The 72,089-nt window shown below is 40.6% G+C and overlaps 1 protein-coding gene across 1 annotated transcript; it reads left to right on the top strand.

Annotated features, from left to right (window-relative positions):
• Window positions 1-16,198: 16,198 nt before the first annotated feature.
• Window positions 16,199-70,474, top strand: LOC115793555 (gamma-aminobutyric acid receptor subunit pi). Its single transcript, XM_030748602.1, has 9 exons — window positions 16,199-16,259; window positions 54,219-54,331; window positions 57,256-57,323; window positions 59,459-59,676; window positions 60,759-60,841; window positions 67,539-67,676; window positions 67,767-67,919; window positions 69,409-69,599; window positions 69,810-70,474. The coding sequence occupies exons 1-9, from the start codon at window positions 16,207-16,209 to the stop codon at window positions 70,173-70,175; spliced, it is 1,383 nt and encodes a 460-aa protein (XP_030604462.1). The 5' UTR covers window positions 16,199-16,206; the 3' UTR covers window positions 70,176-70,474.
• The last annotated feature ends 1,615 nt before the right edge of the window (window positions 70,475-72,089 follow it).

Here is a 72,089-nt window from a genome sequence, read left to right as displayed (position 1 = left end):
TTAACCCATAAATACTTGAAATTTGGAAAAAACAAAACAAAACAAAAAAGTCACAAAACAACAAGAAAAGCACACTCGATGACAGTCACTCAACGTCACTCGACAGGTAAAGCCACATAACCAGTAAGCTTGTAGATTTTAGTAACACAGTGGAAACAAGCATCGGCACTGCAGCCAAGCTAACTCAGCTTGGTAAATTAACCAGTTTAATCCAAATAAATTAGCTTTCTTTTGGATTGTTGTCAAGTTTGGCTCTTCTGTTTTATTGAATCTAAGCGTAGCTTCCAGTTCTGAAAAGTGATGCCAAGAGAGAAGTGTATTACACCGGAATTCTTTTTAATAGCCAGCAGTGTTGACTGAACTTGCAATAAATAAATAAATAAGTAAACAACCTTCCAGTTGTATGCAAGTCTATGAGAAAACAGGTCTCACAGCTCTGTGACTTCAGCAAACACTTTGTTCATGAGTTTATGGCCTCTGTTCCAAGTTTCAAATCATATTGACTACAACATGAAGTTCATATTTGAACTTATGATCACTATTACAGTGATAAAGGAGGGCAAACCACGACTGTCCCTTTGTTTCACAATCAGATGTACCCCATGTTCCTGACTTCTGGTTCACAGTGACACCATGCCAACTGATTGATGGCATTACGGTGGTTATGTCCATCTGTTGCATACAGTCTAGGTTACAAATGCAGAAACATATTGTATTCATAAGATGTTTTCCAGTTAGCTTCCTGAGTAGACTTGCAGTGCTATCTAGGTGGTTTAAAAATACAGGGGCTTTTTCAGTGTTTGCCAAGACTGAGTAATAGAGATCAGAACAAGTCTGAAGTGTCTGATGTTTAGGTGCTGTCCATGGTACTGATCTAGTTATCCCAGTGTGGCTGTTGTAGTGACTTGTTTTGGCGTTATTAAGGCCTTGGACTGTTTGTTTAACAGTGAGGTGAAGGATAAGGTGTTTAACATACCTTAGCATTCTTAAAGAATAGGCCACACTGTTGGGTCACAGTTAATTCATATCAAGCCAAGTTAGTGGCATCCTTTATTAGACTATAAAAATAAGTCATTTTTGTAGTCTTTAAACACAAAGATTATTATGTTTGTGAATTATTCAATATGAATCCACTGTGGAGTTAAAAGTACCCCCCATACCCCGTCCACAACCACCACCACCAAAATAAATACATGAAAGTATCAGGTTGTCTATCAGAGAGCAGTCTCAATGGAGGTGGAAGCCAATAATACAACCATGGATGGAAGGGATTCACTGTTCTGCTTATGCTTCAGCTGAATGACTGTTTGACAACAGAGGGGCTTAACCCTCCAACGCTTTGATGGTGGTCTTTTTACTACTGCTATGGTAGTCTGCTCTACCATACACTAACTGAGCTCCAAATGTAATGGCGCACATGTGGACTAAAAACGGATCAGCTGCTGCCTGACTGACCGCCCCCGACTCCCCTTGGGGCGTTTTAGACGGAAGTGTTCCTGGGACACCCACGCACATCAAAGAGATGCAGCCGTGGGTGCTTTTCCAGTGCCCTCCATCAGAGGCCAATACCTTGGAACAAGGTCGTCCATCTTCACTAGCAGCCTGTCAGCCTTCCATCCTAAATTCTGAGAAGAGCCCATTTCCTTTGCCTGAAGCTGATAGAAACTGGAACGGCTGTACGTGCTGCTGAAGGGCTGACACTGTTATTGTCGCATGATTTCTTCAAAGTGCAATAATAGAAATAGAACAATGTCACAAATTGTGTGTGCAGTGAGCCAGAATGGATTCCAATATTTGACTATGATCTTTTTCAACGATCGATAAATGCCTGAAGTTAATCAGGTCTCATTTCTTAGCGCGCGCGCGCGGGGGGGGGCGCAAAACAAAACACGTTCAGTGTTGTAGTTGTGTCATGAAATATCGCCTCCCCCTTCATACACTAAATGAATGTTAAGAGCAGAGCAGACAGCATCATGACAGGTTTTCTCGGATTCATCTTGGGTAGCTTTGGAGACTCCAAATAAGTAGCGAGTCCATGGCGTGCGTCATTGCGCAGCGGCGCGTCCAGCCCATAGTTGTTAATGGGAATCCGCTGACAGAGCACTACCAGTTGTTTGTGCGGGCATATGTATGCGCGGATCAGCAGGTGTTGTCTTAAAAAAAATCTGGATGGAAGTCGCGTTTACAGCAACAACAGTGTGACGGGAAACTCGATCATTACGGACTCTTATTCCAAGGATGCGTTGACGTGTGTGCGATGCTCTCGGCCATCGGCAGGTGCAGGTAAAGTTCGAGTTCAGTCATTTGTGTGGGTGTGTTTTTGTTTAAAATGTTGGCACGTTTTTAAATGTTTGCTGCGCATACATTTTGGGTGACGTCTCTTGTTTTGTTTCGTGCGCTTTTCCTCACCAGCGCACCTTTGAATGGAGCGTGCCGTTCAAAGCAGGCTGGGCACCAAAGTGCGCTGACGATTTAAACTTTGATGTGCCGAGCGATCTCTTTACAGTCAGATATTATCTGAAACTATCGAGAAATTCCATCGATTCCACGCTCATCTCCAACCGTGTTACTTAATAGCCAAAATATATGGGCTGCCTGTATGTGTGTATATACACACGCGCCTCCGCGCGTGTGCGCGTCTGTCTCCTAAATTCTGATGCTTTAAATGAATTTTTCCTGTGTGCGCTGCTGCTGCACCAGTGCATAAAGGATTCTCTTCCTTGATGTGGATGAAGGTTGGGAGGTTAACAAGTTTTCGTTTAACCACAGAAGCCTAATTGTTGATTGATTTTTTTCCATCTTCCCCTCAGGGCTTTTTTTTTTTTTTTTTTTTTTTTTTTTTTTTTTTTTTTTTTATTAATAGAACAAACTGTGATCAAGCTCATAAAGCAAAGTGCCACCTTTAACTGCTGAACCTTTAACTAGTTGAAGGATGGCAGTTATCAAAGTGACAAGAAGGTGAAGATTCAGAAACAAATAATAGGGACCCCAGGTAATGTAGCTGTGTCCTTAAATGAAGCGGCTGAACTTATCAGCCACAGTGTGCATCCACATACTGTACCAGCTGTGCGTTACACAAATCTTATCGAAAGGGATGTCTAAATTGGCCACTCTTTACCCAGTAGCCTTGCATCAGATAAAAGCAGTTAAGCTGTCGAGTCAACAAAAAAATGCTCCCAGCAATGATACGATTCCACAGCGATAAAAACTGTAATTAAAATCATGCTAATGCTCCATGAAGCCTTATGGTGAGTTTCCCCAAGTCTGCTTCTAATTTCTCCAACTATATTTACCACAGTGATAATGCCTGTAATCAGAGGAACAAGCACAGATTGTAAGGCACACTTAATTGGTATTTTTTTTTTTGCTCACTCTTTGGGTATAAACTGCCAGCTGCCTTTTAGATTCAGCACTCACATTGACGGCCAGCCATCACAAGAAAGCAGGGAGGGGAAGTAGAGAGGAATGAGATTTACATAAATAGAGTTGTGTAGAGATAATGGAAAGGCTCTCTGTTATCATCAAGACTCCAGAGCAGTGAAGTGGTATTTTCATTCCTTCTCCAATGGACAACTTGGAAGATTTTTTTTTTAAACTGCCGTCTTAAACAGCAGTCTGGAGTGTTGGAGCTGATGTGCCTCATTGAGCACGTGACAGCAGGGTCTTTGTTTTCAGTTTTCTTTCTTCGTATTGATTTCCTCCCGTCTCTCTGTTTGCTTCTTTTACCTGCTTATTGACTTCTTTCTGTGGTCTAGCAAGCTAAATGAGGGCATTACTGGAACTGGCACACTGTGATTCATCTCAATCATTTGGAGTACATCTCTTATACCAGGTGCAGACCCGATGATCCCATTTATTCTTTTTCTCTCCCTTTTTTTTTGGCACTGAATTCAAAGCAACACTTTAGATTTTCCAGGTTCGTTTGTATGGCAGCTGCGTCACTCTCTGGTTCTTGTCTTATGGGACTTTGCTTTGTGTCACCATGTGTCATAAGTAATATCATTACTAATACTTTCATGGCACAAGTCACTCTGGTATTCTTGTGCTGTCACGTTGTCTCAATGCATCTTCAGATCAGCTGGTTTCCTTCAGGGTTTTCTTTGTCTACACTTGATAGAAACGTGGCTAAACAGCAGACGTGGGGTCTGGGCAGAATAAAAGCTCTCCAGCAGTCACACACAGCATGTTTCAGTGGACTGTGACAGAGTCCAATTCATTATTATTTGTCAGTATTTCTTCGATTTAATCCATAACTGTCTGTGCTCAAATTCAGCTGAAGCTTGTCTGAGAGTACCTGCATTTTGAAATATTATATTCCTAAAAACAGCCCATGCTTTAAATGAACTTTTAAATACTTCTTTTTCTACTGTAAAAAAAGAAGCACAAAAGAGACAGAGCTGCTGGAGGATGTTAGGATACACAAGTAACCAAACACAACTGAGAGTCTTTAATCTGATTTTAAGTTTAAAAAAAGCACAAAAATGTCTCATGCAGCCTACCATCAACGTTAAGGATTGAGTTACCTGCAAATGTACTTGATACAGTGTGGTACAGTAGCTTTCTTTCAAATTGTGTACTTAGATACGTACAATTGCTATTAGCAGTGCATATGTGCATTTGCTCTAGCAAGTACAGCTACATGAAGTGCCCTACAAGTACCAGGATGGTGTACTCACAATAGTCAAAAAATGAAGTGTGAAACACACCCTCAGTGTTTGTATTATTGGCCATGAAGTGGAGAGGGAGAGAACACCAAACATTTTTAGCCAGTAGAAGTAGGATGTGTCATTACTGGCTAGATGTTTTTCAGGCTTTGCAACTAAAATCCCAAATTAAATTCTGGCATTTCTGTATTTTAAATCTCGGGTGCCTCTTTTAGAGCACTACAAAATGCAGTAGCTAGTGCAAAAATCACAGACACATACTGCAATAAATGCACAACTCACCATGGTCGATTTGAGACAACACTTCCCTGGTGAAATTGATGTACTACACAAGTGAGTGTGTAGTCTATATAATGTACTGTACTCCTTACACTGCTAAAAAAAAAAAAATCTGAGTCTGAGTTTAATTTGAGTTTAATCTGAGTCTAACATCAAGTCAGTTAAACTTCTGGGATATTAATCTGGTCAGTTAAGCAGCAGAGGGGGTTTTAAATTCAGCTGCTTTGGTGTTAATGAAATTAACAACAGGTGCACTAGAGGGGCAACAATGAGACAACCCCCAATACAGGAAGGGTTTTACAGGTGGAGTTAACTGACATTTTTCACTAGTTTTGAATCTGGCTAAGGTCAGTGTCACTATTGGTAGCATGAGGCGATACCTGGACCCTACAGAGGTTGCACAGGTACATGCATTCTGAAATAATATATTTTTAAGAAAAGGAATAACAGGATGAGCACTGCCAGAGATACAAAATGACCTCCAGCAGCCACTGGTGTGAATACCTCTGAAGAAACAATCAGAATCAGACTTCATGAGGGTGGCCTGAGGACCCAACATCCTCTAGTGGGCCCTCTACTCACTGCCTGGCACCGTGGAGTCCGATTGTCATTTGCCATAGAATACCAGAATTGGCAGGTCCACCACCAGTGCCCTGTGCTTTTCCCAGATGAGAGCAGGTTCACAATGAGCACATGCAATAGACATGAAAGGGTCTGGAGAAGCCATGGAGAATGTTATGCTGCCTGTAACATTGTTCAGCATGATGGGTTGGTGGTGGATCTGGGGACGCACAGACCTCTATAGGCTGGACAACGGCACCCAGACTGCCATTAGGTGTTAGGATGAAATCTTTGGGGCAGTGGGTCCTGGGTTCCTCCTGGTGCACGACAATGCCCGGCCTCATGTGGTCAGGCAAGCCATTTCTGGAGGGTGAAAGAATTGATACCACTGACTGGTCCCCATGCTCGCCTGACCTAAATCCAGTGACATTATGTTTTGGTCCATCTGATGCCTCCAGGTTCCATCTCAGGCTATCCCAGAGCTCAGTGATGCCCTGGTCCGGATCTGGGAGGAGATCCTCCAAGATGCCATCCGTTGTCTCATGAGGAGCCCCGACGTTGTCAGGCATGCATATAACCACGTTGGGACAACACAAAATACTGAATACCATTTTGAATTGTTACAATGAAATTTGGGCAAAATAGACTGCTGTATCATTTTTTCACTTTGATTTTGAGGTGTCTTTGAATTCAGCCCTCTGTAGGTTCCATCAAACAGCATTCCTAGCACATTACCCAGTCCATGTAGATATCCAGCATGACTTTTCTTCCCATTGAGATCTGATGTGTTTTCAAAGTGTTCCTTTAATCTTTTTGAGCAGTGTACAGGAAAGTGTATTAATAAAAGTACGTACATATAGAACTCTATATGTATGTTTTTAGTGTACAGTACTAATTTAAGTATATACATACTGTACTGTTTCGTGTCACAGACCCGAGGAGCTCCATCATGCAGGGATTTTCTTTTGCATTTAATTTTGTCGTAGTGAATCCAGGCCCGGGGGTAGTAAAGACAATTTTTGTCAGAAGAAAGTATTTTGTATTTCATTTTATCTCAAATGTTCAGTTCTGGGAAGCAAGAATGAGGCAAGTTTATGAGTTTTTATAGTTAGATTTCAATATTTCCAAATCACTTTATATAGTTTTATGATGTGCTCATTGCTGGTTCTCTTTCTATAGTTTTTATGTTCTAAAACCACTTTTAGGAATACACACTTACTACACACTTTATTAGGTACATCTTGGTAGTACTGGGCTGGACCCCCTTTGGCCTTCAGAACTGCCCTAATTCTTTGCAGCAAAGATTCAACATGGTGCTGGACAAATTCCTTTGGTCCATATTGACATGATAGCATTGCATAATTGCTGAAAATCTGTCAGCTGCACATTCATAATGTGAATCTTCCATTGCACCACATCCCAAAGGTGCTCTATTGGATTGAGATGTGGTGACTGTGGAGGCCATTTGAGTGCAGTAAACTCATTGTCATGTTCAAGAAACCCGTTTGAGAGGTCTTGGCCTTTGTGACATGGTGCGTTGTCCTGCTGAAAGCAGCCATCAGAAGATGGGATGGACATGGTCAGCAACAGTACTCAGGTAGGGTGCATCATTTTAGCTCAGTTGGTACTAAGGGGCCCAAAGTGTGCCAAGAAAATATCTCCCACATCATTACACCAGCAGCAGCCTGGATTCATCCTGCCTGAACTGTTGATAGAAGGTAGGGTGGATCCGTGTGCTCATGTTGTTTATGCCAAATTCTGACCGTACCATCTGATTGTTGCAGCAGAACTCAAGACGCATCACACCATGCACTGTTTTTCTAATCTTCTATTGTTCAGTGTTGGAGAGATTGTGCAAACTGTAGCCTCAGTTTCCTGTTCTTGTGGTCTTCTGTCGCTATGCGGGTAAAGATGGTGTTACTCAGTCACTAACTGGAAACCAAATCCAGCCAAATTTATGAATGCTTAATTGCTTGTACCCATGTATATGATTTGTTTTAGGATGATAACACAATGAAGTTTACACCACGCACATTTTGACATATTTATAGTCAATATCAACTTCCATTTTTTACCGTTTACCCATCCCTTTCCGCTCTCCTTCATCATCCACATCACTGTTGTCACTGCTGTATTTGCAGGCGTGCACTTTTCTCCCCATAGTGTGTGTTTAAGCAGTAATGTTGTTGGCTCAGCCTAAAAATAATGCAGAGTGACGGGCACAAGAGACCTCTCTGGTATGATGAGAAGCAGAAGTCAGTCACAGCCTAAATCGAAGCTTCTAAACCTGCAGATGAAATGGGGGGAGGAGAAGCCTCTGCCTAGATAAAGTCTAGACTCCCTGATGTTTCTCTGAGACGTTGCCTTGGTCCATTTGAAATAGAGAGTGAGACAGAAAGAAAATGAAACTGAGAGAGTGTCTGTTAGGAGGTCAGAAGTCCCTTTTTATGTAATAAAAGATGTTAGTTAGATTATAGCAACCACCTCAAATAACCTACAGTGACAGCATCACTAAGACACTTTGATGACAGAAATGAAATGTTTTATTACTTTGTTCCATCACTCAGACATTAGCGATTCTTCTGTAGCTATTTTTGTTTCAGTGTGCTTGTGGAATCTCATTAAAAAAAATGAAGATCAAAAAAAAAATGGAGCTGGACTGAAGTCTGTGTGAGGAGGGAGCAGTGTTATTAGACTTTTGCTTCTAGAGTCTTAATGTAAGACCTTGACCTCTCATGTACATTGGATTCATTTTTGAGCACTGCTACATACATTTAACTTTAAACATTCTCTTTTTTGCATCTGCTCTTTTGTATTATCTTTACATCATTTTTCCAAGCGGTTGCTATAGAGATAATGCAAATGTCCCAAGTCTTTGATCTGGTGATAAATATCTTGAAATGTATATCATATTTATTGCATTTTTCCTCCTTTTTTTCCACTAGCAACACATACATAACCTGCATGCCACCATGTATTGAAATGAATAATGCACATTGCCTGGCTATAATCTTCTGTATCACTCCTGTGAACTTGTCCTCCATAAATTTAGTTTCTTTTCTTCTGGAAACATTGATATGAATGAACCCCAACTTGTTCTGGCATATGAAATTGCAAAGAAGGTGTTATCTGCTCAAGCTGACTCAAGATTTATTGACCACAGTATAGTACAGTATACATAGGCTCCATGATTTTTTAGGTGAATGAAATCAAGTTATTTTTTCAGAATATGCATACAACTTAACATAGGCCAGTGCTTTATTTTTACTGTGTATTTTGGTCCTTTTATAGGAAAAGTACGGTGGCCCTGAGAGGTCAAAAGCACTGCAACTTAAGAAACCACCCTAAAAATGCTGTTTTTTGAGTTTTCTTTTTTTTTTTTTTCCTTTTTTTGGTGAGCTTTTGTAGCATTTTTTTTTTCTATTTCCATTGTGTTTTATTCAACTTCCGTTGTGTTTTGTGCACTTTTGCTGTGTTTTTCTATTTTCTTGTGCTTTCTCAAGTTCTGGTGTGTTTGATCTCTCAGGGCCACCGTAGAAAAGGGTCTGAATTATCATAGCAAAAGGCACGGGGCTACGTTGTTCTACAAGCAAGTCTTGGCACTCAGCAGCCCACTAAACAGCTTTAAGAACCCTATCAGCAGCTCATCCCACCAGAGCACTGAACAGATACCGTGCCCATTAATGTTGTGGATACAGTGACGAGTGCATATGCGTGCCACCACACAGCTGAAATGTCATGAATGTACAGTGAACAACACTAGTGCAACAACAAGGGTGGGTCATATGTTTCCTGGTTTGACTCATGATTGAGTCTTTTGAGGCAGGTGGGGGGGCCACTGGCATCTTTGTGTCACAGTCCTGGGATTTGGACTCAGGGTTTTCTCTCATGGTCTCTGACTTCTTGTCTTTATTTAGTGTTCTGTTGACTCAGTGTTGTTTATTCTTGTTTGGCACTGTGTGGAGCATCTTGAGCTTCAGTTTTTTGTTTCATTTTCTGGTTATTTCTGTGTGACTTATATCGTCTATGTTTTAAAATAATTTGGTAAATACACTCAAGTACAGTAGTTAGCTGGGAGTCATTTTGAGCTGTCAGATGTGTGGCTGAGTGGCAGCAGAGAGACTGGTTTACCTTTTCTCAGTTCATAGAGATGCTTCTTAACATGGAGAACAGCCACCACTGAAGCCATTTTTATATGAGTCGGTAAAACAAGACAACTGTTGAGACTGCTCCCAGCGAGAGTCAGATAAACTAGTTTACTCTGCACCGAATTCAATAGGAGTGCTTTTTTTTTTTTTTTTTTTTCATAAAGCAGTCCTAACAAAGGCATGATGTAATTGAATCTTTATGAAAAGACACAGCAAGTTTTCCTCACGTCTGAAACTAGTTTTAAGTCTACACCAATTTGCCGTGGAAAGCCTGCTCATATTATAGTTTTGTTTTAGATAAACAAAGTTAACTTACAATTCACTGATGCAGTGCACTACCAATAAAATTAGTTATTTTAAATTGATTAAAAACAAATATGAATGTACTTTAATTAACTGGGAAAAAATACCTGTATAATTATTATTTTTTTTACAGTTTATCTAAAATTAATGATGTCCCAGTTAAGTGTTGAAGTGAGGAAGCAAACATAACAGTTAGAACTGAATTCTTAATAGAACTTAATAGAATGCAGCCTTTAATAACACACGTGCTTTCCCAGCTTTCACATCAGCCTCTAAAGCTAAATTCACTCGCTATCAACACTGAATTCATTATCAGTCATTTTGTTTCAGTATCTCACTTTGATTGAGACAGAACTGATTTGTTGCTTTGCTCAGCTCTTCACTAAGTTTTTAGATCATCAAGTACACTTCAATATACTAAGAATAAATCCTAAATTAAAACATTATTTTCACAGTTTTTTTTTTCTACAATGCATTTTCCCCCTCTCTTTTTTGTCATAAATCAAGCATGCATCATTTCTTTACAGTGGTCTGTTTTCACCCTTCTCCAAAAGCTCAAAGTCACTTTCTGTTCAGGTCAGCACAAACTAAAGGTGAGCCTTTGGTCAACAAGATCCACCAAGACGAAGTAAAACTGAAAAGGTTTACACACGTGAGCTTGTGGAAGGATTATTAACAGTTGCCTGCAGCTCCCTTTTGTCTCCCTTTGGGCCTCATTCAGCCCACTCTCGTGGTGTACAGTGTGGCTACTGTGCAGGTTTGCTGCTGCCTGGGGCTCTCGTCACCACACAGACTTCCAGTGGCTCCCACTGTAAGACAGGCTTTAATCATGTTAAATAACTGAGATTACAGTTTTGACCAATGCATAGGGATTAGGATCTTTTCTATCATCGAGCAGCCTTATTTGAACTTCTTCATCCTCTGAGTCTTTAAAAGTATATTTTTTAAACTATATTTAATAACTGCCTAGCAAATAAGCCCCTATAATTGTGAAAATCAAAATGAATAATTACATTAATAAATGCTGCTTAATGTTAACATGTAGTATACTACTTTTTCATTACTAGCTTCTGGCTTTAGCATGTAGTATTTACTTGATCTACAGGAAAGTGATGACAAGTTAAAACAACATTTATTTACACCGGATAGTGGCTTTTTCATACTTTTGTAACTTTGATACCTACTGCAATGTAGTGCAACAACAGAGTGAAGCAAAATGTAAAATTAGAACAAGCAACACTGGCATGATTCACTAAATCACAGCTTTGAAGGACATAAATGAGAATAACTGGAGGAAGAGGAGAATTTGGTATAGAGTAACAGCTTGGAGGCCACAAAGGTTGACATGCTATTGACTCATTCACTGTGCCTCAAATAAGTACCTTGAAGAGCAACAAAGGAGAGAAAAGCCTTTGAATTAGATGAATTGACTCAGTTCTGCCTGACTTATCTTCTTTTATTTGCTGCTGCCCTTTTCAAGTTGGCTCAAAATCAAATTGGAAACAGTTGGAGTCAGAGATGAAAGACAGGCATCACTTTGGGAAGCTGTTACCCATCATCCGACATTAGGGTGTCCTTCATCAGGATGGCGACTGAGCTAAGGCCAGTCAGGCCAGTCTGACAGACAAACAGGCTGAAGAACTGCGATAACTGTGCTTTAAAATGTCAGGCCAGGTCAACTCGAGGCACCAATAACTCATCATCTTGCCTCCTAAAATAATAAAGTAGCAACATCTTTAATACTTAAAGTGGTGGTCAAGAACCGGGCCTGCATGTTCACATGTTTTGATATGAGAGTTTGTCCTGTACTGTTGCTGTGAAATACAGCCTCTCTGAAAGTGTTGTGTTAGTCATTTACATTTGCCAAAAGATCAAAAAGTTATCCCCAGACAGTGACAGATGAATCCAAATGCACCTGGTAAGAAAATGAAAGAAAGGATTCTGCATTTTTATCATTTACTGTCTGACCCATCACCTCTACTCACTGAGTAAGTGGGAACCCAATGAAATCTCAAAGACATTTCGTGATATGAGTCAGGTTTGAAATTTGGACATTAATGATTTAATTAGAGTGTCGTGTCAATATGCTCAAATCCATTTTAGTGGAAGTCGTGATCCTCATATTGTTAGTTGATGGGCTGCTGTCATGTCACCATACCATACCATACCATACTGTAGTCAAACTTTTTACTGCAAAAAGCTATTCTGTAGTATCAGATTTACATCTTAAATCTTTTATGTAAGAATAGGATTATCCTTTGACTATTTATTAACAGTCCTCTTGTGTAGAGTTCACCACAAAGCACTTTCAAACAGGTATTCCTGATTACCTGAATAACTCTCCAGGTTGCTGTAAAGTAATGTACTGGCTGAACGGCTGCCAGGTGAGTGGATATGATTCAGTCCTTTTAATAGACTACCAAACTGCAGGTATCAAGTATCTCAATGTATTTTGAATTAACCTATGTTTTGTTTGCTAGTCTTCTATTATGCTGAAATTACTCTCCCACTAATTCCCTTAACTTCACTGCTCAGTAACTGCATTTAATTTGCAGCCCCGTTTATATATTGTTTGTTGCTGTATGTAACAGCACAAAATAAAGGCAGTAATACTGTGTTTGACTGCCTGTGCATCCCACATTTGATTACTGAGTCTGCTAAATGTGGGTGATAATGGTTTGTAATAATCTGAGGTTGCAGTATGTTGTATTTGTTGTTTTCAAATCAAAAAGTTATCCCCAGACAGTGATAGATAAGTCCAGCTACACCTGGTGAGAAAACAAAAACAAGTTATTGTGCAGTTTTATCTTTTACTGTCTGACCCATTACCTCAACTTTTTTATATCTTTTGTTTATTTTTGTGTGCAGTAGGACTTTAATAAACGGGAGTAAATGGCAGCAGAATCAGAAACAGAAAAACATTCATTCCTGCTGGTAATTAGTAGGGGATAGGTATAAAAAGGTTTTTAAAGTTCTTTTAAAAACAAGACATGTTATTTACGGTCTACCTGACTACAGATTGGCTTAGTGTCTAGAAATAGACCTTTAATGTACCTTTAAATTTGCATATAAAGGTACAGTCGGTTGTTTTTTGAGATTATTTAATAGAAAATAGAATGTAGTACTCATAAATATACATTGATTGGTGTGTAATTACATCTTCAACAAATTGATGCAGTCTCATGAACTTAGAATTAATCCATTAAAAATACACAGGATTCGTAGAAGCCACCATGTTTCCCCAACATCCTCGTTCCACCTAATTGGTTGTTATATATGTGGCTGGAGACCGGCCACATATATAGTACACCTTATAAGTTAGTTTTAATTTAATTAATAAAGATCACAAATAGCTCTTTCAATCTCTATATGACCAGGGGTGAAAGTAAGCCGGTACGGTATGGTACTGCATACCACTAAAAGATTCTGCGCCGGTACGCAGTACCTGGAAGAGGGGGAGCAGCTGTCTGCTGTAAGGCCGTCATTCAGAACCAGTCACGGCTGCACTTTGGGTCAAAATAGATCTGCTAGCAATAAGCAGTCTAAAACAAGACTTAATCAATTAATAAATAGCTTTTTTTTCTCATTTTAAATTCTGAACTGTTCGTGTTGGAGCCTCAATTCTCTAGATTCTCTCCGCTCGGAGCTCGAGGCTCTCGTCAACGGCCAGCCTTTAAAACGTTCACATTGCTTTTTGTTAAAACATTGCTTATGACCGGAGATTTAATTTATACTACACAAGAGCGCATTTACCTACAAAACACAGTGGTTGCAAAGGGAACTGAGGTTTGAGAAACTTTGGTGATTATTTCTTTACAGAAGTTTTGTATTGGTGGACAGAGCCAGAATGTGTGGAGGTGGTCATCAGTTGTGTTAAGTGTACAGTGTGTGCAAACATCTAGGTTCCTTAACAATTGAAAAAATATATTCCACATTGTCAAGTGCTTCTAATATATATATATATATATATATATATATATATATATATATATATATATATATATATATATATATATATATATATATATATATATATATATATATATATATATATATATATATATATATATATGTGGTTTTTGTCATAGTACCAGCAAGAATGTAAAACTACTTTCACCCCTGTATATTACTATTTAACATTTATACATGTATATTTTCATCATTTCTTTCTCATTATGTCTTTCTCCTCTTCCACTGTCCTAAAAATCACACTTTCCCTCTAATAAACAGTTTAATTACATTCTCACATTGTATGAGAGTTTAATCAATAAGTGTCCGAGTCCAGCAATGTTAGATCCACTTCAAAGAAAATTTCACTAATAATGGCTGACAGCAGATAACAGCGGCTAAGCACACTTAGCGACAGGAAGGTTCAGCATATCCTTAACAACTCACCTCAGTATCGCTGTCATTGGACAGAAGTGAGCTCCACTCACTCATCCACTTCTATCTGACTCCTTTCACAAAGTTTTGCAGCCTCCTCCGGTGTATACCCGGCTGAGGTAAACAGTGGACTGACAGCCTACACTCACTACAGATGAACGGCGGCCAGAGTTGCTTGTCCTACAGCGGCCCCCGTAGCTGTAGACTGCAGTCTGCAGTCTACTGACATCTAGTGGTGAGATTTTTACATACCGTACCTTTAAGATGCATGTTTTGTAGTTTATAGTTAGTGTATCGTACACTACAGCTTCAAAATGGTCATGTTATGACCCAGTCATTATTAAAAAATGACCTAGTGCAGATGCTGTCAGATTCTGTGTACTCCTCCTTAGCATCTTTCCTCAACATCTTTTTTGACTGTTCAACCACATCCTTTTTACTGATCCTTTCTCACTCTCAACTAGAATGATACTAAACATAGTTCTAAAAATGTTGAACAATGCCTTTAAAGTCATTTTTAAAGCAAAAAAAATGGTTCTGTTTTAATCATCACAATGGCAATCAAATCTCAGTTTCATTTCAGTGATTTAGAATTGCAATGTTAGAAAGTTGGAAGACATGCAAGAAGAAAGATTTAAGTGATAAAATAAATATATGTGCCAGCTTCAGAGCACATGCATTTTTTACAACAGCAGAGTTATGTATGAGTCATAATGCATGACAACCAGAATTGAGAGAGAATTTTAAACTTTACTGCATTTCTGTCAGCATCAGTCATGTCATTGACAGCAGAGGCAGGAAGTGGGCCATACTGTGTCTTGACTGTGCTTTATGCATTCATGACCAAAATGGCTGAGTAAGCACATGTCCTCAGTGTCACTATGTGTGCAGGGCATATGAAAACTCTAGTGTTGAATAATGTATCATTGAATTGGCAATTTCATATATTCCTGTAGTATTCTATTACTGCACATGCGAAATACATGTTTTACTGTAAACCCTGTCATAATTAAGCCATTTCTTACCTATTTTAGAACTGTATACCACCTGTCATACAACTAGATATCTAAAAATATAATGTTTCCACTGACAGAACTTACTGTAGTTCAAGCTTACAACAGAGTAAAGACACTTTTAACACCATAGCCACAGAAGTTTGTTTTCAACTTTACATTAAATATTTCCTTAGACCAGCTTGCCGTCCATGGCACTTGGGTCTCGATTTTTTTTTTCTGGTCTCTGAAGGGGTTCTGTCTGCTTTCATCTTAAGAGAGACAGAGAGGGCGTGCAGGAAGATATAAGAAACAAGAGGACGCTTTATTACTTTTCACCCAAGTATTGAGCTCAGTGCCAGACTTGGAGTTGAGGTGAAGTCATTAACAGGAGGCCATTATGCTGCCAAGAGAATGTCCCTAAGGCACACCGGCACTGTTACACACTACTATGTGATTTAGAAATAAATCAAGAAAGAGTGTCCTACAGTTCGGTGTCTGAGAGACTCTATGAAAGATAACCAAGTGGCAGAGAGAAACCACCGTTATGTGGGTGCTACAAATCATCTCAGAAAAAAATATGTATATATTTTTGGAACTGCAGACTTTAAACATTTGGAATAGGAAAAAGGGTAACAGATGTGCCCCTCTGTGATGCCTGCCAGCTGGAAAGCTCTAGAAGTCACTGATCCTGCACAAGTCTTACCCTGCATCCTTGTTGAAATGCACAAAACTGTTTGGTTTTCAAAGCGCAACAAAATCTATATTTTCTGACTGCTGTCATTACTTGCATCCCTTTAAATTTATTTGTTATTTTCCCTTCTGTGCCCCTTTTCCAGATAAACTCCACTTGGCGTCTTCACTCCTCCAGCAGCCATGGCTCTCTCTATATCTGGAGGAACTGTGTTCAGAGTACTCCTCATTAGCAGGTAAGACAGAACAAGAGATATAACCACTGTGATCTACAACCACAAAGTTATCAAGCAGGGAGCATAATCAAGTCGTGTCGGATTCTAATTTATGAATCTCATTGACTACAAAGCTTTGTAGTCAATGAGCTCAGGAGGAGATACTTATTTGTACCATTTTCTTGTAAACTATCAATACTCAATAACAACTCTCCATGCATCAGACGAAAAGCACTGAAACTCCATGGCTGCATTGATGACACCACTGAGCAGAATCGATGAGGCAGGATCCAGCACCACATGCATACAATTGGTGTTATAATCCCTGCAGAGGTCATATGGAGAGAATGATGGGATGTTTTGGTGCACATTTGTATGTGATCGGGAACCGAAGCCTCTGCTCTCCTTGCAGTTTATTCTCAAAGTACAGAGTACACTGTGCACATTTTAGATAGGGAAACCCTCTGGGTCTTACCGAAGATATTCTCTGTAAAGTGCAGCACTTGTGTGGGATTTTTGTGTTGTGACAGGTTCCTGCCAGTATTATCCGAAATGTCATATGCCACACCTAAGAGGCTCATTTATTAAACACATCCTAAAATATAAATTTAGATTAAAAGAATGCATGTGCACAAAAGTCAAAAATGGTGTGCACACAAAAAACATTACATTTATAAGACTGGCCAGGCATTGTTCATTTTAGAAATTACAGTATACCTCGAAATGAAATCCAGCCTTCTACATGCCCATATCCAACCATAACGTGCCTATTCAAGTTGATCATAGACTGTAAATAAAAGATGGACTTTTCTACACTGGGGTGGCTGTAGCTCAGTAGGTAGAGCAGGTCACCTACTGATCGGAAGGTCAGCGGTTCGAATCCTGGCTACTCCAGGCTACATGCCAATGTATCCTTGGGCAAGATACTTAACCCTAAGTTGCTCTCCGACCGTTCTGTCGGAGTATGAATGGTGTGAATGCTAGTTAATTAAAAAAGCACTTAGCTTAATTAATGATGGAAGTGCTTGTATGAATGGGAGTGCATGGGTGAATGCAAACAGGTTGTATAAGCGCTTTGAGTGCTCTGATTGAGTAGAAAAGCGCTATATAAGAACTAGTCCATTTACACTTACATCACCAACTGGTTTTTGGACTTTAAACTTTGAAGCCTAATTAATAGCATGCTGTATTTGGCATTGGGGGGGGTGGGGGTGGGGGTCATATTTGGATGAGAGGTTAGTTATCAGCTAATGCTAGCAAACAAACTTGGCTAGCAAGGTACTTACATAAACTCTATGGGGGCAACATTCATAGACAGATACCTGCCAATTAATGCAAATAATGTAATTAAAATAAAAGACTAATAAAATACTAGAATTTTACTACACAACAGGTCACATTATTTGTCAGATAATATAACTAAAAATGCTCCAACATCATCACAAACCTGGTCTAGAGGTTCAGTTCAACGAGTCAGCAGAGGTTAGGCCTAGCAGTTAGCTGCTGACTACAACCAGTTGTTATGAAGGGGGAAATTAACAGCGGAGACCAAAAGAACCTTTTCTTCCAAACTGTGCATATATGTGTGAATATGTCAGTTTTTTTAGTTGACGTTGGGCATTTTAATATGGCACTTCCACAATGGCTTCATTTTTCAGCCCTGGAGGTTGCCACCTGATGTTAATGCACAGACATCAGCCGGCTTATCAGTGGTTCTTATAATCATATCATTCTCTGGAAGCATTGGTGCATTAATCATGCAGCGTTATGCACAGTTGTCACTGCAGCAGTTACACATTTACAGCAATGAGACTGACTGAGTCGCAATTTGACAAAATGATCTTGATAATCAGTGGTAACCCCTTAGAATTTGCAAGTAAAAAGTTTGATAGAGTAAGAATGTATCAGTTTGCCTGTAAGAATATGTCAGTTTGCCTGTTTTACATGAAAAGGAGGTGAAAGAGACTCAGCTTACATTTATATTATACATTTGATCCTTGATATTGATACACTTGATGTCTAGAATCTACCTGGCTCATCCTGCATTTCAACAGCTGGGCTGTGGACCCTCTCTGCTCTCTCGGGGTAGTGAATGTGATGGTGAGACAGCACTGATGAACTATTAGAACTAAATTTGATATTTGAGTTTCTTCCTTTTTAGTGTTTTTAAACTCCAGTCCTCTTAGACAACAGGGTGCCAGTGGAGACTGTGCTACTGCTGGCCGAAGACAAAGGAAGAAGAAGGTGGGCATGTAGGTGAAGGGAACAGAGGTGATGAGGAGGTGTTATATATGTGGTTAAGGAGAGAAATGCAGAAGGGCAGGTGGTGGTGAAAAGGATGTAAATGGTTCTGGTGAACATGTACTTTAAGAAGATGGAGGAACATGTAGTGACATATAAGAGTGGAGGAAGGTGAGCACAGGTGGACTACATCTTATGCACAAGGCATAATCTGAAAGAGAAAGGCGACTGCAAGGTGGTGTCAGGGAAGAATGTAGCTAGGGAGCATTGGATTGTAGTCTGTAGGATAACTTTGGGCATGAAGAGAAAGTGAGTAAAGGTAGAAGCAAGGATTAAATGGTGGAAGTTGAAGAAGGCAGAATGTTGCTCATAGTTCAGGATGGAGTTGAGACAGGTTCTGGGTGGTAGGGAAGAGTTACAAGATGACTGGTAAAATACAGGTGCAGAAGAGGTCAAGGAGACTTGGTGCTGTAATGAGGAAGTAAAGGAAAGGATTCAAAGGAAGATGTTAGCAAAGAAAAAATGGGATTGCCAAGGAGATGAAGAAAGTATACCGGTATACTGGGAGGCTAAGCATAGAGAGAGGTGGCAAAGGCAAAGCACAGATAAAGCACAGTTAGTGAATCAGGAAGTCGAGAGGATTAGTAAGGAGGAAATGAGGGCAACTATGAAGAGGGTGATGAGTGGAAAGGTGGTTGGTCCAGATGCCACACCTGTGGAGGTAGGAAGATATCTAGGAGAGTGGACCTTTTTTTTTATGTCATGTTTAAAACAATCTTATAGAGTGACAGGATGCCTGGGGAAGTGTACTGGTACGGATTTTCAAGAATGGCGATGAAGTGCAGAACTGCAGGAACTACAGAGGGATCTGCTCTGAGCCCCTTCCTATTTGCAATGGTGATGGACAGACTGACAGATGAGGTGAGTCAGGAGTCTCCATGGACTATAATGTTTGCAGATGACATTGTGAGAGTAGGGAGCAGGTGGGAGAGAACCTGGAGAGGTGGAGGTACGCACTGGTGTGAATGGTTGTCTGTCTCTCCATGTTGGCCCTGCGACAGGCTGGAGACCTGTACGGGATGTACCCTGCCTCTTGCCCTATAACAGCTGGGATAGGCTCCAGCCCCCCCACGACCCTGAACAGGATAAGAGGACGGATGGGTATAGGAACTATCATGCCAGCTCTTGGCTCTATTTAGGTCTGTGTGCCACATTATCTGATCTATTTGGTGTCTTCCTGCTTACATTTAATTCATTTTTGTGCCAACATAACTAAACAAAGACAGCAACCATGTAAAATTAACATATTAATGCCACTGCAAGCACGTTAACATCTTAATATTCAAACACTCATCTGTGCCTAAGTACAGTCCCAGAGCCTAACAATACAGCTGAAGTCTAACCTCTGGTGCATGAATTTATGGTTGAAAAAATGAAACAATGGGTTGAAAATACTGAAATTTCAGGGGTTTGATTTGTGGTTTGCATCAGTTTTTAAGACATGCATGTAAGACATCCTTTGACTCAGAGCGGGAAAATGATTAATGATGCCGATGTTTTATTGTGGCTCTTGCTTTTATAAGGAAAGAGCTGTGCATCTTTTAGTTTTTTGTAGTTCCATTTCTTCCTCAGAACTCTCTGTTTTGTTTTGTTTTCAACCTCTTTCGTCTTTCGTCTCACCTAAGCACAGTTTACTTGACCACACTCTGCTGCTGTTGCAGGAGTGAAACACCTGTAAATTGCTGACCCTTGGCTCTGAGTGTCCTCCATGACCATTTAGCTCAGCTGCCAGCACCGGGTGCGTCGCTGATGATGGGTGGCATAGTACACCAATTAACAAAGAATTGAACTGATCGGTCCCATTGTCACCAATACTTGATCCAGCTTTTTGATCCTGTTGGTGCTCAGTTCTCAAGCTTTAATAGACAGAACAAAACCTCCTAAGACCTACAGTACAGTAGTCTCTGAAGCTTGAAAAAAAAGGTGCCTGGACTTCTTTGAGTTTCTTTAAGACATTTCACCTCCAGGGGACAACCATTTGGTTTAGAACTGAAGAAGCCTTTCAGATGACAGGTGAAACAGTTCAGTCACTTTTTTCAAGCTCCAGACACTACGGCAGCCTGGCTGACTGAAAACCTACACAGACCTTTATTACAGGTAACACACTGAAGCAGTTTGATTACTGATCAATCAGTCAACTTATGTAGGTCACACATTCAGTAGAAAATGTTCACAGACATGTGAATACCCTGTTTTACATCAATGGAAGGGTTTGGTGTTTTGCTTTCTGTTGAGGGTGCAGTGTGCCACCGATGTAGCTAAGCCATAAGAACTACGCTTGTGAATGCTTCACTGTCGATCATGCCTTTAGATACCTTCCTCCTCTCATGTCCCTGTGGCACTTGGTGAAAATCCCGGCAGCACTGGAGCATTGTTTTTCTCCCTGAGTAAAAAGAACAAAGGGAGGAATTGAAGAGGATAGTCAAAGATCACAGCTGAACTTGTGAGCAGAAATAAATCAAGGCTGTGTTCTGAGGCAGTCATCTGTGGCTTTGGTTGGCAGATTTACTGATTTTTAGCTAAGTATTGCAATTCTGCAGATGACACAGACGCACGTTTTAAAGTCTGTTTATGTAACCTGTTTGTTTCCGTGTTCTATTTTTTAGCTGAAGGATCACACTGTGACTGACATTCTCTGCAAGAGAGTTAATAAAAAAAAAAAACATAAAATAGTGATTCTTGGTTAATATTTTACTTTCTGAAGAAATTACAACAATAATAAAGCTGTTGCTGGCAGACTTTCAAGTCTTTTTTGTGAGCATTAAACATCCAGGTAATCAACTCCATCCATCCATCCATCCATTCGCTTCCGCACATCCTGTTAAGGGTCGCGGGGGGGCTGGAGCCTATCCCAGCTGTCATAGGGCGAGAGGCAGGGTACACCCTGAACAGGTCTCCAGCCTGTTGCAGGGCCAACACGGAGTGACAGACAACCTTTCACACTCACATTCACGCACTCAGTCACACCTATGGGCAATTTAGATTAGCCAATTAACCTAACCCCAGTAAGTGCACGGTGGCACAGTGGTTAGCACTGCTGCCTCACAGTTAGAATACCATCTGGAAGGCCTGGGTTCGATTCCACCTTGGCCCAGGCCTCTCCCTCTCTCTGTGTGGAGTTTGCATGTTCTCCCCGTGCTTGCGTGGGTTTCCTCCGGGTACTCCGGTTTCCTCCCACATTCCAAAGACATGCACTTACTGGGGGTTAGGTAATCAACTCTTTTATTATATTCTAATAACATTTGAATAATCTTTAAGTATCATATTGTTTATTAAATATTACCCTGCAGACAGGTCTGTGGTTATAAAATATCATTTTCAAAATTATGCCGATAAATCCTGATTCTTAGCTTGATTCAGTGTAGCCTAAATCACTGAGTACTAAGTCAGCTTAAAAGAAGGATTACTTATTGTGATAAATCAGATTACACACATCAAGATAACCTCTCACCTGTGGGACATTATTATTTTTCTTTCATGGGAACATCAAAAATCTACAAAGAAGGCATTTCATGTAAGAAATGTAGTCAGTCAGAATTCATAGGCACCACAAGGACGATGGTGGGGACAGAGGCAGATCTAACAAGTGGTATAGTGAGCCCTAACCCTTCTCAAGGAGATAGGCCTAGGTCTAAAGCAGGGCTCTTCAACTCCAGGCCTTGAGAGCCCCTGTCCTGCAGCTTTTAGATGTGTCCCTGATCCAACTCACCTGAATCAAATGGCTGAATTACCTCCGCAGTATGCAGTCAAGTTCTCCAGAGTCCTGCTAATGACTTCTATGTTTGACTCAGGTGTGTTGAAGCAGAGACACATGTAAAACCTGGAGGACAGGGGCTCTCGAGGCCTGGAGTTGAAGAGCCCTGGTCTAAAGTATACAGTATCACATTATCTGTCAAACATGGTTCAGGTAATCGTGTGGCATGGGAATGTACAGTGGTAGCAGTGGTTATTGATGATGACTTCTGATAGAAGTAGCAGGATGAATTCTGAAGTATATAGGGCCATACTCTCTGCTCAGATTCAGCCAAAATGCTGCAAAACTGCTTCACAGTGCAAATAGATATTGACCCCAAAAATACTGCAAAAGCAATCCAAGAGTTTCTCAAGGCAAAGAAATAGGATATTTTTCAATGGCCAAGTCAGTCACCTGATACAAACCTATCAGAGATTTCCAGTTATTGAAGACAAAACTGGAGGCAGAGAGACCCACAAACAAGCAACAACTCTGATTGGCTGCAGAAAAGGCCTAGCAGAGCATCTCAAGGGAGGAAACTCAGCATTTGGTGGTGTCCAGACTTCAGGAAATCACTGACTGCAAAGGATTTCTATCAAATTATTAAAATAAATGTTTGTATTTAAATTTATTTATCCAGTTACTTTCGAGCCTCTCACTCAAAAAAAAAGGACTATGTATAAAAATAGCTGTAATTGCTAAACATTAATGAAATACTTTTCTTAACGCTAAAAGTCTAAACTTCAATCACATCTTGATTGTTTGATTTAAAATCCACTGTGGTGGTTTACAGAGGCAACATTACAAAAAAAATGTGTTGGCCAAAATGTATGGCCCTCACTGTGTATATAGTATATATCAAACAATGTGTCAGGTGAAAACAATTGATTTCTTTTTAAATTGACCTTTAAAATCATAAGCTAATCTTTGCCCTGCTCTGTGCCCTTTGGACTTTAAAGTGATGCTTAGTTATAGATAGTAAGTGTGTTAGAGTTAGCTTAAAAAAAATACATACAGTGCTTAACAAATATATTGGACCACCACCAGTGGTGGTGCTCTAATATATTTTTTTATGCCACAGCTGCCCCCAAATTATCAGTATTGGTAAATACCAAAATAATGATTTAATTTTTTGTAATGGTTAATCCACCAGTAAGTGCAAGCTCTTTAATGACATTTTTAATGTTAAAATATAATTAGTTTTTACAGACATTTTAAAATTTACTGTCTTACAAAAAAGCTGAAAAAAAAAACAGTAAGCACATTATTATTTTTTTGATTAAGGTGCTAAATTACAGTTATTTATTTACATCCCTGAATAAAAAAAAAATGTTTTAGTGGTTGAATGCTCAATTAATTTTTGACCTCTCAAATAAGTCCAGTGTGCCGGCTCAAAACAATATTAATGGGCGGGTATAAAAACATGAATTCAGTTGATTATTTTCCTAACAAGTAATAATTTTTTTGTTTTGTTTTTACTTTTAAACATTTCTGACATTTCTAAAATATTTTTGTTTTCTTATTTTATGACAGGTGGTGCAACAAAATTGTTCAGCACTGCATGTATCAGTGGACGAAGCTCGACGTGCATAGATTAGTCAGGTCACCTGTGACTGAGCAGTTTGTGGGGAGGGGTTTAGTCCAATAAGGATTACAATCCAAAAACATAAACAACAAAATAATAATGCTGATTTATTGAAGCAGCCTTAGATTAAAGGTCATATTTTTGATTTTGTAACCAGAAGTATCTGCGTTCCTCTGCAAGTCATTCGGCAACCCACACTTACAAATGCAAGCTCCAGCATCAAAGCAGCCAGGCTTGATTTCTTATTTAATCTCTTTCAATAGAGCCTTAATAATTTAAAGTAGCACCATAATACTGTACAGTATATAGGCACCAATGGTTTCTCAGCACTGGTTACAGAAAGGATGGATAAAATTTTACTGAAGCCTATTACAAGCAGATTAAAGGCTTACACTATGCTTTTCTTGCTTTAACTGGAAAGACAGGACTTACTCCTGTATAGAAATCCCTTTTATGCCAGGTTTATTGATTGTCACTAGAGAGATTAGTGTACCCCTATGCTAGGATAATTACAGGACTGGACTGTCTCAAGGAAGACTCCACAAAAAAAGGTATGATAGAAAAATAATTAGCTTGTGAGAACATTGTATCATGTATTTTGTTTTTCATTTACTGGGAAAAACAAAGTATCAAATGAAATGTTTATATCACAGATCAGCTTTTGAGGTTGTGGATTAAAAGGAAAATTGAATTGCAAAAGTATGACATGTGAGCTTCCTGGAGATCATGTCAGATACAGACTGGACTTCAACAAGTGGGAAGAGTGATCTGCAGCTGTACTGCCTCTGACAAATAAATGCTGGAGGCTGCTCGCTGATGTCACTTCATTGATGTCAAGAGTTACCTTTTGGTAAACATAACTGATGTTTCAGAGTGGATGCCACAGCTGATTAGAGCTTGACTGAAAGACAAAAAAAACCAACCAAACAAAAAAAAACATAAGGTCAGACCTTTGCTTGTATCCCAAATGGCTTAAAACTATTAGCAGAATGCTAAGAGCTGAGCTGTTAACCTATGTTGCATTAGTTTATCTTTCCCTATTTTGTGATCAAAGAACTGGTTAAAAATCAGTCTGCAATTACTGCAAACATATCCTGTCCAAACATGAAAGGTGGCAGGTTTAAATTACTGGGGTAATTTGGTAAATGGTCAGGCTGGCTTTGAATTATGATCACTGATGTGAATTTTATTGCTCTATTTCAAGCCAGCTATTAAACTAAGGATGTACTCACATTGGGCGATCTGTACCACCCCTGAGCCATTCCTGTTAAATCCGGATGACAATATCAGTTGTTTGTTTCTATACATGTATGACTCATATGAGTGGTTCCAAAACGAGCGCCCCCTACAGGTGGCAGAAGACAACACAACCTGATATTGTGACATGGTGTAGAACCTACAAGCCAATTTTTGAAATAATGCTTTGTGTGTCACGTCAGCATGTAATGAGGTTGTAGCTCAGGAGGTAGAGCAGGGCCTGTACTAATTGGAAGGTTGGTAGTTTGATCCCTGGCTACTTCAGGCTGTATCCATGGGCAAGATACTAAAGTGCTTGTATGACTGGGTGGAAATGATGCATGTTATATAAAGCACTTTGAGTGCTCAAATAGAGTAGAAAAGTGCTAAATAAGAACCAGTCCATTTAATGTTTCATGTGGCATCAAATTCCATTTAGTCCCCATAGACATTTTGGAAATCTGAGAAAGTCCATGTTTATGTATTTCTTTGGAATTTGCTGGAGAAAACTAAACACGTTATTCACACGCCCCTCTGTGTACGACTGCTAGAGATCACTTAATTTTAAGATGCAATTATTGGTACTTAAAATGTGCCTGCACAAATAACCTATGAGGTCATTTTTTAAAGGACAGGCTTGCCTGAGCACATTTGACCCCTGAGCACGTTTGGCTCCCAAAGATAATTTTATTTGACTAGCGTGATCATAGCATACTGTACCCGGGCACAGTTACTGTAGCAAAAGCTTGCCTTCTTGAAGAGGCCAGCCCAGTTGTGGACTCAAGCACAATACACAGTGTGTGCTAGCCATTCCCAAGCAAGGAACTCAAGCACTTCCTTGACAGCTGTGTCCAAGAAAATCACTGCGTTAAGCAATTAACAAATCTATAAGGCATGTGAGAGGACAGCGTGTCGCTGTTTCCAAAAATGGCTCCATTTAAGCCACGAAGTTCATAAAATGAACCTCACTGTGTCCTCCAAAGAGCTTTTCAAAAGTGTGTTTGCGTGAAAGAGAAAAGTGTGAAAGAGAGGAGTTGAAATCCTGAGACAAACTGAAGCACATTGAGGCCCAGATCGTTAAGCACAGTGTGATTGCAGGCCAGCGGGGAAGTGGAGAGGAGGGGCAGTCATGCTCAGACATGTTACAATTGTGTGTGTGTGTGTACGTGTGTGCGTGTGTATGTGTGTGTGTGTGAGAGAGAGAGAGGGAAAGAGGCAGATCAATGAAGAATGCACTAACAGAATATTTTTCCTTTTTTTTAAACCCCCTGGTTTCCTCTGAGTTAACTAATGAGGCTATTGAGATTCTTTTAAACTGAACAAAACCCACTTTTTTATAACAACAGCTGTTAGTAATTGTCTTGCCGTGTAGACGATGTTCTTTGAAATCCATCATTTATCATTTTCTACAGAAAAGTGAACTGAAAACCAGTTATTAAATTTAACTGTAGGTCCCCAATCTCAAACAAGATATTCTCTCAGCTGGGTTTCTCTGCCATTTCCATTTTTACAGTACTTTCATAATCTGGTTTCACACATTCACTACAGCCTTTAACTCTTACGGATATTGCCAGAGTAGCTGTATATAAGACTGCTTTTCAGTCACACCTGACATTAAACTGACTTTACCCTACCCAGTACAAAGTTCGGGTGTTTTTGGTGGTCGTTCCTACCACTGGAACTTTCTCCAAGAAATAAAAACCTTTTGATGACTGATGTTCACCCTCCTACATGCAACTCCAGGATTTATGTTCATGTTGGACTAAAATAACTTCACACCTTATTTCCAGTGCGAATTCAGGAAACGGTAACCATTATGTAGCAAAATAGAAGTACATTTGGTCTACTGGATTGATGACCAACTTTCTTGATCCTCATTCTGTAAATGCTATCACTGTTTTGTTTTTTTTGTTTTTTTTCCCCAGTCTAATAGCACTGGGGCATTGTTATATCTGTACCTTTCCAAATGCAGAATTTCTTGGAGATGGATTTAGATGTTCTAAATTGCTATGAATCTAGTTGAACTGCTTTGCTTGCATACAGGTTTCATTCACAAAAATGTCAAATAAAACTTCACTCTGCAGAGTTTGTGGTCACATTTTTGAGAAAAATAGTCAGCAGCTGTGTAAGAGAACTTCAAGCCTTTGGAAGATAGAGTTGTCAGTGGTTTGTCCGTAGTGCAAGGTTGTGATTCGACAGAAATAAAGAGAGAATGATTTGACATGAAGCTAAAAAGCATTTCTCTGAACGTGGTCGAGGAGGCGTGCCAGACAATTAGATGAGAGACTGTAATAACTTACAGTCTCTCATCTAATTGTCTGGCACGCCTCCTCGACCACGTTCAGATGAGAGACTGTAATAACTTACAGTAGGAGATGTTACACTGGCATTGAATGAGGATGACACTGGACGTGTGCCACAGACACCTGGTTGAGAAATTTCTCTCATTATGAAACTGTGAGCTGTGGATATTGCTGTGCTGAAATATGTCAGTAAAAAATCCAGGAAGCTTCACTTGCTGTGAGGCAACAGTGCTAACCACTGCACTGCTGTGCTGCTCTAAAATAGTGAGCAGAATATTAATTTAACACTGTATGTTTTATTTTAGTTAATATTGCCTCCCGGTAAAGCTCCAAATTAATTTAGATTATGCTTTATGATGAAGTTTGACAAAATTGCTGTTAGTGGTTTTTCTTGGTTATAGATAGTCTTTTTGAAAACAGGCAGCTAAATTGTTAAATTCCATACATTCATTTACAACACTTAAACACTTACCTGCCATTAAAGAAATAATGTCTTTGCACATTGTACAATGTCCTTGTACAATGTTCAGTGAACATAATCTGTCCCTATGCACCAGCACAACACAATATGGTGGATTACAAAGTCTGATCAAAAAGTTCTGGGAATCAGCGCATAGATATCAAAAACCCATACAAAAGTTGGCCAATGTCCTCTTCAGGCGACTCTTCTCATGCCTGTCCTGCTGTTTAGATTTATCCTTGAAAGTTACAGTATGATGACATCACCTTCTCTTTCAAATGGCTTGATGAAAACTGGGTCTCTGACTTCAACTCTGCAGTATTTGATGTGAACCCTGATATCCCTGATATTGTACTGTACCATCCTGAGGCAACAGGAGCAGCAGAAACTACTTGAACTATGGTGTGTGCCATCATGCCAAAATGAAGACAGAGATACAAATGGCTGCACACAGCACACTGGTAGTTGCATTTAATATAGACCCTTTTACAGCCTACGTCATCAAAGGATGCGCGCGCATTTTGGCAATGGAAGTGAACTGCTACTCCATTCAAATCAATAAGAACAAGGAGGCTGCCATAAAAGCGATATCAGGATCAAATTGTCTGGCTGTTGTGTGTTTGGCTATCAGAATTTCTACTCTACCAAAAGTGGACTGAAGTTGTACCGAATCCCACGGGATCACGGCTGTTTGAGAGAAAACTGAGGCGTCTGTGGTTGCAAGCCATCAAATGTATTGATAAAAATTGGACTGTGGACATGATCAGGACTGAGGACACGATCAGAAATGCTCGAGTTTGAAGCGCCCATTTTATATCAGGTAACGTTATTTATCTACTCTGGTTATACCGGGATGTCAGGTATCTAAAGTAAACAGCATTAGCTGGTAGGCTATTTGGCTTTAAACTGTAGTGTGGCTGGCTATTGACAGGTGAGGCATCGCTGGAATCAGAGTCCTGATTTTTAAATTAATATTTAATTGCACTATAGATTACAATATGCAGTGCCAGTCAAAAGTCTGAGCAGACTCACATATGAATGGTTGAGTGTGTCTCACAATGTGACTGGAACACTATATATTTTTTTCATTGTAAATCAATAATATCTGCAGTCAGAAAACTCTTAGCAAGCTAGAAAAGCAATTTGACGAAGTACTCACTCTGCCATGCAGGTACAATCCGCTGTGAGGACGTAGTTCTCTGACTTGTTTATAATGGCCCAAGCCTCATACACAGCGGTCCTGTTTCCTTGTCTTTGACTTGGAAGAACTTCTGCCTTCAAGACACAAAACTCCGAGTCTGTGTCATGATATTTGATGTTCGGTACATGGCCGTAAACAACATAATTGCAAGCATCCAGTGACTTGTATGCGCCGCAACTTCTCTCGAGTGTATACGCTGGGTTTCTCCACCAAACACACGTATATATCCGCCCACGCATACTGGGTCACTTGCTAATGTACCACAGGGGTCGGAGTCAGTTGCTGGTGGTCAAAATTAATATTTGCAGGTGGTTTTCACAATCTTTCATTGATTGTGAAAACTTCTCGTAGATTGAAATGCTTTTGAACTCCAGCGTATTTCCGTTTCCAAAATGTGCGCGCATCGCTACCTACGTCATCACTGTTTACAAACAGTAAAAAGGTCTATAAAGGTACAGTAGGTGAAGTCAGTTTGATTCAATATTACAAATCTCAGTTTTGTTATAAAAGGTTTTACAGTCTGTCTACAACCACCAGAACAAACACAACAACCACAAACACCACAAACACCACCACCACAACAACCACTACCACTATCACCACCCTAACAACAACCACCACAACCACTACCACCACCACCACAACCAGAACAACCACCACCACCACAACAAACACCACCACCACCACCACAACAACAACAACAACAACAACAATTACCACCACAACAACAACAACCACCACCACAACAACCACCACTACCACTATCACCACCACAACCACCACCACAACAACAACAACAACAAGAACCACCACCACAACAACCACCACTACCACCACCACCACCACAACAATAACAACACCACAAACACCACCACCACCACAACAATAACAACACCACAAACACCACCACCACCACAACAACCGCTGCCACCACCCTAACCACAACCACCAAAACAACAACAACCACCACCACAACAACAATAACCACTACCACCACCACAACAACCACCACCACTACCACCACAACAACAACCACTACCACTACCACCACCACAACAACAACAAGAACCAACACCACAACAACCACCACTACCACCACCACCACAACAATAACAAACACCACCAATACCACAACCACCACAACCACAACCACCACAACAACAACCACCACAAACAACAACCACCACCACCACAACAATAACAACCACCACCACCACAACAACAACAGCAACCACTACCACAACAACCACCATCACAACCTCCCTAGAAACCCTTTAACAGGTAAAACTTCTCTAGATGAAAATTAAATAATGGCTTCTCTCCCAGGATGTGGACACATGAAATGTACACTAGCATTGTTTATACAAAAAACCCATCAAATTACATAAACACTCAATGACCATTTCCATCCATCCATCCATCCATTTTCTTCCGCTTATCCGGGGCCGGGTCACGGGGGCAGAAGCCTAAGCAGAGAAGCCCAGGCTTCCCTCTCCCCAGCCACCTCCTCCAGCTCATCCGGAGGGACCCCAAGGCGTTCCCAGGCCAGCCGAGATACATAATCTCTCCAGCGTGTCCTGGGTCTACCACGGGGCCTCTTCCCGGTGGGACATGCCCGGAACACCTCACCCAGGAGGCGGCCAGGAGGCATCCTAATCAGATGCCCGAGCCACCGCAACTGGCTCCTTTCGATGACCATTTCATTATGTATAACTGTCAACTTCTCATTAATGTAAACGTCTGATCAGCCAGTCACGTGACAGCATCTCAGTGTATGTAGGCATGTAAACAAGGTCAAGATGACCCGCTGAAGTTCAACCTGAGCATCAGAATAGAGAAGAAAGTTTAAGCACCACATCCTACCTGAGTATTGCTTTACCAGTGTAAAGTGTACTCTGATGGCTGCTTCCAGCAAGGTAACACCATGATCATCTCACACTGGTTTCTTGAACATGGCATTGAGTTGACTGTACTCAAATGGCCTCCATAGTCACCAGATTTCAATCCAAAAAGATGCCTTTGGGATGTGTTGGAACAGGAGATTCCCATCATGGAGGTGTAGCCAAAAAATTTGCAGCATCTATGTGACGTTATCATGCCAATGTGGACCAAAATCAACAAAACTGTTGCCATGAAGAATTAAGACAGTTTACAGCAAAAGAGGGTCTGAGTACCAGCAAGTTGTACCTAATAAAGTGACTGTATAATATATAGATGGCAAAATTACAGATTACAGATTGATCTGGGATGCTTTTTAAAACTAATTCAAAATGTTAATTACAGCTTGTATATTGCTCAAGGTTTGACACCCAAAGTCTGATTATGTCTAAAAATAGTGCTGGTACTTGTTAGAAGGTGTAATTTTCCATGACACGCTGCCTTTCTGCTCATCACTTTACCAGTTTCTTCATCTATGAACTTCCCTGTTCCTCTGAAATACTGTTCACAGCAAATGAATAGGAAACATGAAATTATGACATCAGTTATGTAGCTACTCATACTGTACATGTCTACATATTATCCAAAGTTTAAAAGTTACCACATTTTCCAACAGTTCCCGGTGAATAAAATCGGTTTTCAGTCATATAAATGGTAGAATTCAACACTCCTTTTTTAGGCTGCATTATATCAGCCCATCAAATGGTAAATGGACTAGTTCTTATGTAGTGCTTTTCTACTCTTACTGAACACTTATACAACACATTTGCATTCACCGTTTCACTTCCATCTGTATGTAAGCTAAGTGCTTTTGCCAATCACACTCCAACGCTTGCGTCGGATGGCAACTTGGGGTTCAATATCTTGCCCAAGGATACTTTGGCATGCAGCCCAGGGCAGCCAGGAACCAACCGGCCAACCATCCTATTAGTAGGTGACCTGCTCTACCTCCTGAGCCACAGCCACCCCAATTAACCCACCAACTTATTTTTTAAAACCTTTAAGCTACCATTCTAGCTTCTACATGTTTTTTTTGTGAATTCAGATTAGGGATTCAATTTCCAAGCAGGGAATTTAAACAGATATCTGATCTGTGCATAAGCTCCTCTAAAGGTCTTCTAAGGTCCATTTCACATTACAGACTACTACAAAGCTGGCACCATAGATAACATTCTTACCACCATGATAATATTTTGTAGTGTCATTTCTTTTTAATAACCACAGATCTCATTTTTTGCCTTCCTTTGGGCTCCTAAAATCTCAGCAGTTTGTAAAAGAAGATTTAATAAAGAAACATATTCCCCGCCTTGAGAGGGATGGTACTGTAGCGGATAACTTATCCCATTGCACAACAGCTTGAAACTGAAGATCACAAAGGTTTTCTTTGTATCTCCCCTACCAACAGAACTGCTTCCACCATTTTATAAAAGCCCCTTGAAAACTCAATGCTTTGGTTGTCTCATACAAAACAGCTTTAGAGCTTTTACTTTCTGATGATCCCAGGATAACATTAAAAGTTGCAGTGTAATTGAATCATTTGAGGGAGCAGAAAGTTCAAGAGGAGGAACTTCAAAAGATTTTTCTGTTTTTTACAAGCTGGCTGAAGTGATAGCAGTCATTTTAGTCATTGAATATAATATTAATTATTCAACAGTAACCCTAATTAATCAAATAAACATTAATAAGACTAAATACTTTCATTATTTAAAGGGTGGATTCGTAGTGCACAACCTTACTGCTTCCATAGGAATTCAGAGGGTAAGTAGCAGCCAGGTGCTGCCAATCAAATGCATTGGATTAAACTGATCATCATCACCTCTATAAAATAAGACTTTTTTTCAGTTTGCTGGTCTGGCGTATCAGGTAGCTGTGTTAACAACAACAAAAAGACATCAGCAATGATCTTAAAGAAGCAATTGTTTCTGCCTGTCAGACTGGGAAGGGTTATTAGGCCGTTTCCAAAAAATTTGAACCCCATCTAATGAGGAATATTATTCACAAGTGGAAAACATTCAAGACAGTTGCCAGTCTTACCGTGAGTGGATGTCTCAGCATGTTAAATATTAAAGTTTATGGCAGTGCAATTAGAAAGTAAAACTGAACAAGGATGGATGGCAGCACCACTTAGGTTTGCGAAGTTGCATCAGAACAAACTACAGGACTTCTAGAACAATGTCCTTTGGACAGATGAGACCAAAGTGGAGATGTTTGACCATAACATGCAGCATCACATTTAACCAACCAGCACATAACCACTATACCTCATACCCGGTGTCATGCATGGTGGTGGAGGGATGATGATTTGGGCTTGTTTTGCAGCCACAGGATCTGGGCACCTTGCTGAGGTGAACATGTACTCCTCTGTATACCGAAGTATTCTAGAGTCAAATGTGAGGCCATCTGTCCAAAGCTTGGCTAAAATTGGGTCATGCAAAAGGACAATGAGCCCAAACACAGCAGCAAACCTGCGACAGAATGGCTGAAAAATAAAAGAATCAAGGTGTTGCAGTGGCCCACTCAAAGTTTAAAGGTCAGCCCACTTGAAAAGCTGGGGATGGACCGTAGGAGAGCTGTGCATAACAAATGCCTGCAAACTGCAATGAATAAATGAGTGGGCCAAAATTCCTCCACAACAATGTGAGAGACTGATGAAATCATGCAGAAAGCAATTACTCCAAGTTACTTCAAAGTTATTGAAATTTTCACCACTGTTAAGGAAAATTTAAGGGCAGCACAGAAAACGTCCAGGAAGAATCAGATACTGATGTGGACTTTTTTTTCAGTTTTACTCTCCTGAGAAAGCTTTGCAGGCAAAATTGAACCATAAAAACTGATTTAAGTGTGAGAAGTGTTGCTTATAGTTATTAAAGTACAGAATTATAGCCTCAATCTGCAGTTCCTATTGGATTTTTGGAGAATTAAAGGGGACTTTCAGCTCATTTTTAACTGTCCAGCATATTCCTATATTGTAACTTCACAAAAATACCAAATTTTCACTAGCAAAGATCTATAAAAACATACTGTACAATATCTGCCAAGCCCTAAACTGCAAAGAAACAAAGTTAGAGACCAACTGGTGAACACAATGGAACAATTACCAGCTGAAGAGTCAGATATTTCCCTCAGGAGTTTGGCAGAGGCCAATATTGCATTTGCATTCAAAAAGTATTCTGAAATATGACTGCAAATGAATGCTACTTATTGTTGTTCATTGTAATTATCACTTTGCTAAGAAACAAACTGCAATCCCTTAATGCTCAGAACAAAATCAATTATATATAAATCTAGAAATAATTTAGTGAGAAAAATAAGGCTATTTTGTGAACCGCAGAGGACGAGCTTGTTTTGATGGAAAGAAACTGCAAACTCAAAGTGGAGTGGAAGGCTGTGGCTGGGTGTGAATATTATACTTTATTTTGTTATGGGTGGTTTAATTAATCATCTGCAGAGTTTTTGGGTTCAGTTAGAATCCGTACTATTGTTCCTCTGTAGAACTGAACACAAATTGTTTTGGGTAATTTTTATAGGAATTTATTTATTTTTTTGCATTCTTTACCAGGGTAGAGATATGACCACGACAAGTTCTCTATGATATTGATTCCAAGGATCACCAGTTTAACCTTAGTTCAACTTATGTAAACTGGACTTTGAGCCTTTGCCTCCATTTTTAAAATTAAATAATAATAATAATAATAATAAACACTTGTTTTTTCTCTGTAAGTTGTATAATTTGTGTATTGTAAGCTTGCAACAACACAATATACCAGTATCTCTGCATAATCATTCCTGTTGCTCTTTGTCACGCACTATACCTCTGGGGACCATTTGTCATATTGCACTGAAGGAAGGATCCAAATACAAAGATGCAGAGAGAGAGGGAGACATCAATAGAAAGACAACTGTTTATTAGGCTGATAAAAGTCCAAAAGACTCATCTGAAATGAAGGCAAACACAAAAATGAAAGGCAAGGCATAAGAGACAACATACTATCAAATTAAAACAGGAAGTAACTGACTAAACACAGAAATGAGACCCTGACACGCTTAAACCTGACACAGAAGAACCCAAGGAGGAAGGCTATAAAATAACATGAGAGACAATACAAAATAAACTAAGTGGAGGACTAATGGGAATAAGCATGAACTGAAGTAAAGAACTAAGGCTCAAAACACTAAGGAAGATGAAAAGCAAATACAAACAAGAAACTAATAGAACATCAAATAATGAACAATAATTCAAAGTCCAATTCTTGTTCAAAGTCCATGGATTCATTATTTGAACTCAGGAACATAACACCATTATGAACATTTGTCCTTGAGGTATCACAAGTCTTCCCTCTAGTTTCAAGATTCCACAGTCTTTTAATATTCCAATCACACTCTGTAACTGGAATATCGTGAGTATTTTTGGACTAACTATCCTTTTATATGTTTGTATACAAATATGAGCTAGATCTTCACTACCCCTAGTTTGTACATTGCTAACTGTACAGTAACATTACTGTTTTACTGCACAAACATCCTTTATAACTCATAAATTTGCACAACTCTCCCTTGATGTACATTCTGACACTTTTGGTAGATATTCATTAGCATGCTTGTTACTCTCTTTCATCTGGTGGTGAAAAGAAAAGACGGGTAATTATCCTGCTAATTGGAGTTTTCAGGATGGTTTCATTTTCCTCATAACTGATGTGTATTTTTCCTCAGTAATGGCATAACTCTGCAATGGCCAAGAAAAATTTAAAGACTACCCATGGAGGTAGAAAATGTATCTGTGATGAGTTCCCTTAATGAAAATCCAACTCACTGATTGGAGTCTTGGCAGGATGGTGCCTAAAATTTCTGTCAACACCACATTTCAGTCAATTTGATCCAATTTAATTTAGACTCTTAACAGCAGCACAGATTTCACATCATTACATTCATTACAACTGAACTGCTCACAGTTCAGTTTGTTGGAAGAATTTAATTTTCATTGCTTGTAGTTTCAAAAACACCTTAAATGAGGAAACAAAAGATGAAATCCAGTTGATCAGTTCAGTTCCAAATTGGAATATTTGGCTTTTAAACCTCAAAGTACATCAAATACATATATATATATATATATATATATATATATATATATATATATATATATATATATATATATATATATATAAAGCATGTACAGCTTTTACCTTCTAGTTGTATTACATTTAATTTCACGTAGCCTTTAATCATTTAACTCATCTTCAAGTCATAAATATACCAAACACTAATCCTTTGCATGCATAGACATGCTGCACTGTGGCCCGCTTCCTATCTACTGAGAAGGGAAAATGCAGGCTCTGGCAAGTAAAAATGGATTTTTCCAGGGTTACTTTCTTTCATAAAACTGTGTTGACATACATAAACATTTGTTGTGCTGTCGGGCAGAACTGGGAAGTTGTTCCCTTGCTTCTTTATTTACATATGTCAAGCAGGTTGTGAAAAATAGGAAGCTCGGGTTAGTTTGGGCCTGGTGTGCTGTCTTCCTCGGCTCTTTGTTAGAATACTGAAAAATTATCATCTGTAATCTTCTGATCTAACACAGGGACGTTCTATGAGGAAAAGAAAATGTTGTCAACCCCACAGTTTCATTGATCAAGCACAGCACCTCTGCTGTGTTGCTGATGTTGCCGATATGGTTCTGACCAATCAGGACATGAGCGCAGAACTTCTGGGGTTGTCCTGTGGTGTCCGGTATTGTGATTATGGCAGTGGACTGTTGGGGTCCTGATGGTTGAGGGGTGGGGCCTCTGTGGATTTGATCTTTATTTTTAAGATTAGGCTTAAAACTTTACTTTATGATCAAGCTTATAGTTAGGGCTGGATCAGGTGACCCTGGACCACCCCTTAGTTATGCTGCTATAGGCCTATACGCTGCTGGGGGAGGGGGGGGGGGGGGTTCCCATAATGCACTGTTTCTTTTCATTTGCCTTATTTACTTTGTTTATACTCCACTCTGCATTTAATCATTAATTATTATTAATCTCTGTGTCTGTCCCAACCGGTTGCAGCAGATGACTGCCCCTCCCTGAGCCTGGTTCTGTCAGAGGTTTCTTCCAGTTAAAAGGGAGTTTTTCCTTCCCACTGTTGCCAGATGCTTGCTCATATGGGGTCATTTTGACTGTTGGGTTTTCTCTGTATTATCATAGGGTCTTTACCCACAATACAAAGCACCTTGAGGTGACTTTTGTTGTGATTTGGCGCTATATAAATAAAATTGAATTGAACTTATTTAGCCTTTTCCACATACACTATGCTTGATCAGATGTGGGAAGTTTGGAAATCAGGTGAACTTCTTGGGGTCTGTGTTATGTTCTTCGAGGTGGTTTTGAGCAGTTTTTGTTGTCTGCCAGGGGAGGTTGCTGTCATTGAAGAGTTCTGTTGCCACTGGAATGTATGTGCTTGGTCTGCAACAATGTTTGGATAGATACTTTATTGATCCTGCAAGGGAAATTATTAAAAAGTTTGCTCCAGGTGAGGCTTGAACTCACACCCTCAGCATCGCTCTATAGCGTACTGTCATACTGTATAAGTACTGCACGCTAACCAATTGAGCCACTGGAGCACCCATGTGTAGGTATATAAGCTTAAGTAGGTGGCGAAGTGACATTCATTGAATGCCAGGGCCTAAGGCCTTCTTAAAGACAGCAGCATTCTCTAGTTTCATCTTTGAAGTCAGGATCAGTGTTGTTTAAGTCAGTTACGTGTTTTTCACAAGAGGCATTTGCACGGTATTTCACAGCCAGTGGAAATGCTACTGTTTTTAGTTTCTTTCACATTAAAGAAAGGAGTAAAGGACCTATAAACCTACATGAACCCACCAGGGCTTATTTCACTTAGCAGCGTACATATTCAAATTGTTACTCACGGCTGATTCTTACACTGCTATTTCACTATGCAGAAAATATTCGAGTTGGATCGGAACCAGGGCCAGCCATCAGTGCTCCCTACAGCCTGCTAGATTTCATTCACATCAGACTGTTTAATTACATTAAAAATAAACTGAAGAATGAAATCCACTTCATCAAATTATGCACAGTTTACCATTTAGACAGCCATGCAGGTCAGTGTCTGATATTCTCTATTGTAAAGATACAGTCCAATGTCACATATCCCTTTATGGAAAAACTTTGCAATCACACATCAGTAGCTTGCTTCTAGGCAACGGTGCTGCATGAACTCTGAAACAAACATGTAAAACTCATATGAAAAGTCCACCTGTTTCACTATAATGATTAAGCATACTGGCTCACTTCTGATTGTGGTGATGCTGTAATTTATTCAGTTCTGTGTTGATATACATAAGAGGGCATGAAAAGTTGATAGTGCAAAGTGAGCAATGCTTAAGTTTAATTGGCTTGGGGCATTGGATAGAGTGCTTCAAATTCAAAAGCAATCTCACTCAGCCCATTCAGTAATCTGCAGCCTGCAAGAACTGCATTATTAATTCTAAGAACCCTGTTTCCAGAAAATGTGACATGTCTAATGTTGAAACTGAGGACTTTCTTTATTTTATTCTCACTTTGAACATGTTTTTAAAAAAAAAAAAAAGTTGGGACAGAGATATGTTTGCCACTGTGTTGCGTCACATCTTCTTTTAACAGCACCCTTGTGTATTTAGGAGACATGTAACTATAGTTTTGAAAGCAAACTCCCATTCTTGCTTCAGGGTTTTAGCTGCTCGGTAGTTCATGGTCTACCACGTCATATTTTTTGTTTCATGATGTGTCAAATGCTTATTTATGCATGACAACTTGGACTGTAGGCAGGCATGGGTAGCATGGGTTTGTCACATTAAAAACACAAATATTTGCCCCTTGATGAGAGGAGGATTTGGGGTACAACTAACAGGTGAAGTCAACTTAAGAAGAAGAAGAAGAAGAAACAGCCTTTATTGTCCCACAGAGGGGAAATTTGGGTGTAACAGCAGCCGCAGTTATTATAAATATAAATAAAGATATAATAATTTACACTATTAAGAAAGAATATATATAAAATCAACAAACAAGATTAACCTTAATACTACTAATAATAACACTATATACAATGTACATGATGTGCCTGTGTGTTGAACCTTAACAGGCCGGACTATTTACAGTATATTATATATTATCCTACATTGTGTAGGTTATTGTGGTTTTTGTTGGGAGCAGTGATGGTTATAAAGTCTTACAGCTGCTGGGAGGAAGGATCTGCGGTAACGCTCCTTTGTGCATTTAGGATGCAGCAGTCTGTCACTGAAGGAGCTCTCCAGCTCAGCAACAGTTTCATGCATGGGATGGGAGACCTTGTCCATCAGTGATGTTATTTTGGTCAGAGTCCTTCTGTCTCCCACCACCTGCACTGAGTCGAGAGGACATCCTAGGACAGAGCTGGCTTTCCTGATGAGCTTGTCTATCCTCTTCCTCTCAGCTGTAGACAAGCTGCTGCTCCAACATACTGCTGCATAGAAGATGGCTGATGCCACCACAGAGTCATAGAAGGTCTTCAGGAGTGTCCCCTGCACTCCAAAAGACCTCAGCCTTCTCAGCAGGTAGAGTCTGCTCTGACCCTTCCTGTAGAGCGCATCAGTGTTATGAGTCCAGTCCAGTTTATTGTTTAGGTGAACACCCAGATACTTATAAGAGTCCACTATCTCAATGTCCACTCCCTGGATGTTCACCGGTGTCCGTGTGGTGGGTCTGCGCCTGCGGAAATTCACCACCAGCTCCTTGGTTTTAGCGGCGTTGATCAGGAGGTGGTTCCGCTGGCACCAGTCCACAAAGTCCTGAGTCCACTGTCTGTACTCTGAGTCATCCTCACCTGTGATGAGGCCAACTATGGCAGAGTCGTCAGAGAACTTCTGCAGATGGCAGCGTGGGGAGTTGATGGAGAAGTCTGCAGTGTAGAGGGTGAAGAGGAACGGTGCCAGCACAGTTCCCTGTGGGGCCCCCGTACTGCAGACCAGCCTGTCAGAGACACAGCCCTGTGTCCTCACGTACTGTGGGCGGTCAGTGAGGTAGTCCAGTATCCACTCGGAGATGTGGTGGTCCACTCCTGACAGTTCCAGCTTGTCTCTCAGAAGTCCTGGCTGGATGGTGTTAAAAGCACTGGAGAAATCAAAGAACATGATCCTCACAGTGCTTCCAGGCTTCTCCAGGTGGGTCAGAGCTCGGTGCAGGAGGTAGATGATGGCGTCATCCACCCCGATGCCAGGCCGGTAGGCGAACTGCAGCGGGTCCAACGAAGACGACACCATGAGGCGTAGATGGTTGAGGACCAGCCTCTCGAGGGTCTTCATTAGATGCGATGTCAGGGCTACCGGCCTGTAGCTGCTAAGATCCTTTGGATGTTTGGTCTTTGGTACCGGTACCACACAGGAGGTCTTCCACAGTTGTGGTACTTTCCCCAGCTTCAAGCTCAGGTTGAACATGTATCCCATGATGCCACACAGCTGATCTGCGCAGCACCTCAGGAGCCTGGAGCTGATGCCGTCTGGACCAGCAGCCTTTCGCACCTTGATCTTACGTAGCTCCTTCCTCACATGATGAGTTGAGAGGGACAAGATGGAGGTGGGGGATGGGGGTTGTGAGATGGAGTCCTCAGAAGTGAAGGGGGTGGGTGATGGCTGAGAGCAGAGAGGTGTGAGGTCCCAAGAAGAAGAAAGGTTGGCAGTCATTAAAGATGGTGGGGCTGACAGCAGGGGGGACTGGGCTGGGGGAGGGGTGGGTGGCTGGTCAAACCTGTTAAAGAACTGGTTCAGGTTGTTCACCCACTCTAAGTCTCCCACAACCCTAGGGCTTGGTTTGTGGCCTGAAATTGAGTTCAAACTCCTCCAAACCCCACTGATGTTGCTCTGCTGTAGCTGGTCCTCCATCTTCTTCCTGTAGATGTTTTTTCCATCCCTGATTTTCCTTCTCAGATCCTTCTGCACGGCTCTCAGCTCCTCCTTATTTCCTGATCTAAAGGCTCTCTTCTTCTCCTTCAGGAGAGCCTTTATTTCAGAGTTGATCCAGGGTTTGTTGTTTGAAAAACACCGTACCCTCCTGGTGGGCACAGCGTTTTCCACGCAGAAATTGATGTAATCAGTGATGCAGTCCGTGATGCTGTCGATGTCCTCCCCATGAGGGGCACAAAGCTCTTCCCACACAGTGGAGCTAAAGCAGTCTCTCAGAGCTTCTTCAGTCTCCTCAGACCATTTCTTCACTGTGTGTGTCACAACTGGTTCTCTGTGTACCAAGGGTTTGTACACAGGCTGGAGATGAACCAGGTTGTGATCTGAGCCCCCCAGGGGAGGCAGAGGTGATGAGCTGTATGCCTCCTTGATGTTGGCATACAGTAGATCCAGTGTGTTGGTATTCCTGGTGTGGCAGGTGACATACTGGGTGAAGGTGGGGAGAGTGGAGGACAGGGAGACGTGGTTAAAGTCCCCTGAGATCAGAAAGAGGGCCTGTGGGTGCTGTGTTTGGAGTCTGCTGGTAGTAGCATGGAGGACATCGCAGGCTGCAGCAGCGTTAGCAGAGGGCGGCACATACACAGTTATCACAATAACATGTGAAAACTCCCGAGGAAGATAGTACGGTCTCATACTAACAGCGAGCAGTTCAATGTCCTTACTGCAGAGCGTCTCTTTGATGGTTAGATGTCTGGAGTTGCACCATCTATCGTTCACAAACACAGCCAGACCCCCGCCCCTCTTCTTACCACTCTCCTTGGTTCTGTCGGCACGGATCAAATGAAAGCCGTCCATGTTTATGTGTGAGTCCGGGGTTAGCTCGGTTAGCCACGTCTCCGTCAGGCACATGAGGCTGCTCTCCCGGTAGCTCCTTTGATGTCGCGTTAGCGCCGCCAGCTCGTCCACTTTGTTGGGAAGAGATCTCACGTTTCCCATGATGATGGACGGGATGACGGGCCTGTACCTTCTCCCCTGGCAACGACGACCTATGCCCGCACGTCTCCCGCGTCTCTTCCTTCTCAGTTCGCGGGGAATATCAAGTCGTTCTGCAGGAGTAGGCACAGCGGAGCTCCCGATGGAGATCAGCTGGTCCCGAGAGTAAACAATAGGAGCGTGGCCACTCTCGCAGTCTCCAAACATAAACACCATAAAAAGGGTAAAAAACAAAAACAAAGTTTTCCAGAAAAAAGTCTGCTCCATCATGAGGAAAAAGAGCAGAAGATACAGAAACACAAAAACACATCTAATACTAAACAAAATGAGAAAAAACACGGAATTAGTGCGGAGCTGCTGAAACTGGCTGCCTGCTCGCGCGGCGCCGGAAGATAGAAGAACTTACTATGAAGTCCTGAGATTTAGTAAATTTCTCTCCATTTTTCTCCAATTGTTGATTGGCGGTTGTGTCTGGAGAATCCACAGTCTATGAGCAAATGCTTGCTGATAGCTGTTAGATTTTCATGCTGCAGCTTGAAACTAATTTTCCCTGATGCCCTTTTTAGCCTGGATGATGTAGTATTAAAAAAAACACTAATTTTGACTGGTTAGCGCACAGGACCATTTTCCACTTTGCCTCATGTCATTTTACACATTAGCTTAGGTGCAGGGAAACAGTGATCATTTCTGCAAAAGTTTTCTTTGTTGCGTGGTAGAATTTTAAATTGCATTTGTTGATGCAGACATTTTTAATTTTGGTGTTTCAACCCCAAGCTAAAGGTCAGAGGTCAAGTTTTCTGAAAATCTTGTGACTCTAATAGCTCAAGGACAGTCTCAGTTAGGATCCTCAAATTCATATTATAGATGTATACTGTTCAAAGTAGAGCCATCAAACTTCACACACTTGTTCACTGACTTTACTATAACAGTACTTTCACTACGATGTCCGATTGGTTATCTGGAAGTCCCACAGGATCCTAGCTCAGTCATTCTTTACCACCTGCTGGGGCATATCCCATTTTGACCTTGGGACTTCCAGGTCATACGCGGCACAGATGTTCCTGTATACTATTTCAGCCACTTGGTTATAGCGTTCCATGTATGCCCTGCATGCTAGCATCTTGCACCCTGCTGTTATGTGCTGGATTGCCTAAGGGGCATCTCTGCACAGCCTGCACATCTGGGGTCTTGCCTCCTGTGATAGACCCCGGCCTTAATGTATTTCTTTATATATATATATATATATATATATATATATATATATATATATATATATATATATATATACATACATAGCTAGGTGCTGAAGTAGCACAACTTTATTGATTCTGCATGCATTAACACCTGACAGCGATGAAAAGGAGGGGAAAAAAGGATGTTTCAAGGGTGTAAGCAGGATTTTGGGATGGCATCAGCCGGAAGCAGTACCAGACTGCAACACATAAAAAATGAACTTGCTTGATATTATTATTTATTTAACTGCCTATCGTTAAATGAAGGTGTTGGGAGACAGTTCCGTGTCATTCTGGCACACTTTAACCTATGGTTTTTAGTCATTGCAATGTGTGGTTAGGGGAGAGGCTGAAGGCAATGATGTGGAATCCAGTGGCAGGAGAAAGAAGGTGGGTTATGGAGGTTGGAGCTGGTGTGGGTGAGGAGTGAGAAAAGAGCACAGCAGGCTTTGGTTAGCAAGGAAACACCACAGAGATGAGCAGGCAGGTGAAGATCCCGGAGCACGAGCTTGAAGCTAGAAACAACAAACACTGGAACTGGAAAAATCAATAGAAACAATATTTGGCTTGACTTTGTTACCACTGTGGTTTAAATTAAAATCTGGCAGAGAGTGGGTGGAGGATCTGGGCACATATACCACGCACAGTTGAGCTGGTAAGCTCAGAGAGTCAATGAGCTGGTTATGGTGTGCAAGATGAGCAGAGCGAGGAGAAAACTGAAGTGACTGTGGTCACACTGGGAAGAGAAAACACTAGGAAGCCTTCCAGGACGGGCTGTGGGAAAATTTTAACATGATGATGAGCAGATAGCAGAGCTGTGAAGAACATAAGGCTTGTAATTCAGACAAAATGCATCATAGAACTGTTTTTTCTGTTTTCTTTCAGTGGTTAATACCACACTTTTTAACATAGATTATTTAGTAGAATTTCTATTTTTAAGGTTTAAGGCTACAAAAGTAGTTAAGGCAGTAAATAAAAGTAGACATATAGCATCAGCACTTAAATAAAGTCACGTGTTTCTGATGTCACATTTTTTTTTCTGAGATTCTTCTGACTTCAGTAGGCTTATGAAGACAGTAAATGTTCTGCATTCGGCACCAGGGAGTTCTTCTATTCTCCCATGTGGAGAGGCTTAGGGAGCTGCCTGGGATAGCATGAAAGAGAAAAACAGCTGCTTTTATCCACACAAGCCTGCGACATGAACTCAGGAGGGCTTTTTTTTCTTCGTGCCTCGTTGCCTGCCTCCGCATCTCCAAGTCTGTAGTGGCTGAAGGGTCTGAGGAGGCCTAGAAAGTCCCTGATGAGCGAGAGAATAATCTCTGTATATGAGAGCAGCAGCGACTTTCCTCAAATCCCATTTCACAGTGCAAAAAATGAATATTCTCTGCAAAAGAAGAAAAGACACTTAATGCAGCTTGACAGGCGTAGCATCCAGTGTGAGTCTAACATTTCCAGCACACCTTGAGGATTCAGCTAATGCCATATGTTTTACCTGTTCCCCCCAGCAGCACGTCACAAGACAATGGATGCCTGCTTTCACTCAGAGCCTTCTTTCAGCCGTGTATGCAGAGAATTTGAGGCAATTTTAATGGTTTTCCATTTGGTCTGGCACTATGAATTAAGACACAAATGTCATTAGCTGTCTTTTGAATATGAATATGCTTAATTCTCTGACCCTGAAGGTCAGCTGAGGACCTGCCTTATTCTTTGTGCTGAATAATTTGAAGCCATCCATCAGTGGCTGTATTTTACCATTGAGCAAGTATTTAATCACCAAGTGTGATTAAATGCTTTGTTGTATTGAATTGATTAGTAGTTTAAGAAAAGAAACTACACAGTAATGTGACATTGAGTCTATGTAATGGAATGGCAAAAGTCGTCCCATGAAAATTTATGAAAGAAATCATTTGAATGGAGCTAAAAATCCATCTTAGCGCAGCTGAATTGTACATAAATGAGAAACGAGGAATCCAATTGCTCCCTCTGCAAATACAGAACACACATGTTGTTCTTCTTTGTGAGGCCTGAGCATTGTGGCACACCAATGGCCTTAGGGATTTCGGCAGCAGAGAGGATGCCAGCCGAGGGAGTCTGGGGAACAAGGAAGGGCATAAATCAATTCCTTCTGAGGTTCTTCTGACCCTGAGTGAGAAGCTGGTTTCTGAGTTGAGCGTACTGCTGAGTGGGTGGGAGGATGGAAGGAAAAGACAGACAAGGGGGTCCACAGTGAGTGTTACTCAGCTCTCTGCAGGGGTTATGCTCAACTGAATTAATCTGTTGTGAAATGTGCAAGTACTGTCTGGACTGATGCCTTGTGTGCCTCAGAGATGGGGAAGAAGAGGAAGCAGATGGGTAGGGAGATCTGTGGGGAGGATCACCCATGAAGCAGGATCTGAAAAGACAAATTCACCCACAGGGTTTGAGTCCCTCATTCCAGAGCCACACTGTCACCCATGCATTACTCTGTTTAAACCCTCTGCCACACATCTGTCTAAAAAAAATGGGACACGTTAGCACATCCTAGAAGCCATTCGAAGGATGTAGGTATAGATGTCATGGTGGTGGATTTTGCTTATGGCCACAGGAACAAATCAGGAACCTACTGCAAATTAATTAACCAGCTAACTAGAGGACATCTCAGGAGATATAATGTTAATGAGCAAGTCCAACATTTCCTATGATGATTGTTAGTGGACTGTGTAGGCAGGGTGGGGGTTCCCGGCAACTGTTGCACTTTTCCTGGTCGGCTTTCACTTCTCTGCTTTCCTGCTTTGTATGTATGGAAAGGGGAGGAGGGCTTTACACACAAGGCAGAAGATGTGGTGAAACTGAAAGCAGAGGAGAGTAAATAGTGCCACTGTAACTGAAATACAGACTATTATTGTGCGCTGAAATTAATTAGATAAACATCCATCCCGCTGCCATAGGGCGAGACGCAGGGTAGATCAGTCAAGACCAGCTTTGTGATTTCCCACAAATTTACAAAAACAGTGAGACAATCTTTCATGGGGAGATTATTGCAGACAATTCTGACTTTTTCTCTTTGGCTCTGGACAAGAGCTGTGATGTCTGCAACACAGCCAAGTTACTCATCTTTGTACCTGGGATAATGAAAGAGTCTGAGATTACGAAGGAGCTGGCAGCAATGCACTCAATGACAGAGACGGGGGCATGACAGCATGATAATGATCCCAAACACACTGCCAATGCAGTGAAAGCATACCTGGATTAAAAAAAAACACACACACACACAATGGCGCACTATCAGCCATGGATTGGCCTTCCCAGAGCCTGGACCTCAACATTATTGAAGCAGTGTGGGATCATCTTGGCAGAGAACAAAACAAAAGGCAGCAACGTCCAAAGAAGAGCTTTGGAACCTCCTTCAAGAAACCTGACAACACACAAGCTGAACTTGCCATAATTTATGAATCCATTAATTCTCCTGTCTACCAGAAAATCCTGATCTTTCCTAAATCTTAACCAAAGTAACCACAGGATGTGAATTCCCGACTCTAATGTGTCCGTGTTTGTTTAGTTTATAGTTTCCACATTTTGCCAACATATGAAAATGTCATGTTCATTTCCTCCTTGCTTTCACCAGATTTCTTCACAGCAGTTAGTTAAAAGAGGCAACACGTTTTGAAAGTAATTTGTGATTTTTACTGTATTTTTGTCACTGTAGATACACTAGAGGCCATGTTGTGGTTGAACAATTTCGGTTAATTATCTTCCTGGTGGAGCTCAGTCAGAATTAGTGATGCTGTGAGAAAGAGATAGGGAGAGAAATGAAGAGGGGCATAAAGAAGTAAGCCAAACAAAATCAGATCAAAGATTTTGATCATGACAAACAAGGGTGGACTGAACAATGCGTCCTGCTCTCTCTTCCATTTCCTCCAACTTCACAGAGACGAGACATGATCATTTGTGACTGGCCAATTAGCACATTAGAAGGTGTTGTTTAGATTCATAGTGTCATGTGTCTGTGCTGATAATGTTGTTGCTGCGTGTGTCACGACAGATCAAGCCCTGAGAAATCAGCTGCTCACATGCAGCACTGATACTCATGTTGACATCCCTGAGCTAACAGCTGAATTGGTAACCTGCTTTTAGATGCCACTGTCAGTGTCCGTTACTGTGGTGTTTTTGCACTTCACTATTCCATAAAAAAATTATCAGTCAAACGGTCTTATTTGGAACTCTCTGTGGTCGATTTTCTTACTATAATACTATATAAGTAAGCTATCCCCTTTATATGCTAGCAAACGACCTGCTGATCAAAACACTGATGCTACAACTGACTTAATACGAGTTAATGGAGTTTTTATGAACTTAAAAATAGCCCATTTCAACTGGTCAGAATTTAGTTTATCATGATATTATGGGACTAGATAGCAGAAGAAAATTTCTTTCAAATCTGTCCATATTAGAGGTCATGAGGGGTGTGGAGCTTATCCCCAGCATATAATGGGCCAGAAGCATGACACACCCTGGAGAGTGTTGAAAGAATCAGGCTGGGACATTAAAAGTCAGGAGACAGTCACATTGGATATGTTCCCATTAATCAAAATACTCCTTTGGGTTTAGGCGAGAAAGGTGCCTAAGTGGAGCATACAGGAGGGAGGATACAGGTCACTTGACAGCTATGAATTCACTGCATTATTAGCTTTCTGATTCTATTTGCTAAAATGTCACACATTTTGCTGTATTTTGCGTTTTGTTGTTGTGTTTTGCACCTTTGGGCCATCGCAGAAAATAGCTATAGACAGAGAAACACATCCACACCTGCGGCCGACTCAAATATAACCTGGATGTGTTTAGCTTGATGGAAGAAACCCAGCTGGTGGGTTCACAATGAAGTGTGAAGTGACAGTGCTACTGGGCAAACGTACCACCTCTGCATCGTTATACCAAGCCATTTTATCATTTCTTTTTTTACTTTGCGAGATCGTCAATAAGCCAACATGGGCATAGCAGCAACTTGAACTGATAGATGCACAACATGCATAAACAAAAATTGTTGTTTAAAATGTATATTAATGTATATGCATGCATGTTAAACCAAAGCTGAAACTTGGTACTTAGTATGGCAAACCCTCCTCTGCTTAGTTTTTGGCATTCAATGTGTCATCTTGTGATTCTTGATAGGCAGTCTGCTGGGCAGGTGTGTTTGGTCTGTCAGCATGCATTCTGGGAAAATGTGCATTCCGCACATTGTGCTTTCATCTTGGGAGAAAGAAACCCTACAGTACATAAATATGAGTGATGTTTGTTTGTTTGTTGGTGTGTGCATGCATGCATGTTCTGACTACAGTGTATGTGTGGTTGGTACTGTGGCACCCAGCCTCCTGTTTTCATGATAATGCTGCCTTGTGCATAAAAAAAAGAAATAAAATGATTACTTGTTACTATTATCAGCCTTCATGATTCCTGAAGCGTTCTAAAGATCTACCTTTCTTTTTTTCATTGTCAGGGCTCAGTGGATAGTGACTGTCTGGCAGGCTGGAGAGCTGAGGTCTCATCCCCGCCTGCAGATGAAGGTTTAGACAGCCAAAAGTTAGAGTCTTGGGATTTATAGAGATGGATAGAGCGAAAGAAGTTGAGAGCTCTTAGCACACATTCTGGTCAAAGAAGCTATGTTTCATTGTTAGACCAAAAAACCCCTGATGAACATCACAGCTGGATAGCTCTGTAACTGTCAGTCAGTGCTATTTTATGATGATATAGTATAAAGCATTAGAGGTTGAAGATTTTCTGTATTTGGCTTATTTTTTAAATACACTGCTCAAAAAAATAAAGGGAACACTTAAACAGCGCAATATAACTTCAAGTAAATCAAACTTCTGTGAAATCAAACTGTCCACTTAGGAAGCAACACTGATTGACAGTCAATTTCACATGCTGTTGTGCAAATGGAATAGACAACAGGTGGAAATTATTGGCAATTAGCAAGACACACTCAATAAAGGAGTGGTTCTGCAGGTGGGGACCACAGACCACTTCTCAGTACCTATGCTTTCTCGCTGATGTTTTGGTCACTTTTGAATGTTGGTGGTGCTTTCACACTTGTGGTAGCATGAGACGGACTCTACAACCCACACAAGTGGCTCAGGTAGTGCAGCTCATCCAGGATGGCACATCAGTGCGAGCTGTGGCAAGAAGGTTTGCTGTGTCTGTCAGTGTAGTGTCCAGAGGCTGGAGGTGCTACCAGGAGACAGGCCAGTACACCAGGAGACGTGGAGGAGGCCGTAAGAGGGCAACAACTCAGCAGCAGGACCGCTACCTCCGCCTTTGTGCAAGGAGGAACAGGAGGAGCACTGCCAGAGCCCTGCAAAATGATCTCCAGCAGGCCACAAATGTGCATGTCTCTGCACAAACGGTTAGAAACCGACTCCATGAGGATGGTATGAGGGCCTGACGTCCACAGATGGGGGTTGTGCTCACAGCCCAACACTGTGCAGGATGCTTGGCATTTGCCAGAGAACACCAGGATTGGCAAATTCGCCACTGGCGCCCTGTGCTCTTCACAGATGAAAGCAGGTTCACACTGAGCACATGTGACAGACGTGACAGAGTCTGGAGATGCCGTGGAGAGCGATCTGCTGCCTGCAACATCCTTCAGCATGACCGGTTTGGCAGTGGGTCAGTAATGGTGTGGGGTGGCATTTCTTTGGAGGGCCGCACAGCCCTCCATGTGCTCGCCAGAGGTAGCATGACTGCCATTAGGTACTGAGATGAGACCATATGCTGGTGCGGTTGGCCCTGGGTTCCTCCTAATGCAGGACAATGCTAAACCTCATGTGGCTGGAGTGTGTCAGCAGTTCCTGCAAGATGAAGGCATTGAAGCTATGGACTGGCCCGCCCGTTCCCCAGACCTGAATCCGATTAAGCACATCTGGGACATCATGTCTCACTCCATCCACCAATGTCACGTTACAGTACATCACAGACTCTCCAGGAGTTGGCGGATGCTTTAGTCCAGGTCTGGGAGGAGATCCCTCAGGAGACCATCCGCCACCTCATCAGGAGCATGCCCAGGCATTGTAGGGAGGTCATACAGGCATGTGGAGGCCACACACAATACTGAGCCTCATTTTGACTTGTTTAAAGGACATTACATCAAAGCTGGATCAGCCTGTAGTGTGTTTTTCCACTTTAATTTTATGTGTGACTCCAAATCCAGGCCTCCATTGGTTAATAAATTTGATTTCCATTGATGATTTTTGTGTGATTTTGTTGTCAGCACATTCAACTTTGTACAGAACAAAGTATTCAATGAGAATATTTCATTCATTCAGATCTAGGATGTGTTATTTGAGTGTTCCCTTTATTTTTTTGAGCGGTGTATATATATATATATTTTTTATCTATCATTTTTTTACTGCTGTCCCCATCTGTGCCATACTTAAAAAAAAAAACAAAAACAAAAAACAAAGAAAAAAAAATGCAGATGCACACACAGACACACACGTGGATGCAAAACCATTTGTGAAGGTAATGAGGGTCACACAGGGTGACCCATACTGATAATGCGGTATCCAAAGGCAGCGTGCTGTTGCAATGTCGCTAACATGGCTTTCCCATGCAAGGATGTTTCCTGCTGAAACAACAGGCTACAAGCCACAAGAGTGACACTTTTTGCAGCATAGCAACAGTGTGCTGGGAGCAAGTTACTTCACTGTCTAAGCTGATTTGACACAGTCAGGTGAAACAAGTTCTGAGTATTCTGGGAAAGACTTTTTTTGGGCTATACCACTATTATCTGGCCATGGGGCAGACTCACCAGTAGAAAAAAACAATTCTCTTAAAGGGGGAATGGGTGATGACCAGCAGTTTCTGTATATAAGGACTTGGACACTTACTCATGAATATTTTAAGGGAGGAAACACACAAACACGTCCACAACATAGTAAGTTACTCCATCTTTGTTAGACAGTGATGATCTATGCTGTTGGTCCACACTGAAATATTTCTACAAACAATGAATGGATTAGACTTACGATTATCCCCTGACTTTTCTTTTTGGGCCATTTAAGCAGTGGTGATCCATCAGGGCAAGCAAAGTAGGAACTTCTTGTCCAGTGAAACTGAAAAAATAGACATCACTTTAAAACAAAGTAAAAGTCATCTCTCTTCTTATATCTTAAACAGCATTTTGTCCCATCTTTTAAATTATTGCCATCTTGTGGCAATAGTTGGCTATTGTCTCTGGAACTTGAATATTCATGTGTTTTAATTGATATACATCTTTTTTTAAAGAACTTAATGTTCTATTATTCATAGTGATCATTAGGATGAATGAAAGCAAACTGATTGGTCACAGCTGTCATATTGATACTTACAATGTGAACACTGATTCACGATGTCAACTCATTCATTGAGTAACTTATATGAAAGGTTAGTGGTAGCTGCTTGGTGACTTTGAGTGGCACTATAATTTTAATGGTTTTTTTTTTCAGCTACTCTCTGAAACAAGTTATTTTAGCCTCTTTTCCCCTTCCTTAAGCTAATGTTGTTCTGAACAGCCGCCTTCTCACAAACAGAAGTATTGAATGGCTGGTAGGCGGGTGGTTTCTGTGCATACAGCTAAAGCTGTATGTCTGAGTTGACCCTATTAAGGATATCAGCTTTCATTAAGGTCATGGAGAGCCAAGAGTAGAAATAACAGCTAGAAATCGAGTGTTTAGAGCAGTCAGTCTGAACTTTTGGCTCACTGGTATTACTTGTACATACACTTACATCATCTTTACATTTTTACCATTTTAACATATAAATATTAGAGAAAGCAGAATTATCCTAAAACTACCACTGATGACATTTCTCATTCATTCCCATAAAGCATACCATATTTATTCAGACTGTCCTTTGTTTAACCTCAGCTGTCAAAGGCAGCCGATCTGTTACAAGTCCTCCCTTTGAGTCCTTGTACCATATTATAGTTACTCAGTTATGCTGTTTGCACAAACTCAACCACTTGCATTTGCTTCAAATTTAAAACCTTCAAGTGTTTTAGCGATGCAGACCCTGCTTAATGAGACTCTTAGATTAAACGTTTGCCACATGTGTTGTGGAAAAAGAGCCTTTCATTAATTTGAACAAATGGTAAAGATGTGGAGTTGAGGCTGGAAAGCAAGACAACTGTTTAATCACGTGGTCACTTACAGTACAGTTGCTTAATCTATGTAAACATGTCATTTTAGGAACAGTGGCTAATAACTTTAGAGACAAGCCACTGCTGCGTATGCCTTCGGTTGTGGTTTTATGTAAAAGCCTTAACAAATATTTAATGGTTTTCCAGAAATTGGATACACATAATTAATCGCACAAAGGGATTAATCTTTACACTGCCTCCATGACTTTTCATCATTATAGTTCAGAGTGTGCTGCAGTATTGGATGAATTGCTTAAGGTCTGCATGTTCCCCACAGGCCTTCATCTGGCCAAAATACCATTTTCAATTTAGCTTGATTGAATACCTGCAAAAATGACACAGACACCAACTTCAGCTGGACTTTTGTGTTGAATGCAAATTTGGTGCGCTAGCATGCAGCATGTGAAATTGACCTTTGATAACAAGTTAAAACGATAATGTAAGCTTTTAACTCATGGTGCATCCTCACAGAGATATTATTCTTTTATTCCATGAAGTGCAATGGCCGTGTCTCCTTATTCCTTACTTAGAAAAATACTAGGTTATAATGGGTTTCATTCATTGTCAGTAAGCCATTACATACATCTTGAGATGTTTTGATGATTTATAGTCAGTATTCAGCAATTCAGCAAGGTTAGCAATCCAGTCAGAGGGGTGGTTACAAGCTAGTGCACTCCTAATGCTGGGCCTAAATTGAGAATGTTGTGTCAGGAAGGGCATCTGGTATTAAATCTTTGTCAAATGTCAATAAGAATGAAATTTCCATACTGGATCAGCCCTGGTTGACCAGCAGGGAGCCGGTGGAAACTGTGCTACTGTTGAAAGGTTTATAGATGCAGTGAAGGAGGCACATGCAGCGGGTCTATGTGACAGAAGAGGATGTTACGGACAGGGTAAGATGGAGGTAGATGATCCGCTGTGGCAACCCCTAAAGGGAGCAGCCGAAAGGAGACGAAGAAGATTCAAACAAGGGCACCACAAAAACTGTGCCCTAAAGGCTCAGATATAGCTGGAATAGCACAACAAGAGTTTTTTGGAGGGCATCAGGGGTTTGAAAGAGTATAGCACCTGTTCCAGGTGTAGGAGTTTGAAACCCAGATTATTTTGATCCTCATTCACTAACTTGCTTACATTAAGGAGTTATTTATATTTGCACTGTATGCTGCATGAATGTGTTGATAGTGTATGAAATCTAGCTCATTTTACTTCACTATTATATCTCTTCTTGTCACACATTTGACTACAGCAGCGCTCAAATGACAGAGGGAACTCTGAAATGCTGCCAGCGTATGGAGATGAATGTTTTCTGCCTCTGCACATGGTCTGATCTGCCTTGCTTCAGCCCCTCTTACATCACGGCACGTGCCCTGGGGCTCTCTCTCTACAGAGCAGGCATTCTGTATTTAGAGCCTGATTTACACACAAACACACACGCACCACTAGGGAGGGCACAATGAGTGTGTGTGTGTGTGTGTGTGTGTGTCTCCCCCTGTCCCCGATCCTTGCTGCTGCAATTGCCAGCAATATAATCATCTTCCCACACTTCAACGTGCTTTTAAGGACAGCATTCAAAAAGAAAAGAATAAAGCAGCTCATGAAAGCAATAGTAATTTCAAAGGCATAAGTGGATATGGATGGTTTAACATTTTCTTGATCAATTCAAAGTATTTAAACGATGCAAAGATTTTTTTTTTTTGTTTGCTCGTTTGTCGTGTTTTTCACTTTCAAGTTACCATTTTAATCTCCTTTCCTCTTCTCCCACCCTGCATAGCTTGTAAGATATGCTGTTGAACTCAATCGACACCCTGCAGACTCTGCGAATACCGAAGAGGAATCCACCTCGTAAAGGCACAACGGGGGGAGAAACGAAAAATAACTCTTATTTCTGCTTTTTTTTCTCTCTCTCTCTCTCTCTCTCTCTGTCTGTGTTTCTTTGTTCTCAGGTTGTTAGAGAGCTCGTTGCTCAACGCAGAAGTGAAGGAAGGAGAGATTCTGCCTCCTACCATTCAGAGGCTGATGAAAGGATACAACAAGTACCTCAGGCCTTTCTTTGACAGTAAGGGAGCTGCAGACACATGCAGCCATAGAAATGACAGAACACCCAGGGGAAATCTCTGTTTGGGAGAGAGCAAGACGGGTTCATAATGCAATTTTGTGCTTGCTTGTCCCTTCTCGTATAATATATGCTGACATACATACATTAAAATTTACGTCAGTTTAATTTATCTTTCAAATAGGTGCGCTGCATTACTTTCTGTGTAACAGCATAGAGCTTTGACACTGTTATGAAACCCTGAAAGTGCATACGCAAAACTTTAATATGAATACCTACACGAATCTAAGAATATAGAATATTGTTAGTAATTTATGTGATATTAGAACTCCTAGTACATTAGATTCCAGTTTCCACCAGGTGACCAATTTGCTTGCAACAGAGGAATAAGTCTGCTACAGGATATGCTTTCAGAAGAAGAACAATGTTATGTCATTCCCTGCAAATCCCTCGTTACTGTTATTGTTCTGGGCTCCGGGAATCCATCACAATGTGATTATGGTTTGTTTACTCGCTGTTTGATCTGTAATAATACCTTGGACTTTACCAAGGCGAATGCTATTCAGGGTAATCACCAGTCCTCCCGCCTGGAAACACAAGCTTGGCACAGAGTAATGGTAAAAGCACTAGTAAAGGCACACACACACACACACACACACACACCTTTGCATTTTAGGCATTGCTGGAACCTCAGTTGATTTGATTTCTTCATTTACATTTGCATTTTTTTTTTTTTTGCCACAGAAACATTACGGTGTAAGTCAAAATGTGTTAAAGGTTTTACTTCTTGTTGGGGCCAGATAACCTGAAGCGTAGCTAACAGTTCTGGACAATGCAGTCTGAGCAGTCATTTTTGGTGTTTGAAGTGGATTGCCTCGTTACTGAAAACCTAATCATCATCATTTCTGGCACATAAACACCCTTAAAGAAATAACTGTACATTTTGAGTAATCACTTTCTTGCCCGGATTCAAAGGAGAGACACTCTCAGTTCCTTTATAACTGAACTCCACTAGAAGTAAATACACAAACACTTACATGCACGCTTACTCACTGGCACATACAGTATCTGCAATATGACACCAGGCTCATTTGTGTCTCTCCTAGAAAAAAAAAAAAAGATTGATAAATGAGAGGAAAGGAGAATAGAAAGATGAAACATAGGAGAGCAGCAAAGTTCCCCTCTCTTTGATGGTGAATTGGGGAGAATTAATTCCCTCAAGGAGGTTCACACTCGACAGACTGCAGCTGGTGAATAGGGGAGTCTTTAGCATTTTTAAATATGCTGTCCTCCAATAACCTTTCATTATATAACACAACGCTTTATTATGCAAGCCTATATCTTTATATGTCTTCAAAATACCCTTTTTATGTCATCGCGCTCAGACACAATCTGCACAAAGATCGGAGAAATAAATTTTTGATCACTACCTTTGCGTTCCTTAACAATATGCTTTCTTCTGATCAGTGGACACGCGGCGTGTTGATGCTCATAATGTTAGGAGAAAGGCTCTGCAGATGCAATGTAAAGGAGAGAGGGTGTGACACTTACTTATTTTAGAAGGCAGATCTCAGACAGTAACAAGCTGCTGGCTGTGAGCACAGCTGCTCCTGCCTCGCCTGGCTGTGACGGATGAAGCTGCGGTCGAATATACGGTTATTGCTTCAACTTCAGCTACTATTGTGGTTCACTCCAATGTCTTGAATAGCCACTACTTGAAGCTGCTATGCTTTCAATGCAGATGTGCTGCCAGTACACTGTGAGAATTAAGGAATACAATCATTTTAATACAGCTCTTAGCCAGCACCGATACGCATGTAACAATTTTATGTGCAATTGCAGAAAAAAGTTCATGGTTTTATATATTTATGTATAAAAGGCCTAAAAGTAGAAAACATCATCAAGTCAAAATATTACAAGAATGTTTATTTTGACCCTGTGTGGCAAAACTTGCAAATAAATATTTCTGATAAATGTTGATCCAGCACAGCTCGGATGAATTTTACCACATTATACAGTAATACTCAGAATATATTCATCTTTTAAGTTTCCTCACATGAATGGCTTGCTTCAGGGCACATCCACAACTCCTGTTGGACTTGTAGTTTTAGTAGTTCCAACGCATCATCTTTAGTCTTCTTTGGCTATATTTTGGTAGAACATCTTGTTCTGTGTGCTGTTGTCTGGCTGCATTTCCCACTTTCTTTTTGAGACTGAGATCACACATTTCCTGTCAGAAATTCATCGCTCCATCAGTGATGGTAGCCATCTTGCAGCCAAACAGGCCCAAACAATGATACTCCCAGCCCCATGTTTTACAGCTGGGAGTTCTGTGCACTGCACGCACGAAAATTAGAATTGGCACCATAACTCTACAGGACATGCCGCCGCAGTGAGGCTCCAGCAGTGCCTTTAGATATGCATCTCTTGCATGGCGTGTTGCTGCTTTAACCCTTTAACACAAAACACAAGAGGTTTCTAGACTGTCAAACAAAAAAAAAAAAGATAGGAAGTATGGCCTTGGAAATGAATGTTTCACAGCCAAAACTAAAACACAACTGTGGCTACAGCCGCATTCACAGTGACAGCTGTGTCATCCCAAGGCTGCACTCATAATGAGATCTTCAGTCTGTTTTGGCAGCGGTCAGTGAGAGAGGTGCTAAACTCGCTGCTCTGGTTTTCTTTCTAAATTACTTGTGCCTGTGCAGCCACAGCTGAGTGGGCAGTGACACTCACAGCAGTCATAACCACCTGAGGTCAACCTGAATTTATAATAATGTATTATGATATAGCTCACAGAAAATGTTTGTGTGAGGTAATGCAAAACATAGTCTTAAAATATTCTGTCAGTAGCCTTTCAGGTGCTCCATAGGAATCTGACAAACATAAAGCTGCATGCTTATTAATGGTTTTTTCTTTGTTTCTAGATGGTCCGGTTACAGTGGGTATGAGCTTGGACATTGCCAGCATTGACACCATTTCAGAGATCAACATGGTAAGAGTATCACACTACTGATTACTGCAATTAGAAACTGTCCTACAGAGGAACTTTTCATCAGGTCAGACCAATGAGCCTTTTTCAGACTGTAGGGATCAATGTTCATCACCTTTATTGTGAATTATTTGCAAAAGCGTCATACCCATTAGGAATTGTGAACGGTGCCTACTCCCTCACTTCCTTCGACCCAGTGTACACACGTTTTTCAGTTCTCCAAGAAACAACTAGACCTAAGCCTATATACAACAATTGCTGTACTAAATGCTTACATTTAGTACAATCAAGTGAAGAAGGTTGATCTTCATTGGATGCAGTACTATGCAAAAGTCTTGAGCTACCCCTTGTTTATTTATACTGTGCTAGGAAAATGGGAAATAGATGCAGCAATTTATTGAGACATGTGCAAACATATATGAAAATACAATATATATGACAAAAACAGAGTCTGTACATTTTTAATTAGTCAATATTTGGTGTGACCACCTTTATTCCTCAGCATAGTCTAAACTCTCTGAGGAAGCTTTCTTGTAATTTCTTTAAGTAGTCCTCAGGAATAGTTCTCCGGACTTCTTTAAGGACATTCAAAGCTCTTCTTTGGATGTTGGCTGCCTTTTATTCTGTTCTTGAACCTGTTGCTAATCAGATGCTTTCCAGGTCGTATTGCATGGTGGATCAAAATCTGTGCTTTTCTGTGTTCATAACGGCATCAATTTTGTTAAGATCTCCAACAGCGCTGGCTGAAATGCAGCCCCAAACTCTGACAGAACCTCCACCATGTTTTACAGATAGTTGTAGTCACTGGTGTACCTCTCTCCTGACCTCCTCTGTACAAATGAACAATTTGAACCAAAAAGTTGAAATTTGGATTCATCACTCCATCAGACCTGTCGCAGCTGATTTTCAGTCCAGTTCTTGTGTAATTTGGCATACCTCAGCCTTTTCCTCCCTGTTTCCCTTCCTTAAAAATGACTTCTTGACTGCCACCCTTCCACTGAGACCATTTCTGATGAGGCTTTAGTGAACAGTAGATGGATCCACTGAAGGGCCAGATGCATCTCTCAGGTCTTTGCTGCCTTTTTTTCTGTTTCTTAAGGACATGACTTTCAGATACGGTTCATCTGCTGTAGATAGTTTTTTTTTTTTTTTTTTTTTTTTAGGCCTGACACTTCTATGTTTGTCCTCTTCTTGTCCAGCTTCCTCAGGGACACACTGCACACCATGCTCAGATCTGCCACGTTTTCAGCTAATAGTTCGTTGGGAATCACCTCGTTGATGCAAAAATACTATTTCATGCCTGTCAGGCTGTGTTATCGTTGACATTTTTTATAGATTCAACTAAAGAAATAGGAACAAATGATGTACCTCTGTGACAGGCTGCTAGTAACAAAGTGCCTAAAGATAAAATTTAAAATAGGGTCTTTCTTAAGTTGTCTGTTTTGTGTAGACATAACACTGGTTCATGCATTGAGTTGCCTTCCTTTTTTATGCTTGAATGATTAATAGATCAGTGTTCAGTGGCAGAACCAAAAATAAATAAATCTTCTGAAAATGGTCAGGTTCAAGGACTGAACTGAAAGTAAGTGAAAAAGGAGCCAATGTCTAAAGAAAAACCTCAGAAAGCCTGGAGAACTATAACTCAAGACCACTTTAAAAAGAAATCTGGCTCCTTAGAAGCAAAATATAAAGAACTGAGTAGTGGCTCAAGACTTTTGCACAGTGCTGTATTCAAATTAATTAAATGGAAGCAATAATGGTATTTCATTTGGACATGGTTAATTCCTGGGATACATGCTTAGTAAAAATATTCTACTCACAGTTGGCATGCAACACATAGAAATTATTACATACACATGATGTAACAGGAGGACTTTGAAAAAGAATGGCAATAAGTTCAATATCCTAAAAAAAAAACAGAACAGACTTGCTGCTCTGGAGCAATGTTGTGGACTACTGTTGCTTCAGGCACAGAAGGGCTTTGGGCTATGTAAAAAATGCCCAAAGCTGACTAATGAAATATAACTACACCAAGCTTGGTTTGCAACAACCTGACTTGTTTGTCAGCATATTACTTGGTAAAAAAAAAAAAAGTGTATCAGCTCTGCTAATGACCTGTGTGGGCCTCGTTCCATCAGGACTACACGGCCACCATATTCCTCCGCCAGCGATGGACTGATGAGCGCTTGGTGTTCGAGGGCAACAAGAGTCTGAGCCTTGACGGGCGGCTAGTCGAGCTCCTCTGGGTCCCAGACACGTTTATTGTTGACTCCAAGAAGTCCTTCCTCCATGACATCACCGTGGAAAACAGACTGATCCGCATCTTCCCCAACGGGACTGTCCTTTACGCGCTGAGGTGGGGTAACGAATAAAGATCGCACACTGATGGGCTTGTTGTGTTTATTGTTTTCTGCTTTGACAGACAATGAAAAGTAGTCCAGGGAATGGAGAAGAAAATTGGCTGAGGGAAGAAAGCGTGGGTTGAATATGAGATAATGTGATTGCGAAGCAGGGAGTTTTGTCAATTCTATTACTTGTGTATTGGATTGTATGAGTACAGGGGCATGCGAACAGCAATACAAAGAGCTGTGGGCTATTAAAGCAACATAAGTCCTGTTAGGATCTGTGAAACAGATATTGTGCTTTGCGCAAGGCTAAAGATCTCACGGCAGGCTTCTTAAATGAGCATTACCTTTGCATTGTGATAGATATTGAGTCAAATAGACATGTTCAGCTCTTTTAAGTTTGTGATGAGGATTTTACACATCCTACTGTTTTGGGGGGTCATGTAATGGTAAAATGAATTAGGTAGTCAGTTCAGTCTCTCCTCACAGTTCAGCTCTCTATACTGTAGTACAGCCGGAGGGTTATCTTACATGTGAACATGCATGCTGAGTTTTGCCTCCTGTGTTTCTTTTTTTAACTAAACACGTGGCATCAGTTTCACTGTACTTAAGGACTTGATTTATTGTCCTGAATAAACGCTTCTCCAGTCTTCATGGGCCTTTGCCTCAATACAAAGTGCTCACCGTCCGTGCTTCAGTGTGACAGAGAAAATGTGGAGGAGGATAGTGCTTCACAGTCAGAGAGCACGACTAGTGAGAGTAAAACAAGCCAAAAAAGATAGTCAGGAGAGAAATGACCACCGTGGGGAATTGGGGGCTGTGAAAAATGACAGAGTGAAGTGAGAAATATGAGGTGCTGGAGGAAAAGGACAGCTGTGGTAAATGTTTCAGTGCTGTGCCAGGGGGGGGATACATGAGAAAGCACTGAGGTGATTGTAGCCAAAGGTTGAGCAATTAAAGGAGAAGATGATTTGAAAAGGATAGTGTATGCCACTTTTACGCTTTAGGAATCTCCGGGAATAACAAATATCATTTGCTGTGGGAAACCTCTTTCATGGATTTCCCCTTAAATAATAATATTTCTGTTGTCTAGGATTACCACTACTGTGGCTTGCAACATGGATCTGACCAAATATCCCATGGACAAGCAGACCTGCACGCTACAACTGGAGAGCTGTAAGGCCACTTTATACTTAAAGAAAATCTGAACTGTGCTTCTTGAAGCTGTGGCAGCGAGTTGGTGGGTGGGCATGATTTAAGTGAATCTGATCAAAGCAAAGGATGAAATGGATCACTTTCTCTCATGTTCTATATTGCTTGTGCTTATAAAGTATGTATGTATGTATGTGTTTGAGTAAAACTGCATGCCTATGTCACACAGCAGACATAAACTGGTTCCACTCCAGTCTAGATGAAATATTTCATAAAGGACATAACTACTGTCTTAAAAAAAGGAAAAATATGACTAGTGTCTTGAGTTACTGCTGAACCTCCTAAAAAACATTGGGCAGAGAAGTTCAGTCTTCTCCCATGAGCTAACTGGTCTAACAGAAACAAGAAAAAGTTATGCTGATTACATCCCGAAGCCCCTTTATATGAGAGTAGGCATAGTGATACAAATTCACTTCAGTGTTACTTACATAGTGCCAGTGCACAACAGCAGTTGCCTTGAGGTGTAAAAGCCCTACAATATTAGAAATCCTAACAATCAAATGATCCCCTATGAGCAAGCACTTGATGACAGTGGGAAGGAAAAACTCCCTTTTAACAGGAAAAAACAGCCAACTGCCATGGCTGGTTGGAGGGTGAGGGGATTAGCACCAGTCTCATGAGGATGTCAGATACAGTACTCCTATCAAAGCCACTGTTTTGCACATGGCATCCTTTAGCGAAAATACACCAACATCAAAGTTGGACAGCAAGAGCAAATTCTCCTGTTTGAAAAAAATTACAAGCTTCACATAAATAAGCAGGAGGGTGTGTGGTGGCATATTTAGCAAGTGTTTTGGTTTAGGCACCTGAGTGCTTGGTTAGGTTAGGGAAAAGCAGATTAGCATAAAAGTGTTGAGTCGAAATGCGGCCATATTTCAGCAACATCAATTGTGCAGCGAAAAATCACTCGGAAGAGTGCACGGTGCTTTTATGTGTTACGGTTAGGTCAAGTGTATCATAAGAGAATGGTAACAAATAAAGCATTTAAGTTTAGGTTGCACCATAACATAAAGTTAGCAGAAGTAGATCTAGCGAGGAAAGATGGCAGACTGTGTGGCAGCTACTCATCCTTTGTTTGAAAAAATATCCATGAGGCAAGCAATAGAAAAATAGTTTACATGGTGACATAAACAAGTCATGTAAGAAAAGCCTGGACAGCCAAGAAGGTGTGTCAGTTTCAGGAGCAGTATTTTAATAAGGGTCTATGTCCACATACGGCACTTTTTGCACTGCCTGTCACCTCATTTTCATAGCACTTCTCTTAAGCTCTCATTGTTGCTAGGTTACAAAATCCTTCTTCCTCAAAGTTTCCTTTTTCCACCATGAATTACTGTGTTGATATTGTAAGTCATGCCCCTTCTTTCAGCACTGTCGGGGCTCAGCTTGATAGGATTTGTATAGAAATTAGATGCTGAAATCATAAAAAAAAGAAAAACACAAAAACACCATCTGTGGGCACAGGACCACTTTTTAACGTTGCAGACCTCTTATGTCCACAGAAAACTATAATACACACTAAAAGAAAGGGAACATTGCAAAAATAAAAAAAAAAACAAAAAAAAAAACATGACATAGCTCTCTTCAGAAATAGCTCAACAGTTTGGGAAATGTGACTTGTTACTTGCTCAAGCTTAGATGAAAAGATCAACACCACAATTAGGGTTGTTTATTTAATTAACTTTTTGCACACTATATTGTGTTGTAAATGTAATGTTAAATGGATATAACTGAAGTATTATCCATCACTCTACACCTCATAATGAAAAGTGAAAACATCTATCAGCAGTCTTTCCAATTCAAAATCTCAGGGTGAGGCTGAATACAGTCCCAGCTGACATCTGCTGAGAGGCGGGAAAAATGCTGTATGGATGCTAGGGCTGGTTTATCACAGCGCTAACACAGCCAATGATTCACACATATGGTCAAGTCAGAATCATCAGTTAATTAATAAGCCTATCTTTGGACAGAAAGGCCCCAACTGTTTAGCAGGTTTGAATAAATAGTGCTAACCACTGCGTCACCATGCTGCATTTGTGAAAACATGTTTTTGAAATGAGTACAGCTCAGGTTGAAGTTGAGGGTAAGGATGAGGCTGATTTGGACATGTGCAGAGGAGGGATGGTGCATATATTGGACAAAGGATTTTGAATATGGAGCTTGCCAGGCAGGAGCAAAAGAGGAAGACTTCAGAGGAGGTTCATGGATGTAGTGAAGGAGGACATGGAGAGAGTTGATGTGACAGAGGAGGATATAGGGATAGGGTGAGATGATGTGGCAACCCCTAAAGGGACCACCTCAAAGAAGAAGGAGAATACTTGAAATATGCCATCTGAAAAATATCCAAACTCTCGCTTCACTGTTTTGTCAAAGCCCTTTTGAAGCAATTACAGCTTCAAGACTTCTTGGATAAATCTCAAAAACCTTTGTGCACCTTGATGAGAGCAGTTTGTGTAGTTTATGAAGCAGTCTTGGCCGGGCTGTAGGTGACCTCACATTTGAGTCTAGAATACTCTGGTATAGGGAGAAGTAATGGTCAACTCAATGACTGCAAAGTGCTCAGGTCCTGTGGCCCTAAAACAAGCCCAAATCATCACCCCTCCACCACTGTGCTGATATGAGGTGTTTGTGCTGATATGCTGTGTTTGGTTTTCAATAAATGTGTTGGTGTGCATTATGGCCAAACCTCTCCATTTTGGTCTTGTCTGTCCAAAAGACATTTTTCAGAAGTCTTGTAGTTTGTTTGGATGTAATTTTGCAAAGCTAAGCCGTGCTGCCATGTTCTTTTAAGAAAGAAGAAGCTTTTTCCCTGCAACACTTCTAAACAAGCCATACTTGTTCAGTCTTTTTTATAATTGCATTGTCATGAACTTTAATATTTAGCATGCTAACTGAGGCCTGCTGAGTCTTTTTTTTTTCTCTTACATTCTGATCTTGGGGTAAATTGGTTGGAAGCTGCCTTGATTATTTTCTACTTGTGAATAATCTTTCTCACTGTCGACTGATGGACTTCCAATTATTTGGAAACGGCCTAATATCCCTTCCGAGACTGATGAGCAGCAAGAATTGCTTTAAGATCATTGCTGATGTCTTTCCTCCTTGGCATTACATAACCCACACCTCAATGTTCCAGACCAGCAAATGGATCAAGCTTCTGCTTTTATAGACTTCATGTTACCTGCTGAGGATCAATTTGATTATCTTAATTCTTTTGGAAGCAGGAGGGGTGTACTTAGTTTTTCATACACTGCGTCTGCATTTTGACTTAGTTTTTGTTAAATAAATCATGACACATTATAATATGTCATTTTTTGAACTTCATCTGAGGTTGCATTTACCTAATGTGAAGACCTGCTAAGGACCAGAATATTTCCATTAAGACCTGATATATAAAAATGTAGAATTGACAGAGGGTGTACTTTCTTTTCACCATGACTGCACGTCCATTGAATTGAGTTTGCCAAAGCTGGACACCAGTGACATTCTAGCACTGTTTCAAGAATAATTAAAGTGAACAGGAAGACTCTGACCATTACTGGAGTTCCACAGCAAAGGGCCAGAATATAAAGCTATTCTGTTTTTATGACTGTTGCGTTAGACCTTGAATAATCCAAAGATGTTTATTAGAGCAGACTCTTTCCCACAAGTAGGGTCAGTTCTGTCCCTGAAACCAAACCTGCCTAATCCTACAAATCCTTTAAACCTACCCTAAAAACTTAAGAATGTAAACCTCTGCCGCCGCACTGCACGAATCCTTCCCTTATAAAAAACTGTGAATTTTTTATGACACTTTCTTGAAAAGGGGAGCCCATTTTGCCTAATTAATACATATTTTCTTTGGTCTGTGCAGTAGATGTTGGAAGCAATGGCCCTCCTCACACCTCTCCTCTCCCCTCGCTCATCTACCGTCTTTGCTTTCCAGCTCGCTTTTGCTCCATGCTATTAAATGACAGCCAGCCAGGCTAAGCTAAGTCTGATCCTGATCCCTGCCAGAAGCCCATCAGGACCTCGGTGCCAAATAAAACATTTAGCTTGAGCTCCAGTGCCACTTGACGGCAGGCATAAAGATATCTGGAGGTTAATGTTAGGTAACTGAGAGGATGATGGATCCTTCCTTCACTGCTTTAATAATTCCAGGCTAAATATCTGCATCTGTTTCTCTCTCTCTCTCTCACTCTGTGACTGTATCACCCCCTCCCCCTTTGCCATTTCTCTCTCATCATGCTGCTCTATCTCTGCTGTTTTCTCTCCATCTCTCTCCCCTCCTGTCCCCCAGTCTCTATTTCCTGCTTGCTCGGTCTCTGTGTCTCTTTATGAAGATGTATATTCAAGGATTTATTTCTTTTAATGCTGTGCCAAAAGTGGATCCTCTGCACCGGAGGAAGCTTTAAAGAGAGCGTTGTTGTGGGAGGGTGTGCGCCATTTAAATTAAGATTGCGGTCAAACATTTAGTGCCTTCTGACAGCAAAAACAGTCAGAAGACAGCAATGATCCTTTGTAATCATGACTATGATTTACATTTTGGTGAGGATCCTTTCAAAAAACAAACTAACACGCACACACACACACACACACACACACACACACACACACACACACACACACACACACACACAACTCTTTCCATGCTGTTGCACAGTTTGTCACTGCCTATCTGTGTCTCTTAAATTGTACAGTAATGTTAGGGCTTTAGGTCAGGAAAATAAAGAGAATTACAATGAGATGTAAAACGGTGAATTTATAGAACCTTTCAGGATCAAAGTCACCAGCCCTTCATTAGGGAAACTATGGTCCAGTGTTGTTGCTCTGGTCAATAATACATGACTCCATATGGGTTTAAATGGAGAGAATTAATGAACATTTCAAGCATGGCTGATTACCGAGGTGCACACCAGCTTCAGCCAAAGGCGCAGCTTCGTGCTTTTGTTATTCTCTTGCTCCCTCTGCAGATAAATTAGAAAAATACACCTAAGATGTTAAGCCTTATTAATCAAACTTTGTCCTTAAATTTTTACACGAGAAACACACTAGTTCTTAGTAACTGATACGATTACACATTGTTACATTGCTCTATCAAAGGCGCTACCACATTTACCCGTGGCATCTTTGATCATATTAATTTTGCATGCCTTCTCATTCCAAGTTTTATTTGGGTTATCTCGGCTCTCTAGGGCCCAGTGCAATATGCATGATTAGTCTGTTATGGTAAGAGGCAAGAGTTAAGCTCTTCAGCTGGACTTTTTTCCCCTCACTCTTTAGCTCTCCTCTTTGAAGAACTGAATGAACACCAGAAATGCATTTCCATTAGCAATCCCTGCTGGATCTCTCTGTCAAACTGTGTCAAAGTGAATAATAGAAGAATATTCAGACTAGGACTATATACACACAGATGTGCATATTATGCCAAATTCATGTGCCATTTTAACAGCAGATACATTTCAGTGTGGCACTGCCTACGCCTTTGCTTTGTTGGAGTAACATAAGGTCCTACACTAGCTTTTCAAAAGTGCTTTCACATTTCCTTTAAGTCTTGCCAAATTTCTCTCTTGTGCTAATATTTAGCATTAGGGGGAATTTACCGCCCACTGTGGGTTGCAATTCCAAACAACTCGGCTGTAATGGGATAGGACTACAGCATAGCTTTAGCAATTAACAGCTGTTTCCAGTATTGCTACTGTGGAGTTTAGTAAAAGAAAAAAAAAATACTATTGTGTCTGTGTCATCATCATCATCATCATTATTACCACCACTAAACATAAAGAATTAAGTACGTGCAGGTCAAAATTCCCACGTGCATGTGAACGTATGCTGCTGCGGTGTTGTTGCTCATTCCAGCATAAGTGGCATTAAAGCTCAGCAGTCAAATTGTTACTGCACAAATCATTAAACCTCTAACTGCTCCAGAGGAGGACGAATGTAACGCGGTCATTTATCTAACTGCATAATGCTGACATATTATTGGCCAACAAAGTTTAATGTTGAACATGTTGCCAAACAGTTGGCTCTACACACATCCAAACGAAATGGTGCAGCGTTTGGGGTAATTTGTGGTAATTTGTGGTCACCTGATCAATCTGTGTGCAGTGTCCCATCTCCTTTTAGCCAATCTAAGTCAAGTCGACAACAGTCAAGTTGCAGGCCATAAAAAAAAAAAAAATAATGAGTTGGCGACACATACAGTCTATGCCTGAAAGACACACACACTTTGTGCTGTGTATGTGATGTAGAGATGAAGTGAACTGAAAAGAGTCTCTGTAAGTTTGTTTTACATGGCATACATACTTGCTATATTTAATCTATAATTAAAATAGAAATAGGGCTATCACAGTAACAGTGTACTCAAGGTAACAGTGATATTCGAAAATTAAATGTTAACACTGTGTCATTAATGCACATATGATAATATGTTAATAAATAATATAATAATAATATGATAATAAAATTGTGCAGCTGGTCTCTTTCCATGCTTTTGTACAGTTATGTTACAGATTCTCTCACCCCATCATGCACTTTTGTTTTTAATTTGTTAAAGGAGGACAACATAACAATGTACATACACAATAGTTACAGATGAATTTATTGCTTTTATTTTAAATCATGAAGTGAAAATCCCGTAAAGTGACTAATGTGGCTTTCGTCATTTTCATCTTTCCTTCTGTTGCAGGGGGTTACAACATCAATGATGTTATGTTCTACTGGACCAGAGGAAATGAGTCTGTCAGTGGTTTAGACAGTCTGCAGCTGGCTCAGTATACAGTAGAAGACCACTACACATCTGTCTCAGAGGCCATCTATGAAACTGGTGACAGTCATATCCAAAATCATGGTTTAATGTTACTGCTGGGGCCACATCCTAAAAAATTTTGTATACTTATTGTCTCCATTCTTAAAGGCCATTACCCGAAGCTTGTCTTCCACTTTGAGCTGAAGAGGAGTATTCTGTACTTCATCCTGGAGACCTATGTGCCCTCCAGCCTGCTGGTGGTCCTCTCCTGGGTTTCCTTTTGGATTTCCCTGTCTTCTGTTCCAGCACGTATTTGCATAGGTATGGGAAAAGCCATCTTTCTGTTCACTCAAATGTAAGAACTTTTCTCCTTGACCAAATGTCATAGACTTTTACATTGCAACTTAAACATGCGTAGTTACTGCGTGTCATTACAGCTGCTGTGTTCTGTTTCACAGCAGTCACAGTAGACTTGAAACATCTGTCAAGTCAAGTCAAGTTTATTTCTGTAGCACATTTAAAAACAACATCAGTTGTACATTTAAAATAAATAAAATAACATAAAACACAAGATAAAATGACAGTTAAGACAGGAAACATAAAATAATAAAAACCTGGGAGATCTGAGATGCAATCAAAGTGTAGACTTTCAGTTTTAGCTCAGAAATGAAGTGCGTTGTCTGTTGAAATATTTTAAGAGAAATATTTTTGATGGGCTCAGATGTATTTGGATAAAATAAAATTCTTATTTTTTAACACTTTGTCGAGTATTGTTTTGTAATGGTGATGGACCTCACCAACGGATGGGTTTCCTCCTTTTGTGATACTTTTAGTCTTTGGATTTTTTCAGCTTTTACTAAGTGAAGCTGAGATCAGGGGACAGACTAGTAGCAGTGTTGATTTGTTTGTTTGTGATTTTAGACGCAGATGTCTTGAAGCTGTTTCTAGTGGGAAAATCCAAACATAGATATTTCACTGGATTAGATCTGCCACTCCTCTGGGGAGTGCAACACTAAGTTCTGAAAACACAAACACAACTACAAGATGTTCCACTTCATGGCCCATGGAATATAAAGGGAATTTTTGATGATGTATTGCAATGTGTTATCTTATTGTCCTTGCACATTGTTACTGACTATGCAAAAACTGAAGGACACATGAGAAACTCCAGGCAAGGACACATTTTTTGCTGTTACATTTTTGCACAGTGAGGTCAGCTGCAAGATTGTATTACCGAAGGTCGAGCTGGAATTATAAGGTGCAACACAGTGTTCAGTGTGTCTAGGTGAAAGACACGGCTTTGGATAATTCTTATGGATAGTGCTTTCTATTTAAGTATCCCATCCTCTGTTTCACTCTTTTTTTTTTTTACAGTTTTACAGCATATGTCAGCATATTACCAAAAATCAACAAAACCATCAAGTGAGATTGACAAAGATTTAAATTTTTGAAAAACATTCTTTAACCAGGATTCTATGTGTCTGTTTTTGTATCTGCGTATCTTGTCCCTTACTTACAGGGTCCCATTGATTCTGCTGGCAAAGGATACGTTTTTTTATTCCCCAAACCTTTCTGGAAGTGCATCGGATAGTGATCGGCATTTAGCTTTTTATTAGCATTTCTCTAAACTATCTGCAATCACTGTCAGACACAAATAAAAGTCTTGGTCTGGATATTTACTGGCTACACCAGAAGCCTGTCCGAAACTGACCTCAGCAAACAAACCAGTGGGTTCCCATCTCTGTTTAGGTCTTTAATAGTTGGTCAAAGAGTCCTTACTTGACCACTGTCTCTATGTGTTCTGTGCCAGGAGTGACCACAGTACTGACCATGACAACTCTGATGATGGGAGCCCGCACATCACTACCCAATGCCAACTGCTTCATCAAGGCCATTGATGTGTATTTGGGAATCTGCTTCAGCTTTATCTTCGGAGCGCTTATTGAGTACGCCGTGGCCCACTTCTGCACCCTCACTCATGCTGAAGCACATATGCTCATGGTAAGATACCCCTGGATAGAGTGCATTAACTGTTGATTGTTGTGGTCATTACTGTCGTCACAGTTGTTGTGTTCATCACGGTGGTCGCTGTCATTGTCATCGTCATCATCATATCATCATAAACATTTTGGGGTAAGTTGGAATTCTCAGATGTAGATGCATCATGTTTTTGTTTCAATTCAAACCTCATTTTTTCTCTTTCTCTTGCAGTATGGCCACCACATGCACGACTTTGACGATGAAATGAACGGCATCATCACCACCATATCCACTCACTGTAGCAGGGCCAAGAGGCGCAAGGAGCCCACTGCAACTTCTCCTTCAGTTCCTGCCTCGACCGAACTCGCTGTCAGCCCCTCTAGCCCCTCGGGCAGTGAGTCCAAGCCTGAGGTGTCGCCTCCAGAGCGCACCAACTGGTGCCTCACTGTTCTGGCCACCCTCCGCAAGATTCTCCGTGCCATAAGCTGTTGTCATGTGGAGAACCCCCACCATATAGACAACTACTCCAGAGTCACCTTCCCACTGTCTTTTGTCATTGTTAACCTGCTCTACTGGACATATTATCTGTACTTTTAGCATTTGTTCAAGTGCAGTTTGTGTCCTGGAGAGTTTAAGACAGAGAGTATTTGTAGACAACAAGTCCCTTACTGTACAGTAAGTGTTTTTCAGGCGTGTTCTGGGATGAGTGTGTACAATTTCTACATTTGGATTCATGAGAGAGGTAGCATACTCATATGGGATTGTTTTGGTGGAAAAAAGGAATGCTTATGATTGCAGCTCCATTTTAAATATTAATAAGTACTCAAACTGTGATATATCTTTAAATTTCATTGAGTTGGTTTTACTAAAAATAGGCCTCTCTTACTATGACAAGGTGATACTTTATAAACTCTGTTACACTTTAATATTTATTTTAGAATAGAGCTGTAATTGAAGGCTTTATGGCAGAATTCACCTGTTCTATTGAGTGAGAACAAATTCCCATTCCACTTTGAATCTCTTTTATGATGGATTGATCATTGATATTTTACAACTTAATCTCCCTGTTTCTGCCTGCAGGTACAATATTTAGAGTGAAATAGGAAAAGTAACGGATGGCAGAAGAGGGCTGAAAGTGACAGGCAAGGGTGGTGGAAAAATCATTACAATGGAGCACGTGTTGAGAAAATATAAATCAAACCTCCAAAGCCCAATCTTTCTGCTCACTGTTGAAAGTTCTCTTTCTTCTGTGTCCTTCTGTGAGTTATTTTTCATTTACTGAGCAGTACTGTTTCTCTCAGCCTGCATTTTACCTTTTTTCATTTTTACAAATGTAGTGGCCTTTGATACCTTCAGTTGTATTCTGGAAATCTGGCTATCATGAACAGTTTTATGGCGCTTGTCACAGTACAAATCTGTTCTGCTGTTTCATAAGGAATGCACCCACACACACCCTGATATATGGAAGTCCAAAGGAGTCCATGTTAAAAAAAAAGCACATTATAAATAAAAATTCATGTTAATAAATAGAGTAAAATATATATTAACCAAAATTGTGAGACTTTAACTCAACATGTTAATAATTTCTAAATTCTTGTTTTAGCTTTATTTTTTTCAGAGTGATTTTTTTTTATTCTAAAATATTCTTTTTCATTCCTTTTTATTAAGAATTTGTCTTTTAATCACAGTTAATTTGTCAGAACGTGTGTCTGCCTCACATTTTGCCAACTTACATGCCATTAGCTTCTAAATTTGAATTCAATCTTCAAATTGTGGCTGGAAGATACTGAAATAACTTTTACTTTCATTAAATGCAAGCTTTGATTATGCTAGCCAGCTAGCTAGGTAAATTAGCTTCTCATTCCAGATTGTTATTTGTTTATCAAACTGCTTGGATTAGCTATATTAGCTAGCTGACTAATATTGTGATTTTAAAAATGAAATACACAAAATTTTGTGCAGTGAGCCACTTTTTTTAGTTGGTTATTCCAGACATCCAGTTCTAGTTAGAGATCTGGTAGTTAGCAAGGTTGTTGTAGGAAAAAGTCACTGTCAGTTTCTATAATCATATGAAAATATTTTTTAAAGGACTCTATGCAGCCCTGTAAAAAAATGAAGTACACCCTTACTGCTTTGACCGGAATTAATAAGTAGCAACCAAATTTGAGGCCATCTGTTCGACAACTAAAATTTGGTCGGAATCAGGTCAGGCAACAGGAAAATTATCCCACACATACTAGTGAATCTGAAACAGTATGGCTGAAAAAAGAAAAGAATCAAGGTGTTGCAATGGCCCAGTCAAGGTCCAAACCTGACTGACATGCTGTAGCAACACTTTAAGAGAGCGGTCAATGAACTGAAGCAACGTTGTAAAGAAGAGTGGGCCAAAATTCCTCCACAACAATGTGAGAGGCTGAGACAATCATACAGAAAATGATTACTTTAAGTTATTGCTGCTAAAGGTGATTTTACAAGCAATTTAATCATGGGGTGTACTTAGTTTTTTACTGG

The sequence above is a fragment of the Archocentrus centrarchus genome, chromosome 15 (assembly GCF_007364275.1).
Source record: "Archocentrus centrarchus isolate MPI-CPG fArcCen1 chromosome 15, fArcCen1, whole genome shotgun sequence".
Lineage (NCBI taxonomy): Eukaryota > Metazoa > Chordata > Actinopteri > Cichliformes > Cichlidae > Archocentrus > Archocentrus centrarchus.
Note: the sequence above shows the minus strand (reverse complement) of the source record. Positions and strands in the feature narration are given on the sequence as shown.

Bases quoted from the DNA above. Each gene is read 5' to 3' on its own strand.
- LOC115793555 (XM_030748602.1), top strand. From the start codon at position 16,207: ATGGCTCTCTCTATATCTGGAGGAACTGTGTTCAGAGTACTCCTCATT. The intron at 59,677-60,758 runs GTGGGGTAACGA...TCTGTTGTCTAG, and splicing joins ACTGTCCTTTACGCGCTGAG to GATTACCACTACTGTGGCTT. The intron at 60,842-67,538 runs GTAAGGCCACTT...CTTCTGTTGCAG, and splicing joins CACGCTACAACTGGAGAGCT to GGGGTTACAACATCAATGAT.